The 70,867-nt window shown below is 45.9% G+C and overlaps 2 protein-coding genes across 2 annotated transcripts; one reads left to right on the forward strand and one right to left on the reverse strand.

Annotated features, from left to right (window-relative positions):
• Nucleotides 1–21,415: 21,415 nt before the first annotated feature.
• C6H10orf143 (chromosome 6 C10orf143 homolog) lies at nt 21,416–29,257 on the reverse strand. Its single transcript, XM_072340836.1, has 4 exons — nt 29,083–29,257; nt 26,884–27,024; nt 26,688–26,753; nt 21,416–24,106 (listed from the first exon to the last, which is right to left on the reverse strand). Exons 1-4 carry the CDS (start codon nt 29,152–29,154, stop codon nt 24,077–24,079), a joined length of 309 nt encoding a protein of 102 aa, XP_072196937.1. The 5' UTR covers nt 29,155–29,257; the 3' UTR covers nt 21,416–24,076.
• Nucleotides 29,258–31,628: 2,371 nt separating this feature from the next.
• On the forward strand, nt 31,629–51,013 carry GLRX3 (glutaredoxin 3). The gene is made up of 11 exons (XM_072339877.1): nt 31,629–31,771; nt 34,956–35,064; nt 37,610–37,684; nt 38,276–38,477; nt 44,073–44,245; nt 44,346–44,407; nt 46,984–47,041; nt 48,470–48,522; nt 49,193–49,232; nt 49,319–49,411; nt 50,821–51,013. Exons 1-11 carry the CDS (start codon nt 31,701–31,703, stop codon nt 50,869–50,871), a joined length of 987 nt encoding a protein of 328 aa, XP_072195978.1. The 5' UTR covers nt 31,629–31,700; the 3' UTR covers nt 50,872–51,013.
• The last annotated feature ends 19,854 nt before the right edge of the window (nt 51,014–70,867 follow it).

A 70,867-nucleotide genomic window follows, 5' to 3' on the forward strand; every position in this document is an offset into this window, starting at 1 on the left:
ACTGAGACAGGGCAGGTTTAGGTTGGATCTTAGGAGGAAGTTTTTCACCCAGAGGGTGGTGACGCACTGGAACAGGTTACCCAAGGAGGCTGAGGATGCCCCATCCCTGCAGGCATTCAAGGCCAGGCTGGATGTGGCTCTGGGCAGCCTGGGCTGCTGGTTGGTGACCCTGCACACAGGAGCTGGATGAGCACTGTGGGCCTTTGCAACCCAGGCCATTCTATGATTCTAGGATTATAGAATCAAGGCAGGAAAACCTTGCTTTGTTATTCAGAAGAATAAGAAACAGGACTGCAGATTTTTTCTCGCTGTCACACTGCATTTCTCCTTTCCAGCCCATATTTTCAGAGTGCCCCAAACACCCCAGAATTACCTATTTATTTCATTTGCAGGCTGAGAGGCTCTTGTGATCAGACACATGCAGCATCTGTAAACCCCGGCACTAAATCTCGTGCTAATCCTGCTATTCACAATTATGTCAAGTTTGATCATCTGCAAAAAGCCATCTCCTTGCTCGGTATTTATCATCTTTCAGACAGTAGTAGACAGTGATCCTTTACTCCCTCATGCAACATTTCAGCAGGCATTATATATTTCAGAGACATTTCCGTGTATGTATATGCTACGAATTGTATGCAATATCCCAGAATGGTTCCACCAGTAGCGTACAGGGAAACATTATGGTATTAACCACCCCTCACCTCTCCCATTACGGTGTTTCTTTCCTGAACATACTGCAGTATAAGAAGCATCTGATTTCCTGTTTAAGTGCCATATAATCACTTGTTACACATAAAAGCACACTTCCTTCTAACGCTTACGTCCTGGGAGCTGTGATTTCCAGAGGCCATGTGAGTGCCTTGGAGATGCGTGTGGAGCGTCAGCCCTGGTCCTTGGAACAGATGTGTCCAGATGGGGAATCCTCAGCACAGAGAGATATGGATCTGATGGAGCGTGTCCAGAGGAGGGCCATAAAAATGACCCAAGGGATGGAACACCTCCCTATGGGGACAGGCTGAGAGCTGGGGCTGCGCAGCTGGAGAAGGGACGGCTGTGGGAGAGCTGAGAGTGTCCTGTCAGTATCTGGGGGGGGGCTGTAAGAAAGAAGGGGACGGACTGTTGAGCAGGGGCTGCTGTGAAGGAGAAGGGGAAATGATTCCAAGCTTAAGTTTGAAGCAGTGATGGAGCACCTGGTGGGAAGGCAGGGCCAACCCAGGGCAGCTCAGGTGCGTGAAGTACTGCTGATGGACTGGATGGATGGAGCCGGGATCCACCCCCTCCCAGCCCTCATTTTAGGGTTGGAAGTGAAGGTGAGGCCTTTTTGCTGGAGGTCCCTGCGTATCCAAGGCCTTCTGAAGGTGAGCAGATATTTTTGTTTGTTTGTTTCTGTGCCCGCTGCTGTCTATGAGTAATTTCTCCCTTACAGCAGCCTAGGACCTTGCTTCTCTGCAAGCTGTCATTGCTGTGCTTTCCATCATGTTACACTAGTTCTGCAGTGAAATCCACTCAGAATTGCTCCTAAGAGAGCTGCTGTTCAGTCTGTGGGCAGTGGGCACAGTGTGGGGCGCCCTCAGGCTGTGCAGTGATGGTGTAGGTGTCTGAGAGTGGAGGTGTGAGCATGAGGAAGGCCCTGCTCTGATGGTGGACGGGGAGGCTGTGAGAATGTATGTTACCTGCTTTGAGCAAACAGATCGTGGCTCACTATAGAGCACCACTGACTGCAAGGATGATGAAGGGATGGGGGCTGCTGGGCTTAGTTTCCCAACTGGTGCCTGTAGAACAACCACCACAGCCCTACAGAAGGACTGCAGTGGGATGGACCCATACAGAAACTGCTGCTAAGTTTTCCCCACCCCTTAAGTGTAAAAATATGGAGGAAAAAAGAAAGATCTTACTAATGCTTGGCTGTAGGGCTCCATGTGCCTGGAGCTGTGTGGTTTCAAACTCTTCAGAGCCAACTAATTGCTGGTGTCCCTGCAGCCTGCTTCCTGTGGTCCCTTTGCACAGTGTGGGGCCAGCCCTGCCCCTGTACCGCCAAGTAACTCCGTTATCCCACTACTAAACCAATATTTAAGCATTCCTGACATGTTTCAAAGCAGTACTTTGCGTTGCAGACCTTTACGGTGAAGGCTGTACTACATGGGGCATGGCTGGAGATGGTGAGTGTCAGATTGGTGCAGCTTGCAGGACTTGCTGATTCCTTTCTTGCTTTATCCCTTAAGATGATACCTTTCTTTACTTGGTGGCTAAAAAGAGGCACTGACGTGTTGTGCTCCTGATGTCTTTAGCATCTTACAGACACGCTGATGGCAGTGGTCCTAAACTGCCTTGGCTGTTGCTGGAAAGGATCTGGATATTGCTGTAGAGGAATGATCTGTGCTTTATTAGATGCTCGACTTTATTTGGTTTTGAAAAACAGCTTTGACTCAAATGGGTCTTGTAGAACTGGGTGGTTTGGTGTGTTAATTGTAATCCTGCAGCCATAACTCTTTAAAATACCTCTACCGATGTACTAATAGATCCTGTTAGGGTAGTTAAAGTATAAAAACATTTGTCTTTAAAATATCATTCTGTCTCTTACCAAAGTAATATGAACTTCCTCAGTCTTATCAGGCTTTGCAGGCCTGCCATCTACTGGTTATTCTTTTGTAAGGTGGTTTACAGGGCCTTCTCTCTAAAACTCCTCCGAGAACGCTTTAAACTCCCTTTCATTGAGCTGCTGGCTTTGGGACAGCAGGGTGCAGCCTGTGGGATGCTGCAGTGACAGCACCTGCGTTGCCTCCGGCCACTTAGTGCCCAGCTTCTGTCCCTTACAAGCTCCTTACAGCTTCACTGCTGTGTATGCACTGCAGCACGTGAGCATTATGACAGACTGCAGTTGCTGTGGGCTATTTCAGTGCCCTGCACCCAAGGGCTCAGGGTGCATTTCCCCAGCAGATTCCTTCAGTCACATCCTGCCCAGCTACTAAATGCAGTGACAGGCAGCACCCACATACAGCAGGCTGGAAACAAAGCCATAAGGCTTATACTTGCTGTAGCTTTCTTCCAGATTGCAGTTTGTAGTTCCTTGGTGTGGTGCTCACTCTCTTCTCACCTTTGCCATTTTATCCAGTGCTCTGAGAGTGACTGCAGAGAGTTTTATGACTGTTTTCCCACTCTGCTCTCAGTTCCCAGCGGCACCACCTGCTCCTGCAAGCACCCAGTGCTTCCCTTGGTTCTGCTTAGTCTCAGGCCAGGTGCTGTGGTGCTGTCAGGAGCAGCCAGCCCAGCATGCTCAGCTCCTTGCAAAAGGAGGAAGCAATAATTCTTTATTTAGAAGAGCTGATGACTTACTGCTGTAAATTACCATACCTTTATTTGATCATCAGGCTAACAGCTCTGAGGGCTTTGTGACAACAGGGGCTGCACTGTGGCTGAGCGGGTCCTGCTGCTGCACATCCACGCTGCCGGATGTGGTGTGGGTGATCTTCTGGGCTGTGTGATTCCTGTGCCTGTCTGAGGTGTTAGCTGGTGGGGGAGATGCTGAAGTCTCAATGTGTTTGTGGAGGTGTCCCAGCACCTCCTGGCTCTGCCACTGCTGGGTGTTCACAGGGAGCAGCTCCTGGGAGCTTCCCCACCTGGCCTTGTTGCAATGCTCGTTTGTAACTGAGCAGCATCCTGGTACCCTCTCCCAGTGCAATGCTACTGACTTCCCAACAACTCGTGTTGGTCCTGATGAATAATAAGACCTCTTACCTTTTACAGTAATGTGGGGGATGGAAAAAGCTTTTAGTGGCTGCCACCATTTGAATTCCTGCTTGAGGCTCTTGTTTTACTGTGCCAGATTCATACCCAAAGCTGAGTCTGCTCTACTGTACACGTTCACAGCTCAGCCACTGACTCAAAGTGTTCAAGAGCATTGAGGCCTTGTTTGTATAGCTTAGCAATGACGTCTCCCCAAGCATAAGCTCTGGTTTCCTGGGCCTTAGGGATGAGGATGCTCAGAGGGTGGCAACAGACCTGGCCTCTTGCTCTGCATACAGTGCTGCCCGCAAGCTGCTCTGAGTCATAGTCAGCAAGCCAAGGGCAGCCCACACCCAGCAAGGGGCAGTCAGGTTCTTCTTGAGCTGTGCTTCACACCAGTATGGGTGATGGAAGCACAACTCCCCATCCTGGGGCTGCTGCCACATGGTGAGGGCTGCACTGGGCATCCTCTGAACATTTGTCCATAGCAGTCGAATACTGCAGGTTTTTAATTGATTGTGCTGCCTGCTTGTTCGTGATGTTCTTGCTTGGAATTTTACCATAATAATGGCTTCTAATGAAAGTGATTATGCTTCCCATAAGGAACGTTAATAGATGAATGCATTGTTCTTAAGGTACATCTATTTATTGAATGAACCATAATGAGCGCCGTGCTGCAGGAGCATGGTGTGCACAATGCTATACAAAGACACACACCACATACCTGATCACCTCTATCTCCTCACTTGAGGGCTGTTATAGGGAGTGAGCCATGTGGCTGAGGCAGCATGATGGGCAGCCCCTGAGCTCTACAGGTGCTGGATGCTGCTGCTGAGGTTGGCCATGCTGGTGGTGAAGATCATAGAATGGCCTGGGTTGAAAAGGACCACAGTGATCATCTGGTTTCAACCCCCCTGCTATGTGCAGGATCACCAGCCACCAGACTAGGCTGCCCAGAGCCACATCCAGCCTGGCCTTAAATGCCTCCAGGGATGGAGGGAGGGAGGGATGCTTCCTTCAAACCAAACACTGGTGTGCATCGCCACTGCAAGGTGCAAACTGAGACATCAAATGAGGAACACACAGCACAAACCCAACAGCGGTTGTTGCTGCCTAATTCTATAGGTGAATAAGGCACAGGTGTGGTATTCCTCTGTTCTCTCTCACTGTGGGTATTACCAAGTACCTTTTCTTCCAGCTCTAAAAGCATATCATCTTCTGCACAATGGCCTGTGCGTGTTCAGACTCTAAATCCTTATGAAGTTGGGCTAATTTTCCTGCTTCAATGTAGTGAGTGTTAACAAAGTATTCTATCTAAATAGTGCTGTGAAATGCAAATTACTTCTTCCGTAGTACTTTGCTTATTACAAACTCATTAAAATGCGTAACCCAAAAACTCTCTTCTCTCATTATGGAGCTCTGTGCTATATCACTCCATACTATAAAGCAGCTGTGTGTTGGCTCTTTGATATTGGAAACCCTATTGTCATTAACCTCATTATGACAATACTTCTTTATGGTATTTGAAATGCATGCCTTTCAAGAAGGATGCTATGAAGATGATAATATTTGTCTGTTTTGCATAATACAAAGTGAAGGGAAAGGGGGCAGCAGGAGAGAGGGAACTTGGATTATTTATTAGCATCCCCAGGAATAACGGTGGCTCTCTGAGTTTGGCCACCAGCACTTCTGTGCCTTTTGCCAGAGGGAAATAGTGGCTCACACATAGGGTTTAGCTCTCTTATTGCTGTGGATAAGTATCATGTACTTGTATGAGAACTGAGGTGCTCACAGTGGTAGCTGGGATGTTTCTGAGGGTATTTGCCCTGGATGAGTTACTGTTCCCTCAATGCTTGTCATGCTCTCCATCCTGAAGAAACACCCCCTGAACTCATTGAATTGTTTCCACCATGAAACCCCCTTTTAGTGTTGCTATTTCTGTACTTTTTCCTAGCTATATTGTGTTGACTGAGGCTGGATGGAGATGATGTTGCAGGTGGAGCTCCATGGGCAGGCACACGCTGGGTGTGCATGACAGCATTGTTTTCTGTTTCCATTTCAATTTCTTTCCTTGTAATCCTTAATACTCCTTTTGCTATTGAGTGCCGAGCTGAATTCTTCATAGATTCACACAGATTTTTTTGCAAATGGTGATAACTCAGGAAAGTTGGTTATAATGTAAAGCTGGGGCTGCCTTCCCCTTCCTCCTGTGTAACTTAACATTTACTGCCCTTTTAGCACCCAGTAGCTCTGATACACTGAAATAACAGCTGCTTTCAGTTCTTCAGCTTGGTAGCTCTGTCTGTGACCCTGTGGGCACCTCCAGCCCTTGGCCTGGCTGCTTCTGGCATCTCATGGGCTTGCACATCCTCAGTGGAATTACATTCTGATTAACACTGTCTTCCAATATATTTGCCTGCCTACGCTTGGCAGAGCAGTGTGACCACAGCCCTGGGGGGTGTGTTGGTGGCTCTGTCCTCCCTGCTGCTGCTGCTCCTTCTCGTGGGTGCTGCATTCTGCATTGGGGCACCTGCTGCCATGTGGGGCTGCTCTGAGGTGAGAAAGGTCTGAAGGTGTGGGGAGTGTTTCTGGGTTTCTACTTGGCCCTTCAGTGCTGCAAGGTAATGGTTTGATGACCAGGATATGTAGAGGAGAGCATGCATTGGGAAGGATACACGCATATGAGTAGTGCTCAGTGCCCTCCATTCTGACTTCCTTGGGGTTTATATCAGAAGTGAAATGCTATGTGGGACAAAATGAATGGAGCTGGGTTCAAGGGGGACCTTCCATGGGATTACAGCAGGGTTGGCGTTGGGTGCTCCCAGGCCTTGGGTTGGCGTTGGGTGCTCCCAGGCCTTGGGTTGGCGTTGGGTGCTCCCAGGCCTTGGGTTGGCGTTGGGTGCTCCCAGGCCTTGGGTTGGCATTGGGTGCTCCCAGGCCTCAAGCTTGCATCCTTTCAGCCTCCATGTGTTGCAGGCAGAGCTTGCTCTGAAACTTTTGTGATGTTTTGTTTACACAGCATAAATAATACTTAATCTGCATGTCTGATTGGGAATACCTTTCTTCAACTGAGTGCTCTCCATTCTGGCTTGCGGATCTCCTGGGTGAATAACAAAGAGGATGCCAGTTGTCTGGAGGAGAAGTGGCTTTCTGAATCATAAAAGAGCTCACTTTATCAGAAAATCTAATAATGTGCAACACTTCTGTAAACGAAACCCTGTGTGAGCAGCTGGAACTTTGGAAATTTTACAAGAAGCCATGGGGACAATTAATCATAATAGAGCCAACTTCGATGTGGTTTTCTGGAATTGCATGCAATTACATAATTATTACAAGGGAGAACATGGCAGGGGAGAGGGGCTGGGAAAGGAGCTCCTTTTGTATATGTAGCAGGGGTGTTAGTGCTTGGATTGGCTTGGATCTACCTATAAATGTAGCCTTTCCACGTCGTGGCTTTGGATGAGGCTTTTAGGAGAGCTTGGGTGTGGTGATGGGTATTTCAGAAGGCAAAAGGCTTCTCATCCCTTTCTTAACAGAGGTGTCAGCCCCACGTGCTCACACACTGCTCAGGTCTGGGTCCTGCCCTGGGCAGCGCTGGGTGCGTTTATCCATTTCATTCATGAAGGTTAAATTCCTGTTTCAAGTCCCTTCTTTCTCTTTCTCCTTTTTAGTAAAATCTGTTTAAATTTTGAAGTAGGTTCTTGAACAACACAAAAGTTCATCCCTGGCGGATTCTTCCACCATTAAGGCTGCTCTTTACTGATGTTTCCCATTCATTTGGGTGGAATGGAATGGCAGTCTGTCTCTTACGCAATGGGTAAAGGCAGCAGTAAGCTGAAACTGAAACAGAAGTACAATTCACAGGGGAAGCTCTACTACAGGTTTAATGTATTCCCATTAGAAACCACAAAAGTCTTGCAGGGTCTGATGTGTTTATCATTAAAGCCGTGCAGTGCTGGGATGGCTGAGGGCACCAGTGTGATCTCCATGTTGTTGGATTAGCAGGTGCTGAACCAGCAAGCACTGCTTTGCTTTGACAAGCTCTGGGTTGAGGATGTCAGTGCTGTTTTTGGGCAAGCTTCGGTGTGTCCTTCACCATTTCAAAAGGCTGTGGTACTGATTTCTGGTGGCAGGCTGTAGCCCTGAGGATCCACTGTATGAGGATGCAAGCAATGGCAAAAAGCCCATACTGTGGTATGGGTGGTTGTTTCCTCATGCACACTTAATAACACGAAACATTTATTTCAATACACCTATTGCTCGGGATGTGTTTCTGAAGAATGAGCTGTGATTGACTCTCACCTTACGTACAGTGGTTGTGGGTATCAGTGGTACAAGCTCCCTGGGAGCGCTCTGCCTTGGCTTTGAGATGTAACAAGAAGTGTATCTGCTGGGACTCCCAAGTCTTCCAGCTCCTAAGGAGCTCGCCCTTATCTTCAGCACAGGAGGATCTATGGGGGGTAGTGGTGGTTACCTTTGAACTAAGACACGGGAAAAGAGCAAAGCATCTGAAAGCAATGGGTCAGTGACTGAGCTGAGCATGGAAGGAGCAGGACAAGTCAAAGCAGGCAGCATTGGCAGCAGCACAGCAGGTGCAGCAGCCTGGGTCTGGTGCAGCACTGACCCTCCCACTGTCACTCCTGGTGCCTGAGCTGAGCTGAACTGTTGTCTTGCACTGAAAATTTGTCACCGAGTCTGCAGCGGAAATACTTCAGTAATTGCCCGTATTATATGGATCATTGACCTTCAACAGTGGAACTGTTGAGGCAACTGTCCATTTATCTGGAAAATTACCACATGGCAAGATTGCTTTAGGCCGTTGTACTCGGTCTCCTCCAGCAAGTGCCCGTGTGTGGTTGGCTGCGGGACCACAGAGATCTGCACTGGATTGCTGCTGCAATGCAATGCAGTGTGTAGGCACAGGAGAACTGCCTGCTTCCACCCCAGGGTGGTCTTCTGGCTGTGTTTAATTAGGACATGAGTGATGAAAGGCAAGAAAATGACAGGAACCAGCAATGGCTTTGATCATTGGAGTTAAGCTCCAGCTTGGATGTCTGTCAAAGCTACAGATAGATGGGACAAGGAGGGAAGCAACTGGAAGTGAATCACCAATGCCATCAGTGACCTGAAAGCTCACATCCCATGCTGGCTCTGCTCAGAGCCCACGTGTGCACACGAGATGGCTGTGATGTTATCACTGGGTGGGTTTTGGATTTATGTGAATGTGTTTGTGGGAGGAAAATGTGAGGCCTGTCTATAGCTTGCTCAGATAAATGCACCTATGGAATTTTACTTAAAGAGCCTCAGGTACGGAGGGGAATGAAACCAAACCCCTATCAGTGCCAGTTTCATAAAGGCACTGTAAGTTTACTAAAAGACATCACACTCCATAGCAAATGAAGACCTATTATTTCCAAACATAGCTGCAGCTCTCAGCTACAGCCCTGTGAGTCAGTGCTGCCCAGGCAAAACAGGGTAAAACTAAATGCTCACTAACTTCAGTTACATTCGCCTTATCTTTCAAACACCCATGGAGGTTAAAGTAAACAAAAATGAAAACCAAGTCACTGTTTGGTGACAGGTGCCACATGCTGTAGGTGTTCACAGGGCAGTGCAACTTTCTGCTTTGCCAATGATGCTTGAAGGGAATATTTCACCCTTCCTGACTGAAGTTTTACCCTGAAACTCAAACATGTATCTCAGAATCCTTTGGTTGAAGATAGGCTGCTCTGGAGGGATGCTGTGAAACCTCTCCTGGACGTTGTGCCATCACCTCCCACCCCTGGCTGCACAGATGCTCTTTTGGGTGAGGGCATGGGGATTTGGGGTGTGCAACCATAGGCTTCCAAGCACAGCAGCAGAATCTCCTAAGTTCCATTTGATAATCTCATATTTAAGCTTTGTGCTTGGTTTCCATCGAAGGTTCATCTCTGCCTGTAGAAAATCCGTTCTTTAAAAGCTGAATAGGAAGTTTCCAGAGAGTTGGGCTGTGGTTGGTACAACTGAGGGAGCTGCCAAGCAGGCTGTACTCTTACAGACACCTATATTTGAGAACCTATGGAACACTGCAGTTCATATACACTGCACCATCTCCAAATATTTGCATTTTATAGTGGCTGTATGGACAGAATGTGGGGAGAGCAGGATCAAGCCGCAGCCACTCTTTGTTTTGTTGCCAAGAGGAGTTTTAATGGGCTTCATTTTCACTACGTAAACCACTCAGTGATCTTCCTTTATGCATTTGCTTCCCCTTCATCTCGCTGCACGAGTGACAGCTGCTTTACACGAGCATTATCTGTCAAAATAGTATTTAGCTGGAATACCTTCTAGAACCGGTTTTTGTTTTTATTAGAAGCAAAAAGGCAGTGATAATTGAATCTCTTCATATTCCCCATGTAATGCGAGGAGTAAGACGTATTCACGCCAATGGGGAAAACACATCTGGATTTCCTCTTTGCCCCAAGACTGTGTGCTCTCCCTCACCCTGCAACAGCTTTGATTCACTGTACCTTAGAGGGAGATGAAATTTGCAGCACATGCATATCATCTAAGGAAAACAATAGCATACACGCTCTTTTTTGCTATAGGACCCGCATTAAATAAATATATAGCGAGCTGCGGTGTCACAACAAGTAGATGTACAATTACAAAGACAAAATACCCCAAGGAAATCAACACAAGGCTTATTAATATCCAGGCCTGCAGAAGACAACTGTCAGACAATTGGTCAACAAGGTACATGGTATCTGTTAGATACTGACTAACCCATTATGATCTTTATGAAGTGTCCTTTTGGGGGTCTAGATCTTCAAATATGAGTTGGAAGACCCTTTTCTTTTATTAGTTGCTAAGCTCTTTATACTTTTACCATATTGCGGCAGGTTAGAAGTCTGAGCTTTATTGTCTTATGTTATTGAAAATCCAGATTCCCGCTGCCTTCTCCCTCAGGTCAAGATTTGTCTGAGAATACATTCTCATTTCTCCATGTACAAAGGCTGTCTGGAGAGAGGCAGAAAAAGATTATGACTGTAATATACTTAAATCCAATTTATTTGCCTGACTAGAAACTTCCACACTTCACAATTGCTTCCTACCGAAGGTTTTGTATTTAATTCTGTCATGGCAGTGAGGAGTGATCTCAGGTACAGCTGGGTGCACACCTGAGCTGGATGGAGCACAGCAGAGGAGACAATGAAAACAGCAAATGCGCACGCTTAGTTTGCATGTTCACAGTTTATTTCTGCTTCAGAATAATGAAATTGAGATGGATCCTTAATGCCAGCCATGCTTGGGGTATTTGCACTCACTGTGAGCTATTGGAGCCTGGTGCCGTGCAGCCATGGCTGCACATGGGGGCTGCCCACCTTCCTTGGGGCAGTGGGTGAAGCTGCTGCAGGCACTGTCCCATGGCACTGCTACCATCCCAAACTCAGTGGGAAGAGATATGGAACAGATTGCCTGTCGTCTCTCCACAGACATCAGTGACACTGAGTGCTCTGTGCTATGGCTGGGCAGGGGGTAGATGGGCACCACTGCCATCTGGGTCATCTCTTGGTCAAAGAGATCCTCAGCACTGAGTCCCTTCATAGAAAGTAAAATGTACTGATAGGTGGTGAGCCTTGGAGGGGCTGCAGGGCCTGTAAAGCTCTCATCCCCAGCTAACACCAAACCTGAGGATGCGCTTTGGCAAAGCACCTGTGTGGTTCTGGGCATTGATTTATTTGCTTCTGTACTTCTGCAATGTGTAAACTTCATACACATGCAGGTGCTATCTGTGAGAGCTGCAGCTGCCCACCCATGAGCTGGAACCACGTAGTCCTCCTGCATGCATCTGCAGCGCTGCCCTTCTGCTGGGGCCCAGAGCATCCTCAGAGCTGAATGTTCTCATTTTTCTTACAACTTTTGGAACAAATCCCCCTTTCCCAATTTTTTACCCAGTGGGGCTCTAAAGTCATAACCATGAATGCTGGAAGAGACTCTTGAAACCACCTGAGCCCATCCCTGCTGTCAGGGCAGGATTACTTGAGCACGTATGGAAATTAATGGGGGAGTGGAGGAGCAGGAATGAAGCTGTGACCCCTTCTAAAGCTAAAGCAAAAGGAAATGGCTATCCTTTGGGATAGGTGTTTCAGGTGAGGTGGCTTTGCCTTGGTGCTAAGAATTGGATCAGTAGTTTGTCCCCGTTTTAGTTGTTATTTCCATTCACGTTTTCTGTGCTTAAAACTTTCTTTTCCTGTGAAAGCTGATCTCATAGCAACAAAGAGTCATCTGAAAGACTTAAAATATTCAGTGTTTATCGCCTGTTTCAGTCACTAAGCAGCTGTAATTGCATATGAAACATCTTCGGTGGCTTCTTTGCCTGTTAAACAATGTGTTCTTCCTACGTTTCTAATTACCAGCAGGAAAAATAGGAGGAATTTGTTTCCCAGCTTCCTGCATGACACGCAGACAGCTGGAGCTGTGGGGTCTGCAGAGCATTGCTGGGGGAGGGCAGAAGTGCTGAGGGCAATCAGGCAATGGGGAGCTGCTGTGGAATGGGGCCATGCATGGGCACAGCATGCAGCTCTGGGTAGCCCCACATGGCTCTCTGCTGCTGGTCCTGCTTGCCCACCTTGGGGATGTGGGGTTTTGTTACCTCTGTACAACGCGGGTGCATGAGGACCTCGTGGTTCTTTGCATCCTAAGGGGAAGCATCAGCCCTGTGCCCATTGCTTGGTTTGGGGAGGTTCCTCCAAAGGAAGAAGGGGATCAGCCATGATTTGTGTGGAAGGCGTTACTTATGGTCATGCAGCTTAAGGATGTGCTTGAACCTAATTAGGGAGCACTAATTGGCAGCCCTCGGTGCACCCTGGCTGTGTGCACATTGCCTCTCCCCCTGAAGGGCTCACAGCTCAGAGCCCGCACTCTGTGGCTCCCCATGGCCTGGGCCACTCCCTGGGAATCTCGGGATCAGAAGATGAAAGATGGGTAAAAGCAGTCCCGAGGGGCTGGCTTTCTCATCTGTGACACAGATGGGTTATTGATGACATTCGCTTCTCTTATTTAACTGCCTGAGATGATCTGAGAGAGATGGTGCGGATTGATTTAAATCAGTGAGTCAAGTAACTGCTTTTAATCACGGCTTAAATCACCAAGTGGGGAAGTCGGGAAGCCTGGGCAAAAGACATGGGCAGCAATTGATTTTTAGCATTCGCTTTGTGTTTGTACTTGTTTAGTTTTCAAACAAAGCTTGATTCTTCTTGGTAAGGTAATGGAGCCTAAATTACCCTGCTAACAAATCCAGTGGTGTGTGTGTATGTATATATATATATATATATACACATATATATATATATATGTTTTTACTCAAGACTGCATATTTTGGGAACAAACTTCTATTTGTATATTTATATATATATACATTTCTCTGCTTCTCAACAGCTGGGGGCAGAGTGGTGTTGCTTCTAATGGGCAGCTCTTGGTGTGCAGCCATTCCCACCCTGGACTGTCACAGCTCCATGGGTCAGGGTGGCAGCTTTCTGGTGTAGTGAAGCATGTAAATTATAGAATCATGGAGGTTAGAAAAGACCTCTATGATCACCAAGTCCATACTCTAACCCACCCCCACTGTGCCTACCAAACCATGTCCCTCAGCTGCAACAGTGGGATGCTGCACTACTGGAGCCCCCTTGCCAGCAGCACTCACTGGCTTTGTGAAGGTTTGGTCACTGGTTGAGCCCAACTGCTGCAGCTGATAGGCAAAGGTTGTAGTTTCCCTATCAGTACAACAGAATGCGGCATCTTCTTGGAGCCACGCATAGAATCGTAGAGTGGCCTGGGTTGCAAAGGCCCACAGTGCTCATCCAGTTCCAAATCCCTGCTGTGTGCAGGGTCACCAACCAGCAGCCCAGGTTGCCCAGAGCCACATCCAGCCTGGCCTTGAATGCCTGCAGGGATGGGGCATCCACAACCTCTTTGGGCAACCTGTTCAGTGCGTCACCACCCTCTGGGTGAAAAACTCCCTCCTAAGATCCAACCTAAACCTCCCCTGTCTCAGTTTATTACCACTCCCCCTTGTCCTATCACTGCCCACCCTCACAAACAGCTGTTGCCCCTCCTGTTTATCAGCTCCCTTCAAGTATTAGAAGGAAGACATGATGGAGGATGGATGTACTGTGGTGCTGTGGGAGCCTCGGGGTGGTTGGGAACTGGGTGTGCCCATGCCCAGATCTTCTGAAGAACATAATTTGCCCCTTAATGCTTTTTTGATGCATCTCTTTGTATGCAAATAAGGTTTAATTTCTGAACTTTTAACAGTTTGCGGGCTATTTTATTGGAGTGTTGGGCTGTTAAGCTGTACACTCACGGGGTCTGAGCGGGGTGTTTGGGAACCTCGGTGAACATTATTGGTGTTGTTAAACAAAGTCAAGAACTTCAGACATCTGGTGTTCACCGCAGAAGGAGGCAATCAAAACAAAGACATATTTGTAATCATACTCAGTAGTCTTTTTATGGGAAGTAATTACTAAAATAATCTAAAGTCGTGGATCAGATTATTAATGAATATTATAGCTGGCGAACTACTGTTATGTACAACCCTACCTTTCATAAAACAGAAGGGAAACTGTATAATGTGCTGAATAGCCCTGGGCTTGTGTGGTGCCAGAATCCATACTTTGAAATCTGTTGTCACAGCTGATGAGCTCTAAGGGGAGTATTAGCAGACCTGCCACTGGTTGGGCTGGAGATGGAAATACTGAACTCCGTTCTTTCTATCACCGATTTTGCTCTTTTTTTGCACTGAAGAAACTCGATATGAGTTATGAATGAATTCCTTTTCGTATGAGCATTCATGCACAATGCAGCTGGACAACATAACAAATGAAGTGGGCAGCCTCTAGGGCTGGTGTTCTCATGTTGTATTGAGGTTGAGGTGTAGTGAGAACCATTGGGGATAGGTGGATGGTTGGACTGGATGATCTTGTAGGTCTTTTCCAGCCTGGGTGATTCTATAATTCTATGTTCACATGGGAACAGAGGGAAGCCAAAGTTGGGTGGTGACAGCCCTGTACTGCAAGTGTTTGAGACATAGCAAGCACACCTTGCATTAAGTTCCTTTACAGGCCCTGGGCAGCCTGATCCAGTGGGTGGCAGCACTGCCCATGGCAGGGGTAGAAACTAGAAGACCATTGGTGTCTCATCCAACCAAAGGTGTTCTATGAAGGCAGGTGGAGCACATGGCTGGGTCTGGCTGCTGCAGTGATGCTTTGATGTCAAGCTGGGGGTTGTGCTCACCTGCAGGCCCTGCACCCAGCTGCCCTGATGTGAGCACAGCACTCTGGGGCAGCCCATGCCAAAGCAGGAGTGGGGTGCTCTGCTTTCTGCTGTTACTTTTCTCTTCTGAAACCATGCTGAGGCTCAGCCCTGTCACTCGTGTCCGCTTGCACAGCTGCCACTGACTTCAAAGGAAATCCTGCTGGCAAAACAGCTACAGAATTGTGTCAGTAGTTTATTTGCTCCCAAGATGGTGCCTGTTCAGAGAATTAATGAAGTTAGAATATTAAATTCTGTTTACACAAAGCTTAAGGTGCTCTTACAAGGCAATAGAATGCTCTAAATGGCCCAAAGTTTGTGAGACACTTACAGCTGTGAATTGAGCAGCGTGCAGGAGGCAAGTCCTTTTCAGTAAGGCAGTGTGGTCTGTTATCCCAGTTATGTTCTTGTTTATTCACACTGCTGTTGGATCACAGAATCATAGATCATAGGATGGCCTGGGTTGAGAAGGCCCACAGTGCTCATCCAGCTCCAACCCCCTGCTATGTGCAGGGTCGCCAACCAGCAGCCCAGGCTGCCCAGAGCCACATCCAGCCTGGCCTTGAATGCCTGCAGGGATGGGGCATCCACAGCCTCCTTGGGCAACCTGTTCCAGTGCGTCACCACCTGTGGGTGAAAAACTTCCTCCTAAGATCCAACCTACACCTGTCACCTGCTCTTCAAAACCTGTAAGTCCATGAGGCTTTGCTTTGCTGCTGGTGCCCTTCTGAAAGGAAGCAGATATGGCATGTGGGCTGTGGGATGGTTTGGGTATGGGGATCTCATAGAGCATCTCCTACCTTAAAGATTCTGGGATTCTAGAGTTAAACATACCCTGTATTTGAGTCTGCCCAGACTGGAGATCTCCAAATGGATCATTTTGCTTAGTATTAATCACTCATAAATTCTATAAAACTTCAGCTGTTTGCCATCCCCTTTGTGTTCAGATGTGTGCTATGCAGCATTTACTATAGATTCTGAATTATTGAAGACTCAGTGATAGCAAAGCCCAGACATGTGCTATTTTCAACATACAATCATGGCAAATATTGATTCTGCTCTACTCTAATACCATATTTGTGGCAGTATCCAGAGTGGCTGCTATTAATACAGTGCATCATTTGGAAACAAGCATCTCTTACACATCAGAGTGATGTTTAAAGCAGATTCTCCCTTCCCAGGTTTTCCCAGCCCATGGTACTTCTGTCAGACAACAGCTCACATCAGCATGGCACTGGGTAGGCACTGAGGTGCAGGGAAAGACATCTTGCACCCCATGTATCTCAGCAGCAGCAAGAAGAATCCTGAATTCCTAGTCCTTGTAGCCAGCACTAATAGTGAGCTCCCTGATGGCTTTTTGATGTGTACAGTGATTTCATTAATGAAAATAGGCTGAAGAACTTGTAGCCACTTTCCCGAAGTATCTGTGTTAGACTCTGGTCTAACTCAGACCGTTCTATGGTGATGCTGTGGTGATACAGACACAGCTGCACAAGTGGTGCTGCCCTGACTGGGGGGCAGGAAACTCTTTGAAAGGGTAAATAATGGCAGGACAAGGGGAAATGGTTTGAAGTTGATGGAGTGAAGATTTAGGTTGGATGTCAGGGGGAAATTCTTTACTATGAGAGTGGTGAGGTGCTGGAACAGCTGCCCAGAGAGGCTGTGGATGCCCCGTCCTTCTCTGGAGGTGTTCAAGGCCAAGTTGGATGGTGCCCTGGGCAGCCTGGGCTGGTATTCAATGTGGAGGTTGGTGGCTCTGTCTGTGGTAGAGTTGGAGCTTCGTGATCCTTGAGGTCCCTTCCAACCCAGGCCATTCTGTGATCCTATGATATGATTCTAGGAAATCAAGCAGGGCAACTTGAGAGTGGGAATGCAAAGAAGCATTTGGTTGCCCCCTGTGCAGGTGCCCATGTCAATGCAATTAAGTGTTAAATGTTAATATCAGGATTTTGGCTTGGAGGTGACCAGAAACCTGGGGCTGTGGGGAAAGGGAGGCACAGAGAGCCATGTGCTGCTGCTTCACTGCTCAGAGGCTGCTTCCTGCAGTCACTCATAGGTCGTAGTGACCCACGGTCACATCCTGCAGTTCTGTGCTGCTGCCCTGAGGTTGGGTCCCCATGTGGGACAGCTGCATCCCAGCATAGGAGCTCTGCTCCATCCCACCTTGTAGGCACGCAGGTGAGGAAATGCCTCCTGGCTTCTGCAAGGCCTTCCTGGGACTTCACAGGCCTCTCACTGTGCAATTACAGGAGGGTTTTAGTCTGATTATACATGAAAAACTCTCTATAAAGAAATTCAAAGATCAGAAGCATTTTCTTTCAAGTATTACACTGCAATTGGAACGCTCCTGCTGCTTGCTACAAAACGTTTCTGCAAGGCTCTATCAAACCCTTATTTCATGTTTCCATTGTTAGGTTTTATTTCCACCCTCTCTCTATTTAAGCATTAAATTGGAGCAACTCAGTTGTATCCGTTTTTTTTTCTTCTTCTCTCACTGAAATCTATCACAGAAGTTTTAATTGCAGCCGGTGCAGAATGCAGAGTCACAAAGCCACAGCGATGGAGAGCTTGAGCAGGACTGCAGGCTTCAGAACCGAGCACAAATAAATGACACTTTTGTCCTTCAGACCCGGGGAAACGTGAATGCAAATTCTATATCTGATTTCTTTTTTTTTCCTGATCCCCGCTATTCTCTAATCTTATCAAATATATATTCCTGTATTCCGACTCGGTCTGATCAAGCAGCTCGCTGTAAACAAGCTGCATTAGATTCTGTCGAGCACATTTTCCTCACAAATCCAATTTCCCCGTCTTTCGCTGGTGACGCTTTAGCCATTCCTCGGTATATAAAGTGCTCTCTGCATATTATATTGGCCATGCTCTATAGCAACGTGCAGCACAAGGCCGTCGTGCTGTGTGCTGCCTCTCTTCGGCAGCCATCCTCATTGCGCTCTGGTTTTGCCACTTTCCTGCTTTCCCCTTCCAAGAGAGGTGAGGAGAACTGCTCAGCACCAGCCCAGCACCCAGCACCTGCCCAGCCACAGCATGCCCAACCCCATTGCTTGGCTGTGAATGGAGGTGCCTCGAGGTTCATAAATCTGTATGCGGCTCTACGGGTTCTCAAACAGCAATTCGTTTTAATTACGTGCGACATAAAAAGACCACCTACAGATGAGACAATACAGCCGTAAGATTCTCAAGGTTACTTTGGGGAATACTTCATAACTGAAGTGTGTTTTCCCCGAGGAATTGCGCTACCATTTGATTTAATTTTTAATTTTTACATTTTAATCAAAAATAGATCAAATGGCGGCGTTCCCTCCTGGGAAACATACTTCAGATGCGAAGCAGTCCATGTTCCTTTTAAATATGTAAAGCTGCCATTTATGTATAACTCATGAATGACACCCTGTGTTGCAAGCAAATATCATGTGGTGATTTCTATATTGTTTCAGTAACAAGGCAGTAATCACACACAAATATCGCCGTGCCCAATCCCACCAAGCAGATGGCATTCAAAGGAGGAACTTCAGAAGCTCGCGTGCTTCGCTCCAAGAGCCAACAAAGAGCCACTGTGCAGTGAGCACATTGATGCTGGCATAGCCATGTCCCCTGGGCAGTGGCATTGCATGGAGCTGCCTGCTTGGGATCTTAAATGCTGCTCCTTGGAAACCCCCACTCAGATTCAGAGTGTGGTGTATGTACGGGGAGGGACGTGGATGTGGTTTAGTGGTGGAATATTGGTGGTAGGTGGATGGTTGGACTTCATGTCTTGGAGGCCTCTTCTGGCTTTGATGGCTGTATGAATGGAGAGCAGAGCTTTCCAGTCTGATCTCAGTCTGTGGACCTTAAAGTGTTGTAGCGGTGGAATGGTAGATCTGTTTTCTGAAGCTGGAAGCAGGACCTGCTATTTGACAGCAGGTGACGTTCAGATAAATTAATGCCTATTGGATCTTCCTGGGATTCTTCCTATTGTTTTCTGTTGAAAAAGAAAGGAAGAGATCCCACATCTTCCTTGCTTGGTCATATGTGGTTACCTTCAATCACAGAATCATAGAATGGCCTGGGTTGAAAAGGACCACAATGATCATCTCATTTCAACCCCCTGCTGTGTGCAGGGTTGTCAGCCACCAGACCAGGCTGCCCAGAGCCACATCCAGCCTGGATGGGAGTCTGATATGTGAAAGAATCTTGAGGTGTAACCCTTCATTTTATAATTACTGCCAGCAGTCAAAGCAAAATAGCACTGTTACTGAGTGACTTTTGTCTGCCAATACAGGCTGCCACACTGTGCTCTCAGGAACCACTGTACGATGGTCTCAGGGAAGATGCCACTGTTTGAATACAGCTTTCCCAGATAACGTTGACACGAACACCATCCATTTTAAATATCATTTTCAATGTATGTGTTGCATATGTTTGTCTCTGCAAGCTCCACACACACTAAACCAAAAGCTTGGTTTCTTCCTCTCTGACAATGAAGTCAGTGTGTAGTTATCAGCAAACAAACAATTATGTGAACGTTGAAGTCTAAAGCAACTGAACTCGGTACATAAATTTTACATAGCAAGGATAACGTGTTTATTATTTCCATCAATAATGCATTCACCCTATCAACTTCACATTTGCTCTTGCACTTTCTTACGAGGCTTAATTCTCTCATCCTAAATGTTCCATCTGCTTATCTTTATACAAAATGTATGTGCAGCCGAATCGTGTTCATCTCTAAGCAGACGAAGCCACTTTTCTCTCAGTACGTGTAGGTGTAGGTGAAAAAATCAGACGAAAAGCGATGTTTTCTCCACTCTCCTCCCCTTGCTTACAGTGTCAGTGCTCCCGGGCACAGCTGTTACCTTCCCAAGTGTGTTGGGCTGTGCCATGTGGCCAAGGTTGCACTCTGGGCAGTACCCAGACCAAAGACAGAGAGGGTCAGGTTGGGTATCAGAGCAATGGCTGCTCCAGAGAGTGGCCAGATGCTGGCACAGGGGTGGGCAGTGCCATCATGGAGGTGCTCAGAGCCGCGGGGATGTGGCACTGAGGGGGTGGGCAGTGGGCACAGGGTGGGGATGGGCTGGTGGGGCTCAGAGCTACAGCCGCAGCGGTGCACAGCATGCAGCACTGGCTGAGGGATTTGCTTTGGAACCATGCAGCTATGGAGCGGAGTGATAATCTACATAAAGCAATGAGATGTAAGGAGATTAGAGCTTAGATTCACAAGGCTGTCTGGACACCTCCATTTCTACCTAAATCTGCAGGAACAGAGGTCTGATCCTAAGGCGCTCCAATTAAGTGAGGAAAAAACAAGACCTGGAAAGGCAGATGGAGCTCAGTTGGGAAATGTTAATGTTTAACTCTCCATTAAGCCAAACCTGCAGAGGAATTACGTTGTTTCCAAATATTGATTCTCTGTATCCTTTGTGTTTTTGGGCAGTGAAGGAAGAACCAGATGGGCAACATGAAGCTACATAGTGTATAAACCCCAAACCCTTTTATTTACCTTGTTGCCTCAGCACCTGCAGGACGCAATTCAGTTATTAATGGCAGAACAAAACTAGACGGTTCGTACAGTAGCCAAAGGTGAGTTTAATGCTTCTGCTTTTGCAACAACTTATAAAATACAAAGTTAAAAAATATGATATCGTTTTCATCTGAGTTAAAAACTGATCGTACGCCTTTGCTTTGCTACACACACCTCAATAAAGGATGCTTTAGGTTATTCTGTGTACAAACCACAGCGTTAAGAAAGATCAAGAACCATATTTATCAATAACCCGAAACGCAGTTGTACGAGGCCAAGAAAAGTCCTACAAAAATAGTTCTGAGGTTCTGCTGCAGATCTGACACCCGTCTGCTCTAAAGAAACATCCCCAGCTGCACCGTGGTTACAAACACAGCACCTCTACTGAACCAAACAGCGGCTCTTCACTATGCTGAGCTATTTCAGCTGCAACTCGTTTGTGTCGCGGCTGGTTCATAAATGCATTTTGTCCATCAAAAGGCATGGGGCAAGCAATCACATCCTTCCTAAGGATTCATGAAGAAGTTTATGCTGAAGGTGGTTTCTTGGTTATGTTTAAACTCCAAGCCAACTCAAGGACTACCAAAAAGAGGGAGCTGCTATCAAAACTAAACAGAGTTTAAACACTGCTGGAATCGACCAGCATTTCATCAGTTGTGATTTCTGTTGTTCGAGACTGAGCTGTGAGACAAAAAAAAGGGGATTCCCAGAACAAAACAAGTTATCAAAGATTGTTCTCCCTGTTGCAAGAAGTGTTGGGCACACAGATGGCTGCTCCCAGCCCACCCAGCCCTCTTATGGCCATAGAACTGCTCTGACACACTCTGTATTGTGTTCCTGGGGAATGCAAACGGCTGTAGTTAAACAAAGACCCAACGTGGGACAATTTTACTCACCTTTCTTTTCTACAGCGTTTAGATATTCGAACCATATGCATGAATAACATAACCACCGATCAATTAGATCCGATATAAAATGCAGCATTACATTTTGAACAGTGCAAAGAAGGTACCACAGGCCCACGTTCACATCGCAGGTTAAAAACAGTACAAAGTTCTCCTGTTTTCTTGAACTGCAGAGATGCAGTAATCTCCAAGGACTGAGCTGAGAGCCACTGTGGGCAGTGTAATAAAATACCTGCACAGTAACAATGAGAAGACCGATATGAAAAAATTACATTAAAATCGAACAGAGTATGACTTCATCAGGGCTCTGTAATGCAGCCAGGAGGAACTCTGACCAACCCTGTGAGTTATGTATGGTGGCACCTTGCAAAAACCAAGTAATGGCTACTCTGAAAGGAGAAGGATTTGAAAGAGCGTGACAGGAGCTACAAGGATTGTAAAGAGAATCAATTAGTTCTCATTCTGACTGTGTTCCATTGACTGAAATACAGACAGGTTTTGAGCTAACAGAAGAAATATGTGCACTGCTATCTATTTAAATGGAGTCATCCTCTCGGTCTGATGGTTTATAGTGTATTGCCCATGCATTAAAAACTATATGGTGCTCCTTTGGTCCAATATACTCTTAGCAGAAAACTTCTCCATGAACAAGACCAAGCATCATTTCTCTTCTTAAGACACCTTAAATTCTGTCTACGTACTGTTCTGCTAACAGCTGCTTCCAAGCATTGAACTCGGTGACACCCAATAGGTCCTGAGTCACTTTGCAGTGTCTGCACATTCAGATACCTCTCAGCCTTCTACGTTCAAAGTAACTATCTCAGTTTTTACAGCACAGAAAGTGAAGCTCAGCCATCTTTTCTCCTTGTCTGACATTGCTACCAGGATGTGTAAAAGACAACTGGAAGACCTTGTAAAAATGACCTGCCCACAAAATACAGCCCAGCTACCCAGTAACACGCAGTTGCAGAGCAAACAGTGTGTTTAGGTATCATTTTACATTACTATTTTGCACTAGGTGCTAAATTCTATTATCACGATATGGGAATTTGCTTGTGCACTACTATCATCTCAACTGAGCGTATGTTCCTTTCTAGCTTGGATAGTTACTATTGCTTGTACCAGCCTGTACTGGGAGCTGGAGAGCTCAAGATGAATTTCTTACCTCCAAGGTAACACAACCAACACAGTTCTAAAACCTCTGTGTTTCTCAGTGATTTGATCTTTGAGCAGACTGTCCTGCTTCTGTCACTGAAGGAAACTGTGCGGTGTTTGAAACGACCGGCAGAACCACAGAATCAAAGGGGTCAGGGGCAGCTCTGGAGGTCATCCAGTCCAATCCCACTTTGCAATGATTCATTCCCAAGGGACCTAAAATTTGTATGGGATTGGAGGATATTCGTTCTTTCCTAACCAAACTTTCCCGATGCCAATTTAGAGCAACTCTGCTTAATAAACTTATCTCCTCATCTGTTGCTTAACTGAAATCAGCATTTATATGATATTCATCTATTTAGGAAGAGTACCTTGTTAATAAAAGTCAACTCAGTGCTAGCTACAACCCCACACGCAATAAGGGAAGAGATGGGCTGAACCCTGCCCAAAGGGAACATGGGAAGATGGCACACTTCCCCTGACTGTGGAGATTGCTTTCTTCCTGAACTTTGGCAGGTCACAGCAATTTCCATCCAATGCTGTTCTGTTCTGAACAGCAGCCAGCTCCATTCCAGAGCAGCTACTGAAGTGTCACATCCAAATAACACAACTTGGATACCTTAAGAGTTTAAAACCTGCAGGTGTTTAAAAATCACATAGGTCTGCAGACTATGCTGATTAAATTATTTGTGGCAAGCCAATAAGATCAAGTTGGGTAACAAGCCGAAACGGACTTGTTCTAGTATCACAACAGTTGGAAAGAAGGAATCCCAGAGCATCAGATGGTATCTTCAGCAATTTGAGAGTACTGTGCAGATCTGAAGCTCCGCTCACCTTTGCATTATAATGTTGTTCAAACAATACTGATTTTTTCTTCCAGATAGTTATCTGCCACATTCATGAACTGCACTTACTGTGAATCAAGTAAGAGTCTGGCATGTAGGAAAGCTACCTGAAATGGATGCATATTCTGGATTTTTCAGTGTAAGTTTCAATAGGGTTTTCACTGGCCTTTGCATAGCTGTCAAGCTGATCAGCTCTCTGCCTAGACCTGAAGAGTCCTCCCATTTGTGCCCACTTATACACAGCTGAGGTGAAAGTGCAGGCCTAGTGCCAATGTGAACACAAGGACGACCTCCAAGAGTACCAGAGAAAGTGCCCAAGTGAGACAGTGAAACACCTTGTATCAGCACGACCTTCGGCCCAGGGCCAGGTGAAGACTGGGCCAAAGGCTAAATCAGCTTCGCTGCTCCGCAAAGTTAAATCAAATACATATTTCTTCATACATTTGAGATACCTTCAGTACAAAAGCATTTGTTCAAGTGTAAAAACAGTGGCATCCAGCTGTGTGATGGTGGAGTAACACAGGGCAGCGTGCTGAACATTCGCCATGAGTGAACCCACTGAGCTGTATGCTGCTCACAGGTGCATTTCCAGAACCTAACGGGGAAAGCAGCGCTGCTTATCTGCTGTCTGTCCGTCTCTAGCAGCCCAGGATGTGACTGAAGTGTCCCTGAAATGACAAAACAGTATCCATTTCCAAACATGACTGTAAAAGAAATGGGACAGTTCTGCTGACAGCACCTCAGGAGCTCCCCCCTTTCCTAAAGAACCGGTGGACAAAGGTTAAAAAAGCAGCACATTCAGTGCTGCTCTCATCCCAAATTGTGGCTTGATGCGCTTCTGCTGTTCCTTCTGAAACACGTGGAGGTGATCACGCCTACAAAGACAGGCTTCGGTGTTAAGAGAGCAGGTCAAAAGGTGATATTCCCTTTGAACACGCTTTGAGAATCACAGCATATAGTGTAGAAACAAAGAATTAAACGCTTTGAGGAAAGCTGGTGTGAATGAGGTTCCTCGTGCAAAGTACAACGCTGAGAAGACTGTCTCCATCCAAGGTGAATCGCCTCAGCCCTGTATGCCTGTATTCTGTTTGCCTTACTCCACTGTGGGTCTTTATGTTTCTGAATTTCCCTCCCATCAGTGGCATGCAGCTTCTTAGAGAATTTTAACATTCTTACTACGAACAAGCATTGCAACATTATTTATTTTGCTACCTGGAGGCTCTTCCCTCAGGGACATTTCAGCTGTTCTGAAGGACTTCCGTGATGCATCTTATTCATTGTGACAAGCTCATTTTCCCAAGGTGAAATTTTAATTCTGAAGAAAATGATCAGCTTACTGCACGTTTTATTCTCAACACAGGCTGCTTCTTATTTTAAGAATGAACATGTTACTAATACAAGTCACACTAAACTTATCGAAGTGTAACCATGTTACCCAGCATGGCATGGCTGCAAGTAACTGATGGTCTGAAGGGAACATAACTGATAAACCCATACAGCCAGTTCACCCACAGTTTAGAGGAGCTGTGGATGAATTGTGCTATGGCTGCAAGGACACCCACATGAGCCAGCTTCTATCAGGATGGCTTTACGAGCTCAGCACAGCATGCATTCAGCTGCACTAGAACACAGTCCCAGTTGCTCTAGTCCTGTCTTTGTGTCTGGCATTATGTCTAAACTAACAAACCCCGCTGACCGAAAGCCGGAGTCAAAAAGAATCCTTCCCCTCTGCAAAAACACACCATGGATGCAAAAGCAGTCACACATTTCTTTCATCCAGACTGTTCCAGGCCCATGACTCAAATAATGGAGAGCAGAATATATACGCTAACCTGATTATCCCATTACCAAACACCGCATCTCGCTCCTTAAACTCTAACTGGCATTTGACGCCATGCAACAGACATCGATAAACTTAGGCACTGCTACAGGGAACATCAAGTTAAACAGAACCTGAGCCAGTCACATTTTAGATCAGCCTGCTTTGAGCAAAGCAGTTTCTATTTCAACTCATGATATGAGTCCAATTCAGCAAGAAGTCCAGCAAGTAGCTGTCCAAGGGCTCCAGATGTTCATAACACCGACTTGAGTCACCACACTGACAGCACAGGACAGTTAAGGAGGAAAATACTTCACATTTGAGATTCCAGCTCTCCTTGAGTACAGTCAGCAGACTGTCTCCTTCGGTTCTTACAGCTGAAGCTCAAAAGCATTTAGAAGTCATCCATTGCACCCAAACAAATGAATGCCTGTTGAAGAGGTGAATTATATATCCTAAGGCATCCGGGTTCATAATTATGATTTCCAGATCATTGCACAGTAAATGCCTTTTCAGCTCCCATATGCTTAAGAGACTTCTGAAACTTTGGTTGGTCAAGGAGGGAAGATTTAGGTTGGATATCAGGGGGAAATTCTTTACTCAGAGAGTGGTGAGGTGCTGGAACAGCTGCTCAGAGAGGCTGTGGATGCCCTGTCCATCCCTGGAGGTGTTCAAGGCCTGGTTGGATGGGGCCCTGGGCAGCCTGGGCTGGTATTAAGTGTGGAGGTTGGTGGCCCTGCCTGTGGTGGAACCATCATCTTTTAGTGGGAGATTCAAGCCCTACCACTGCAGTGTTATGCCAGACTATGCTGTGCCAAATCCCAGCTGTTGACTACAGCCTGCACAAATAGAAAAGCCAGTTTTTCACAGCTTACTTTGCATATCAGGATGGCCCAGAAGACAGCACTACTCAGCTGTTCTGAATGTCAAGCTGCCTGTGCTGAGCTCTGATGGTTACCAGTTCTTCAGCCAGCTTGTTTAAAGCCAGGTCTAGTATGTCTGCAGTGTAAGATGGTATGGTGTACATCTGCTCGTTGGAAAGGAACTATCAAGTTAGTGGAAACAATAAGAAACAGAATGGGAATCCTGAGTATTTTGTTATGATTCCGTAAATCAAAACAGACATAATAACGGGGTAGAGGAAGTTGTATGTTACTGTTTGCTTTCAGTTACTTCCTAAACTCTGCTTTTTAGTGTGAAGGTGAAAAATGTGTTTGCAGTCTCCATATTTTCCAGCTGCTGCTGAAAACATATTGGTTTGTGCTCTGCTGGCATGCCTCCGAGATGCTAAATCAATCCGCCTTCTTTTATTTACATGCCTTATTCCTGAGCAATGTAATTGTGGTTTTTATTAACTGTATGTTTTATGGATCTCATACTTAAGAACAAGTCTATCTTTTATGTCACAGCAAGAAGGTGAATATACTTACAGACTCTCCAGCAATACATCTCGGGCAAGGCTGGGCAGTCCCTCTGCTTCCTTGGTTTTCAAAAATCTAATTAATAAAAACATGTACAGAACCATAAAAAAACAGGCAAACAAAAAACCAATTACTTGCAATTTTATTACAAAACTGACTTTAAATGTGTTCTAATAAATAGATACGTTTGACGGTGTAAACATACCATTGAGTTTTGCTTTGTCTTTGTAGCCCAAGGACCGCAGCCAGAGGAGACTTTCTGTTTCGAATCCAGCTCCATAGCACAGTCAATGAGGCGAGCATCAACCTCATTTGGAACGGCTTCTAAGGGCTTGCACACTCGCTTCTGAAAGAATAAGAAGGAATACATGCGTGTCTTTACAAGGCATAGGCTATTGGGTACAAGCCTGCAGGATTTGTTTATGACTGACAGGGATCTTATATTCACTGGGAAGAATAGTCAGTACAGTGAGGTAGTAAATACAGCCTGGCAGGCCAGAGCACAAACACTGCATGGAGCACCGTGCCCGGTGCTGGATGAGCAGGGAGATGTGTGGGAGATGTGTGGATCTCACTAAACGTCTCTGAGCCTCAGTTTCAGAAAGAGGGGAGAGAACGCCGCTGGGAAAAGAGGATACGTCACCCTCCATTAGCATCTAATTTCGGATGGGGCTTATCAAAGGAGCAGATCATGGGAAGTACTGAGAAACGGCTAATTAAATCAAGGAAACGGAAGGAAAACCCTGCAGCCAAGTCAGACAGTTATGGAGACATCTTTTGGAATGATTTATTTGCGTCCTTTCCTGTCACCTTGTCACAGCTTTGCTCTGCTATCTGTGCTATCAGCCTCCTGCTTCTCACCTGAACTGTGACCTGGTAAGGGGCAGCTGTGGGGCAGGCACTAATCGGGAACCCTAAGAAGGGAACAACCCCCTTGGCCTGTGGCTGCACCGGGATGCTCCTTGAAACATTAATAACATTGAGACATGTCAGAAGTGATGCAGACGTTTCAGGGTCTGGCTCTGGTTGAATCCCAAGGAGATGTGTGTGCTTTGGAACAACTTTCTGAACAAACTTTGCTTAAGGAGTAACGACGTTCCATCTCACATAGGGTCTCACAGGTGGGAGAGGCATTGCCACAGAGCTGACAGGCTGCTGAAGCAAGGAAACTAAATGGAGAAGTTGAATGTATGATGTCCAAATGAAATGGATCGATACAGCAGGAACCTCAGAGGAAAACAGCCGAAAGGAGCACGCTATCAAGGAACAGAGGATGTTTGGATGGGAAGCAAATCAAAAAGCAACGTATGTATTGTACTAAGGAAGTGAATAATGTCATAAGTCTGAGGAGGTCCTCCAAAGGCAGATTGCCTTCCGCTGGGAGAACGTTCTCTTCCCTTTGTTGTAGCAGAACTCGTCCTTTATTAAAAGCTAGATCGTGGTGCTATGGCAGCAGAGCCGGCACGGAGATTGAGATGAAAGAAAAGAGGAAAAAAATGATTCACTGCCACGGATCGGGAGAAATGTGGCTCATTAAAAACAAACTCAAAGCATTGTTTTGGGGGAGTTTAAGACATTTAGCACCGCTGACAGGAATCCAGCACACACAGTAGCTGGCTGACAACCCTATCACAGCGACGCCAAGACAATCAGTGGGAGCTGCTGGCGGAGCTGGCTGCAGGGAAAGCTTCACTCCTGGAATTCTCTCTTAGGAAAGAAACGATCGATACATCAATCCCGCCTGTGAACAGAACGCGTTTAGCTCAGGACTCAAAGTGCCTGTGATTAATAAGGATCAATGAGGGAGCTACTCAAAAGGCAGCCACGCACTGCGCCGAAACGACTCGTTTTGTTAGAGAGAGACTGCGCTACGTCTCCAGCTCGAAACATCGTTGGAGCAGATGTTCTGTCACTCTCTCTCCCAGCTGGCAAGTCCTGGGGAAACACGTGTGTTTGCTGGAAGGATGAAGGCCTCGCCGCGAGGCTGCTTCTTACGAGAAGTGAAACCAAACGGGTGCAGAAGGCGGCTGGAGGGGCTGTCCCAAGAGGGAAGGTTCCCCCGGGATCACGGATCTCACCGCTCTGCCCCGAACGCCGCCAGCGTTACCGCACGGAGCTCCATCCTGCAGGACGTTCCCGAAACGCGCCGCAGATCGCTGCACCGACGCGCAAAAATCACTCCTGCGTCCCTCCGTACAACACACAGCCGGAGCAATGGGGGAACAGCAGCAGCAGCAGCAGCAGCAGCAGCAGGGAATCTTTGCCACTAACAGCGTTCAGAACGGCCTCTAGGCCGGGGCTCAAAACCCCCCACGGGCCGAACCCCACCAACCCCTCCCCGCCGCCGCCAGGGGGCCCTGAGCCCGCCGTGCCCGCCATCCCCCGCCCGACCCCCGGCACTCACGCGTTCCGGCTCTCCCGGCTCCGGCTCCTGCGAGCCCGGCAGCCCCCGCCGACCCCGCGCCAGCGCCTCCATGGCGGCGGGGCGGCACGCACGGCTCGGGCAGCCCCAGGGCTCCGCCAGGCCCCGCTGCCGCTCCGGGCACTGCCGCCCTCCCGCACGGGGCGGGGCCGGCGGGCAGAGCGGCCGGGGTTGGGGCGGCGCTCGGAGCTGCCCCGTCCGCCCGCTGCGCTTCTGCGGCTCGGAGCGTCGCGGCAGGAGCAAGTTCTTATCAGCTGTTATTTCTGCGCGGCCCGAGCAATAACGGCGCGGTTGGGCTCCTGCCTACATTGGGGTGACGGGACGGCAGCACGGCGCTACGGGGAGCCGGTGTGGGTCAGTGCGGAGAAGAGCGGGGTTTGATTTACACAGTGAAGCTAAGGAATGGGGATATAAAACCTCAAGTTCTATAAAGTCACACGGACGTACACAACGTCCGTGAAGAACACACAGCAGGTTCTATGCTTTTATGGTATGATTCTCCTGCAGCAGCTATTTATCTCCTACCAAAAGGGAGAAAGCAAAATGCATGGCAGGAAGTGCGACTGAGCAGAATCCAGCACAGCTCGTCACTCCCTGTTGCTGCACGTCACCGATAAAATGAGTCTTCCTTTGAGTTTTGTTTTGGTGAGTCTTGAGACCAGCACAGCCTTAAATCCTCAGTTGGGAACATCTAATACACCGCTTGTCTGTTCTGCTCTGCTAAATCAAGCTATTTGCATTGTCAAGCTATGCCTGGCATTCCTTCCAGTGCTTATTCTGCACTAGGGATCCGGTTGTACTTACACTGTATGCTCTGTCACATTCTTTGAGCCTGAGGGTGTACCACAACAATAAATTAATCCACAGATTCTTTTTGTTTTGTTTTTAATTTAGCAATCGACATGCCTGATGGGAAAAAAAAATATAACCCTAAATCTGGGTAATCCAGTTTGCAGAACATCTGAAGCATAACTCATTGAACCGAGCCCAAAGCCATTCACATCAAATCAGATTTCTTTCATTATTTCTGTACCACCGTCCAATTCCACCCCCAGAGCCTGTTTACGTTCCTTGCCAGTAAAGCCAGTGCTGCAGACCGGCTTCCCATGTCACATCCATGTGCTTACAACAATAGGATGCTCTATAATCAAACAAGCATTTTGTGACACGTCAGCTGCGTTAGAAAAACCCCCTCCTGACACACAGAGTGCAGAGCTGAGTGGCACCCGCTTGAACAGAATGAATATTACCTCGAGCTCTGGCTCTGCAGATACTTCCCTGAGTAAGACAATGTTCATCCCTCTCCACTGTGTCGCCTCTCTCACACTGAGAAGTGTTTTCTTGTGTTCCTGCTCATCCAGTTCCAACCCCCTGCTGTGTGCAGGGTCACCAACCAGCAGCCCAGGCTGCCCAGAGCCACATCCAGCCTGGCCTTGAATGCCTGCAGGGATGGGGCATCCACAGCTTGAACCCAGCTGAGAATGTTTGCTCTGTGCCTCACAGTGTTCACACTACACCATCCCTTACTCTCCCAGATCAATACATTCTGTGATTCTTCCGGACCAATTATTTTTTAGCCTTGTGCCGTGCATCCAAACACAACATCAGGCCATATCTTTGCTTATCATTACATATATACACATATATATATTTCAGGCGCTATCATGAGATTCAATCTTAGCCCTTTCAGTGTCCTGTGCCTGGCTCATTGCTTATCATTACACATATACATATATATATATATATTTCAGGCTCTATCATGAGATTCAATCTTAGCCCTTTCAGTGTCCTGTGCCTGGCTCATTGCTTATCATTACACATATACATATATATATATATATTTCAGGCTCTATCATGAGATTCAATCTTAGCCCTTTCAGTGTCCTGTGCCTGGCTCTCCTCCGTCACCAGGTCCTTTGCAACTGGAGCAGAGCAGTAGATCAACCGGGCACTGCGGGAGCCTCGCCAGATTAATTTGGCCTGCTGCCTGTTGTTCAATCTGGAGCCGCTGAAGCCCTGGGTTTCCTTGGGACCGTGCTGCCAACTCGTCCATATGGGATGCCCAGAAATACAGCCTGGCGTTAAGGAGATTTAGGTCTGACGGCGTCTCAGTGGGCCTATCCATTCTGAACAGCAGTCCTTGTTTCTACCTTCCAGATGAACCTTGGAAACGCCTGGCGAGCCCTATTAAGGCAGGAGGCTGTAAATCACCCGCTGTGGCTGATGATGTGGGCTGTAAAGGCAGACGCTCGTGTTGAAGGATCACTTTTCCATCCCCATTTCCTTTTGGCAACGCAGGCCTGTGAAGGAAGACTTGCAGGAGCCTTTAACAGCACCAGGATAAGGGCATGTTGGGTTTTCCAGCGGTCTCGATTTCAGAACCGCTTGATAAACAAGGACCCCTTATGGACATGGCTCGTTCCCACTCACACACACCGCCGACCCAACGCCCCCCGACGGCTCCCATTGCCGGCCGCCCCTGGCGGCGCATGCGCGGAGGGGCGGGCAGCACCTGCGCGAGCAGCGCGGCCCCTCTCTGCGCCTGCGCGTCCGGCTCTCCCACGTGATCCCGCGTCGCTCCTCCTTCCTGCGGCGCGGCCATGGCGGCGGGGGAGGTGATGGTTGCGGGCTCCGCCGAGCAGTTCCAGCAGCTGCTGCAGCAGAAGGAGCGGTGAGGCCCGGCCGGGTTGCGGGGCGGCGTCCTGCGGGCACAGGGTTCTGCGGTGAAGGGCTCCTGCAGCTCGCGGCTTGGGAGGGTGCGGGGCTCGGCGGGCTCTGAGGTGCGGCCCCATGGGGAGAGGGCCCCGTGGGCGGGTGAGGCCTCAGTAGGCCTTGGTGTCGGTAATGCTCGGCTGCTGGGTGAGCACATGGGGGGAGCGGGCCCTTCTGCTGTACGGCCCCCGGGCTGCGGCTATCTGACTGAATGGGGACTGTGAGAAAGAAAAGGACAAAGGCTTTATCGGGGTCTGTTGTGATAAGGCAAGGGGAAATGGTTTAAAACATCAAGGGGGATATTTAGTCTGGGTAGAAGGTAAAAGTTTTTTTATGACGGAGGCTGCCCGGAGAGGTGAGGTTGGTCTTAGGGCAGGGGGTGGGCGCTGAGCAGCTGATGGAGCTGTGGCTGTCCCTGCTGACTGCAGAGCATCAGACCAGGTAGCCTTTCCAGGTCCTTTCCAACTCAAACCATTGAGTGGCAGTTCTGAGTTGGAAGGCCTGGCTGCTGGGCCTTCAGTGCAGAGTATGTTGGCTTTGGTAGGGAGGAGCTGCTGTCTGACAGTGGCAATGATGAAAGGAGCCTTCCTGAAGGACAGGCTTGGTGATGTGCTTCGCTTGTCTTGTGGAGGCAGAGGCGTGGTGACTGCTGTAACATCTTTAATTCATTACCTGTCTGTATCCAAGTGGATTTGGTGTGGTATATTAAAAGAAGTTGCTGTGGTCATGGTGATGGAGTGATGATTGGATTTATTTCTTTGTTAAATCGTGTCCTTTCTGGATGATATTAGAATTTTGAAGGAGTTATTTATAATCTTAATATACTTTTCTACATTTAGATTATCAAAATGAAATTGAAACAGTGTCACTGTATTTGAGTACTCAAATAATGAAGCAGGAAAGCACAGGTATCAACAAAGGAAGTTGATTGCAGCACGTGCTGTGCAGCGTTAGGCTTTGCTGGCACAAGTCTCAGCAGAGTGTGGCTGCAGGATCTGGTAGCTGTGGAGAGAGATGCTGCATGAGCTGCCTGTGCTGTCCCCTGCTGCTGCTTTTGCCCTCTAGACAGACTGCATCCAAAAGAGCATTACAGGTTTCCATGCTAAAACAGAGTTTCAGTGTTAATGAGTTTCAGAATTCACTTTGAGCAGTGACACATGATCAGAGTCTTTGAGGGAAGAAAACTCTGTCAAATCCCATTTATAAGTAAAGAGTAGGTCATTAAAACAAGCCTTTCCTGGGATTTCAGTTGTGGGCAGTGAAATGCAAAGGCTGTGTTCAGTCATAGAATGGACACAAAGGTGCTGGAGGAGCTGGTGGCCAAGGCAGGCAGCCCAGCTGCTCCCAAGCTCGCCTTTCAGCTTGCAGAGCTGGCACAGAGGTAGAATATATCCTATTATGTTGCTACCAAGGTTTCCTGGAATTGCTTTGGAAAATTAGGTTTGTGAATTCAGTGGTTCTGCATCTGAGTTGCATTTAGCTCAGTATTGAGGGTATGTGCTCGGGTAACTTGGCTTCTGTTCCTATACCATTGTGGTGCTGCATTCGAGACTATGGACATTTATAATGAGCTTCCATTGTTTGGTGGTGGAAGACAATAAATGGCTTCTAGGGCATCAGTCTGATTTCTGTATCCAGGTAGATTAGAAATAATACATCTTTTGTATTCTTTATCTCCTGTTATCTGGGATATTTGACTTAAGGAAACCTGGTTAACAGAGTTGAAAATGAAATGCAAATATCTTGTCACTGTCATCAGAGCCTGTTGGGTTAAGCTCACAAGAAGTACCATGTGGTACCTGATTTGATGGGATTGCTGTTTGCACTCCTCACTAACCTTTAAATGCTGTGCTTGATTAATACCAAACGCTGGATGGGAAGCTGCTTGTGAGCCAGGACTGTACCCTCACAGCCCAGGAAACCAGTCATGTTCTGGACTGTATCAAAAGCAGAGTGGCCAGCAGAGTGAGGGAGGTGATCCTACCCCTCTGCTCTGTGCTGGTGGGGCCTCACCTGGAGCACTGTGTCCAAATGTGGAGTTCTCAGCACAGGAGAGACATTGACCTGTACGAGTGTGTCCAGAGGAGGGCCACAAAAATGGTCCAAGGGGTGGAACACCTCTCCTGTAAGGACAGGCTGAGAGCTGGGGCTGTGCAGCCTGGAGAAGAGAAAGGCTGTGAGTGGCCTGTCAGTATCTAAAGGAGAGCTATAGGAAAGAAAAGGACAGACTCTTTGGCAGGATCTGTGGTTATAGAACAAGGGGAAATGACTTCAAGATCAAACAGGGCAGACTTAGGTTAGATTTAAAAGAAAGGTCTTTAAGTGAGCATGGAGAGGCACTGGAACAGGCTGCCTAGAGATGTGGTGGGTGCTTAATCCCTGGAGACTTTCAAGGTCAGGCTGGATCAGGCCTTGGTGTCCTGTTTCACTGCAGGGGAGTTGGACTGGATGGCCCTCAGAGGTATCCCTAAGGATTCTACGATTCAAGGAAACCTTGAAGAGGAATAAGAAGTTGAAGCAATAAGTGGCATTTCAGCATAAGAATAGAGCATTTTTGGCAAAGTCCCAGTTGACTTGAATAAAAGTGGTCATTTTTCTCTGTTGGGAAAGCAAAGAGGCAGCACAGCAGTGGCAATGCATGGAGGAGACTGGTGAAGCTGCTGAGCTGGGGTTCAGGACCGTGGAGTGATGTGCATGGCTGGAGGTGCAGGGTAGAGGGGTGACATGCCTGGCTGGAGGTGTGGGGCATTTGGAGCTCCAGGATAGATTCCAAGTGCTTGGCCTATGTGTGTTTCATAAGCAGCCTCCTGTAGCTTCACCCCATCTCTAGTCTTTTTGCTTCTTCTTTTTCCTGTCTGACATTCCTATAGAACGATTCTTTGCTATTAAAGTACATCTTTTCTTTCTATTGTGTTGCTTTAACAGAAGTGTTGGGTGTTGATCCTGTTGATCCTCCTGAAAAAGCAGTGAGGTTGTCTTCTCTTTAAGTCATAGAAAATGTTCCTAGTTTTACTTACACAGTTTTGTTCCCAGGAAGACACAGATTTGTGTATGTATGTCTGTGACAAATGAAACCTCTACAGTGCATAATTGTTACTTAAATGCTGTTACTTATTTTCTTTTATCTTTTTTTCTTTTAATAGAGCACTTGTAGTTGTCCACTTCTGGGCACCATGGGCTCCCCAGTGCGCTCAGATGAATGAGGTTATGGCCACTCTAGCGAAGGAACACACACAGGTTATATTTGTGCAGGTAAGTCCTCAAGGTTGGGCAGCTGGGGGCGCTGGGAACAGAGGAGAGCTGCTGTTTGATGTGTGAATGGCATGTCACAGTGTGTGAGTGCAGCTGTCTTTGAAGATCTGCTTTGACTTGTTTGAAGACAGAGCTGAATATATGAAAAAGATGCATCAAAAAATGTGTCGGATGAAAGTTTTCAGGTTCTTCTTTCCAAACCTGATACTCCATAGACAGTGCCTTCATTTTATCTTAGTACTTAAAGGAAAAAAAATAAAAATAAACTTACTAAAATACAATGAAGAGATGTTTCCCATTAGCTACTTATCTAACAAATAACCTTTTAAGTTTGTGCCTGCAACATCTGATAGAATCATAGAGTAGTCTAGGTTGCAAAGGCCCACAATGCTCATCCAGTTCCAACCTCTGCTATGTGCAGGGTTGCCAACCAGCAGCCCAGGCTGCCCAGAGCCACATCCAGCCTGGTCTTGAATGCCTGCAGAGATGGGGTATCCACAGCCTCCTTGGGTATCTTCCCTTCTGTGTACAGCCATATTTTTACAGCATGATTATTATTTATCTGTGGATTTCAGGTTAATTTAGAAACAGTGCTATTCTAAAACATGTTACAGATTTTGTTTGTTCTCATGATAATTGTTAGCTACATAGATCGTAGAATTCAAACAGATACTTTAGTTAATTTTCTGTCTGGTGCTTAGATAAAAAGAACAGCAATCTTCTTGAAGATTAAAGAGGAGATAGTTTATGTTTCTGCAGCATTGTCACTCTGAGATGAGGGTAGTGTTAGCACCAAGTGGTTGATTCATCAGTGAGCTGCTGTATGTTTATGACATCTTTTGCACATCCTAGAGAGGCAATGTAGAAGGGAAAATGAACAAACTCCAACAGCATGCTGTTTATTTTAAAACAACTTTTTCTTGCTAATGAGATACTTGTATGATTGTGGAGGCAGGGAGTAATGGAATAGACAGCTCAGTGCAATTTCTGTCTGTGTTCCAGAGTAGCCAAGATTGGACTTTTCCCAGGCAGGAGCCTGTTAGCTCATCTGATGGTTCTGGATGGCTAACCAAGAGCAGGGCAGCACCCTGCCAGTCAGAAACCTTGGTGTTCTAGAGTAGAGCAAGTCATAAGGAAATGATCTTCGGAACTGACAGTAACTGCTGAAACTTTTTCAAATGTAATTCCTCAGTTTCGTTGCTGCATGTCCTAGTTCTAAGATTCTTGTCTAGCTTAAGTTGTTTTGTATTGAGAAATTGTTAGAAAAAGTCTGTTGAAAAGGGATTCTGAGGTGAGCAAGATATTGAAATGTGAAATCTGTGTGCAGCTCCACTGGAGTGGAAAACAAGTAAGTGGGTAAGTAGGCAACTGTACTGAAGAAGAAAATTACTGTTATGGAAATGCTTAAAAGGCAACAGCTAATTAGAATCTATTTACAGTTTTCAATTCACAGTTCTGAGTTACTCCATTGAGTTGCTTCTGTGTTGAGGAAGCTCCTTAAGAGCCTGCTGAGCTGGAGGGAATCAAGACATGTAGTGATTCTGTAATGCTCAAACACTGAAAGGTCTGCTGCCTTCAGTTGAGTGAGAACTGTCAGTTATCTCTAAATCAGCTCAGTGAGGACAGATGGGTGGGCAGGAGTGAGCTGTTGAGTAGCTTGCAGTGCTTGTCCCTGAAGTGTCACCGTATGGGTTGTAGAATAACACTGAAAGGCTTTTTCTTCTAGGTGCTGGATCACAGGTTTCTCCTTGAGACGTATCCATTAACACTTGTTTCTCCCTTACCATTAACTCTGCAGTTGCTGTAGAGCAAGTGTCTTAAAGCCTCATACTGTTACTTGTCACTCATGTCAGCTTTTAGCTCATGCATAGCGAATCATCAATTTAAGCCAATTAAAAGGTATGTTTTTGTAGTGAATTACTACTTTGTATAATTTCAAGGCATGTCTCTAATGGGTGAATAAAATTAGAACGGATAATCTAAACAAGCTCTCCATTCAATACACAGTAGCGTTGTAGGAGTTAAAAATAAAATGTAGTAGGCATCAGTAGCTTATTGAAGAAACACTCCTTTTTTGCTTCGTAATTTGCAGAAGGCTGCAAAAGTCAGTCGTGATGTACTGCCCCTTGAAATTAGTCAATAGAGCAAACAGCAAGAATTGCTGTGGGCAGAAAATAAGCACTGTAATCATGACATAACTGGGGTCAATGATTTATGGATTTCAATATAGTAGTAGCTGCATATGATTGAAAATTTACTAGGTCACCAGTGCACCAAAAATTTTCTTCACAGCCTCCAGGCATCTTTTGAAATGTGCAACAAAATAAAAACCTCTGAACCTGTTTTGACACTGTAGGCTCAGTGGATGACATGCCGGTGAGTCTCATTTAAATGCAAATATGTCACAAACTTCTGCATCAAATTCCCTCTTAAATGTATAAAACATCTCTAAGAACGTCTTAGACAGGTTTGACATCCGCAATCCAACTTGAAAGGAGATTATGAAAATAAAACTATTTTTTCTCTCTTTGTTGCTGTTTTCCAGCTGGAAGCTGAAGCTGTGCCTGAAGTGTCTGAAAAATACGAAATTAGTTCTGTTCCAACGTTCTTATTCTTTAAGGTAGGAGAAGATAGGTTCAAAAGAAAATGAGTTTTTAATATGTGTACTTTTTATGCTGCTAGAAGAGCAGAAACTTGTTGAGAACTCACTGAAGAAACACTTGCGTGTCTGATCTAACCTATCCAGAGGAACCTAAGAGTCATTTCTGTATGCCTTTTTATGTGCCATTTTACAGGGATTTCTTAATTGCTTTGGAATTCTTAACATGTTTTTATGTTAGCTGTCATACTTCTTCAGTATTGTTCCCTAGCTGTAGTGTTACAGCATGACAGAAAAGAAAAAAAGAAAAACTTGACGGTCTTGTGGTAGAAATGACAAGTCTCTATGGGTTGCATTTACCTGTGATGATTAAACTCTTGCTATTTCCTTTATCATTCTTTTAATAATAAGCTTTGCTAGCATTAAGAGTAGCTAGCTAACAGGATGGTATGGGCCTTGAGTCTGCTGCAACTAAAGGTTGATTGACTACGAGATCAGTGCGCTAATCTACCCCAAAAACCTGTATTTTATATGGTGGCTTTACTATTTTTTGTGACAGTACACATTCTGAATGTCATCCTTTAACATGTGCCTGTATTTTGGCTTCTTTAGAACTCTCAGAAAGTTGACAGATTAGATGGTGCTCATGCCCCAGAGCTGACCAAAAAAGTCCAGCGCCACGCGTCCAGCACTTCAGTTTCTGCTGGTTCTAATGACAGTGCAAAAGAAGATCTTAATGTGCGTCTGAAGAAACTCATCAATGCTGCCCCTTGCATGCTGTTTATGAAAGGGTCTCCAAAAGAACCTCGCTGTGGTAAGGATTTTCTGAAGTTCATGTTCAATGTGGCCATGCTACTTTTAGGCTACTTTTAAGGTGTACTCAGGACTGTGGAATTACATCTCAGTGGTATCATGCATACTTGGAAGCATTAATAGAGGTACCATCATATTGCTTATCTACAGCTAGAGGATTGCTGTGTGTTTGCTTCAGTTTAGGAAATGGCATCATGAAGATTAGGTGCTGTCAGAAGAACACGTGCAAGGCTATCCTTAGACATTCCTCATGTTCAGTCACTACGTATTTTGTGTACCATTTCACCAGTTAAAATGTCAAATAGTCTGAAGGGAATGATTCAATTTGGGGTATAACAAGAATTAACTAACAGAATCACCGTTGTCATTTTGGATAAAGAAACCAAAGCTACTCTAGCTGTTAAAACTGAAAGACAGTAGCATGACTGCTACAGCGGAAAGGCTTTTACTTAAGCCTAGGTCTATAAACAGTGAACAAGAATTAAGAGCACTTGATTCCCAGCTGACTTAGTGCTGATCTGTAGGAAAGCAGGTAAACAAATATTGAAAAGCAAGGTTAGGTGCCATGAAGCTGCCATCCTTCGGGTGGTCTCAAGAAGTTGCTGCACAGTACTGATGCTCTGCCTGGCCTGCCTTCTGGGGTCAGTCTCAAGATAACATCTGTAGTTTGTTTTCAGTTGTCAGTCTGCTTCTAACTTACCAGTGTTTCTCTTTGATACCATAGTGAAGTGAATTTTCAACTTTTAGTTTGTTGTTTTCATGTGTAAGTGTTCCCTAAGCCTCATATCCCATCTTGGGGAAAAAGAAGTTATCCAGCAACCCCCAAAACAAAACAACAAACAACACCAAAGAGCAAAATGCAGTGTGGGAAAATAACCATTCCTCATCACTTATCCCTCAAATGTTTACTTGAAGTGTGAAGACTGAGAAGCTCTTATTCAGGGGATGGTGGCAATATGTTTTAGTTATAAAATTATAAAACAGAAAGGTTAGAACAGCTGGAGGGGGGGAACTTGCATTGACTTGTCTCTGTTCTCTCACCGTATTGGTCTAGAGATGAAATATTGCAATGTCTGCAGTTCCTTTTGTGAAGCAGCTGATGCTGAGATGTCTAAGATTGGATTCCTTTGCTATGTGTGCATGCCTCCTATAAGGCAAGTTGTGCTGACTATATTGCTGGGCCAAAAAGTTGAAGGAACTTCTAAGTGTAACAGGAAAATCAGAAAAGAACTAGAAATGGTAACTCCTTACAGTCCAAGCTGCTGGAAATGAGCAAATATTTACAGAACCAATGAAGAGAGAGCTGCTCCAAGTTAAACTGGTACATGAAACTTTGGACCCCTGTTGTGGTTGGTAAGGGCTCAACACGTCCTGCCAGTCAGGAGCCCACAGATGCTTGGTCTGAGCTGGTGGCATGGTGTGGTGAGTTAGGGATGTGCTATCAGTTGCCAAACATCCTTGCGCTGTGCTAATGCTGCTTATCTTCCACACATGGAAGATCTCATAATGGTTTGAGTATTAGATTTAGCTAACAAGTTTCAAAGGCAGATATGCTTCTGTAGCATTTCTTGGGTGTTCCATTGGAATGTGTCCAGAAACTGAATAGAAACACTGTGTACAGTTCTGTGCACGTACCTGGAAGGAACTGACTTTACACACCCTGTTTACTTCAATTTGGAAAGATGCAAATTGGAGCACGTTGATTTGGTGAAGATAATACAGACTTGTGCTATGTGACTTACAAAAGAGCCTCTGCTATTTTGCATTGTATCCGTGCAGGCAGCATGTTACAGGATAGCTGTTTATATTTCCAGAGATGTGTCTGTAGCACTGCTTATTGAAATCGAGGATTGGGTCCATAGAGTAAATAAGAGCCTTTTCATTAAGTTCAGGTAGCTTTAGGTCATGACCTGTGCTTGACAGACGAGGGAGCTGAGCAGAGTGGCAGCGACAGTGAATCTACTGCTTGGGCCTATTGGGATGGAATTACAGGGAGAAGCTGACACTGTGTGCATTGGGCAGGAGAAGAACTGCCTGTCTGTCAAATGCCGGTAATTGGAGGGAGTTTAGTACAGTGCTTGGTGCCCTTTTTGAGAAGGAAAACTTGTATGTAAAAGTCAGGAAATAATATTTGAAAGGGAAGAAGTGCCATTTTGGGTGTGTGTCAGCCTGGGCCACGTGCTGCACAGATGGGTGATGCTGGGCTGGGCAGGAGGAGCATGGCAGCTCAGCACAGGCACTTGTGTGGCTTGTGTGCCTCTTTTCTTACTGCCTCTGCTCTCAGTACCTACACAGCATTCCAGCTGCTGTTAAATGTGCACATGCCACTTTACCATTCATTGCTGTAAGAAGGTTGTAGAGGAACAAGGGCATGTAGTCCTGTACACACAGAGGCATCCCAAACTGCATCAGACTTCTGTATTAGTATTTGCACAGTTGGTTTTTCCCTTTATGTCCCTTTCACATTACAAGTCTGTTGTTTCCTTTCACTGCTTTAACAAGTGCCAGTATGATTTCAGCAGGAATAGTTTGAGGAATAACCCTGGATTTCTAAGCTTCCATGTTGTGCTGTTGTGTATTAGGGATTCTAGGTGTTGTGTGTGTGAGCTTATGAAATTGCATCTATGTATCTATAATTTTTTGCTATGTAACAGTGTAACTGCAGGTGCTTGGAAGTTGCATGTGGTCATAGGAATTACAGATTTTTTTTCCTTTAGGAACTAGAATTTTGACTTATTCTGAAGTAGGTTTGTGAAATGCAACTATTGATACATCCTATAATAACTATGTAATAAGGTACTGCTCTGATGAGCCCTATATATTTGTGGATGCATTAGGGGTGCCTGCAGCCTAGGTTATGCAGATGTTGTGCTTTGGATTTAGCTGTGTTGGATGTGCATGTAGCAGTGCTGCAAGTGGGCCTGCTGTTCTGGTGCTGCTGGTTTCCCAGAGGGCAGTGAGCAGGATGCCAGGCAGAACTTTTGGGTAGGGAGAAGGGAGGATTTTTGTGTGTTAAAGTTGTTGGTGGGAGAGTTGTGAGGCTGAATTAAAAAGCACAAAAGCACAAACAAAAGAACATTTATAGACATCAAAGCTAAGGTTTGCTTCTTTGCAATAAACCCAGTATGGAAAGCAGATGAAGGGCATAACGCAGGCTCGCTTGCCTTGTATTAACATGATAAAGTAGATATTTCTTCAAACTTGAAAAATGCACTGGAGGTCCTTGCCTGAATAGATGTATATATTAAAACATTGTGCAATAGAAAATAATCTGAACTTACAGCTCTTAATTTTGTAATTAAATATTATACTTGCTTTAGACTGCTTTGACGGCTCCTGGCAGTAAGCTGGGAGATGTCAATAAGTTGGCTTTCACATCCTGGAGTAAACAAAGCCTCTTTCAAGTTGAGATAATGTAACAGTTTGTCAAAGATAATACAGATCTGCTATAACAGCAGTAGGAATAATATAAATATAATTGAATGAAAGGAGCCATGCCTGTTGAAAGAAGACATTTGTGATGTATATCGATTTGATGCAAAGAATAAACCAGATGCCTTTCATGCAGTTGGTGAGCAGGGGAGGATCCCTATCCAATCAGTGGATTTTGAGGCCTTGTCTACTTTGTGATTTCCTCACTGGAAAAGCCAGCTAAGCATAGTGTAAAGCAAGGCTGAGTGCTTATTGGCAAGTGTGTGTGATTGCTATGTACATTGTGTTGCTTCATCAGATTCTTTCGGCCTGTGGAAGTATTTGTTAGCTTCATTGATGAAGTCGTTTATTTAGGCAGTTTTTATCACTGCAGTAGCTGGAGTGGCACTTGTGATTTTCCAGGTAATTGCTTAAAGTGTTTCGTTTGCAGTTTAATTATTACTCGTGATTCTCGTGTAGTATTTCTTCAGAAATTCAGCCTCAAATCTTTTGTTACAAAACTAAAGCTGTTCTGACACTTTGTCCCGAAGCAGAACACTTCCAGGCTGCTACCATAGCCCTTCAAAATGAAACACAACCGATCAATCTTTCTAGTTTGCATGTAATTGCCTGCAGCTAAAATAAAGCTTCCCCCCGCCCCGTCTCTTACGGTAGAAATGAGTTAATGCATTGGTGATGGAATAACCATCAGCAGTCGGCCTTTAGCTGTTTACTAATGAACTCCCAGATGGATGGGGAAAAAAAAATAGAATCTGTGTTTTACTTCAGGCTGTACATGAACTTAACACTCCAGTTGTAGAAAGAAAAGCAACTTAGATGCCATCCATATAAACACTGCTATTTCAAATCTCAATACGTTCAGTGGAAACTGCAGAGAGCTATAGTAAAAATCCATATTTCAAAAACTAATAGGTGGTCGTGTGAGCTGAAATCAAAGGTTACTTTTGTGCGGCCCTCTGATTCTTTTTTTTTCTTCCCATTTAAAGCTTCTTTATATCTTTCTTTCCTTTATTAAAGCCTTGAAGCGTTGTCTTTTATTTAACACTTGTGTAGAGGTTTTCATTTGTCTGCACAGTGTTTGTAGGAGTTCTTTTAGGGAACTGGTGGAATTGCGAGGACATTTGACTCTGATGCAGAATGAGCTGGCAAAGAAATGAAACATACGTTATCATCATGTTGTTTCATGGGCAGATTCTCATGGATTACTTTAGCAAGCCCTACAAGTTATGTAGGAGGATGTATGTCAATAGAAGGGATGAGTGTGAGAGCAACTGCAGGAGGTGTTGGAATATTTAGGATAAGGATTGTGTCTTAGGAAGGCAGCAGAGCTGCAGAACGTTTCAATGTTGTTGTATATTTGGCAGTTTTCGTAGCAGGGCAAACAGAGAAACAGTGGGGTTATGAATGGAGACGCTAGAACTGTCATGCATGTGGTTTTCTACATATAAAGTGATGATTTTCTTAGGAGAAGTGTTGTCAGGTACAGAAGGGAGAGATTTTTCTTTTCCTCTGTGGTTGGCTGCAAGAATTTGTAATACCTGAAATGTTTGTACTGTAGTAGCCAGAGCTTTAATGTGCTTCTGAAACGGTGCTATCAGAGCATGGCTTCATGTCCTGAAAAGAAAACAAAGCATATTGTGCACGTGGTCACAGGGATAATAAAAGAAAGTGCTCATGAATGTAAGATTTAAAGAGACCAGAAGGAATGTGCCTCTTAGCATGAAGTAGGAAAGGGTATACTCTTAAAGCAAAAATAGTTAAGACAAAATAAAAGCCCAGGCGTAGCCAAGTTTCTAAGTTAAATTAGTGAAATAATAGCAGGTTTGAATCCTGATTCCTGCTTGGTTTGTCACCTTCATCTCCTTTTGGTGTAGAAGAAGGGTAACTGGAGGAAGAACTGACAGTTAAAGAAAGCGATATGCAAGCAGAGGGATAAAACAGCAGACACGTACATGAAGGTTATTGGGTGGCTCTGCATGTAGTGAAGTTCCTATCTCAGCCAGCTGTCCGTGTACTTAGGCTTTGTAATCCCAATAATATGCTTCTTTCTGCTTTATAGCATTTGAGGTTATTAATAGAGAATTGTGTATTTTTATTGAATAAAGTTTAATACGGATATGGCAGTACTGTGCTTAAAATTCTGTGTAATTCCTCTTTCTTGCAGGTTTCAGCAAACAGATGGTGGAGATACTGAACAAACACGGTATTTCATTTAGCAGTTTTGATATTTTTTCTGATGAAGAAGTTCGTCAGGGGCTGAAAACATACTCTAATTGGCCAACTTATCCACAGTTGTATGTAGCTGGAGAGCTAATAGGTGGACTTGATATTATCAAGGTTAGAAACAGAAATTTCTAGTTCTGGTAATTGTGAGAAACGTGTGGTTTTGGGTTCTTTTGGTTTTACATCTGGTTTTTTTCCTCCCCTGTCTCCTTAGGAACTTGAGGCTTCTGGAGAACTGGACACAGTCTGTCCGAAGGCGCAGAAGTTAGAGGACAGGTATGGTGTGTTATGTCAGTATTGTAAGGGGGTCATTTTTCGAGGTGTCCTCTCTTTTCAATTTAACAGGTGAGCACCTTTATATACAGCCTGTAGAAACTGGTACTTTTTGATTTTATCAGATGATAATCATAGAATCGTAGAATAGTTTAAGTTGGAGAGACTTGAAGATCATCTTTAAGGGCCATCTGGTTGCGAACTCCTTACTGTGGAAAGGAACACCTTCCGTTACATCAAACTGCTCAAGAAACCAAAGTTTTCTTCTAATTACAGCATTCCTGCTGACTTCAAGTTGTTTAATATGTTCCATTTTCTATGTAGTAAGCATCTTTTCTGTAGAAAAATACTAAGCTATACTGTTCTTACAGACTTTGCTTGCAATTATATTTGTACTATTTTATGAAAGCAGATAGATTTAGGAATTTATTCTTTAAAGAGAACTACAGAAGTCCTCTTCTGAGCACACTAATAACTTACACCATCTTTATTTGGCATAAACTTCATGATGTTAATGCATGCAAAAAACCTCAGGTTTCTCTCCTTGTTTTTCTTGGTTGTTCATATCATTCAGTTCATGTTTTCTCCCACCTTGGCCACGTGAGCTTATGCTACATCAGTAGGAAATGCAGCATCCTGGGTCAGATGTAATATCTGGAAACCAATTTGTCCTCCTTTAACCTTCCCATTTGAAGGTTTGCACCTGTTTGAAATTCTGACATGCCCCAGGCAGTGCAGCTCTGAGGGGTGGTTCTGTTGGAGAAGATGCTAGGATGTGTGGCTTTTTTTCCCCCCAGTTTGTGTGGATGGTGCTGTTAAGACATGCAAACTGAGGGGGATTTACCAGGAGGACTGCCTGTGCCTTCAAGGCAAATATGTAAGCATAGATTTCCCACTTGTTGTCTGAAGACTGATAAGAGTAAGCTTTGCAAACCACCAGATAAGGCTGCTTCTGCTCCTCATCCCAGCAGAGAACTAATTCAACGCAGACCACTTTGTTGCATGAATAAAGTGCACTTGGACAGTTGTGTAGTTTTGAATGCCCATTTCAATTGAAATGTGGTAGAGGTTCGGATGTTGTTGCATTAGTAGGAGAATTTGTAAACTGTCTCACAGGGACCACACAAAAACTTACCTGTTGCAGCTTGAGATTAAGTAATAACTAAAAGTTACATAGTTTCCATCTTATTATTAACACACTGTAGTAAACTTCCTCTAGTCTCCTTTCTTCAAGCTTGGATAGCTTGCAGCTTCATTGAATTCATGCCTGATTTTTGCTTTGCTTAGTCTTCTTGGGGCGGATAAGCTAATTTGCCACGTTAGCTAATGTGTTTTAATGTATCAGTGTCACTGGTATAGCAGATATCTCCGTAAGGGAGCAGCATCAGCTTTTGAACAGCTGTGTGAAGTCTTTCTTGATTTTATCGCATGTTGATGTAGAAATAACCTGAAGGCAAACTGGCTAAAAAAGCATCATGTGAGTTGCAGTCTGCTCCTCATTGCCTGGTTTGTTCTCCATCATTTAGTAGGTGTTTTTTTTAGCAGGTAAATCATGCAGTGTTTTCCTGAGCTGTGTTTTCATGTGATAACTGGGAAGTTCAGAACTATTACACGCTTTTATTATTCTTTGTAGCTAACCTCATAATTTTGGGACACTTCACATCTCTTTCAGACTACATTCATGCTATCAGCTATCAGCTACCTGGTCCAACATCCCTAAGACTTAATAAAATGAAGGAAATTAGTAGTAGAATCTATCTAATACTCAGTGATATTCCTTTACACAGTGCTTGATCTCTTCCCATCAGTGAACTGCATCTTCTTTTGAAATCAGCCTGGAAAATGGGCTCTGGAAGTCAGCTTGCTTTCTATGAGCAGATCTGTTGCTAGGGGAAATTGCTCTAGCAGTTGGTGTACTTGTTGTTCCCTGTGCTAGAGGCAATTTGGATGGCAGAGCTTCTGCTTTTAGCTTTGTATGCAAACACTCTGTGGGTCACCAACCAAGAATTTGATTTTCTTTTATTTTGTGGAGATCCTGGATTTTGGTCTGGGATCATTCTGCATTTTAGAGAATATGACCTCCTGCCATGTGTACTATAGAGAGTAATGTGTTGTTAGCTAACAGCTGGACTGGAGGCTCTTCCCATCAACTGTCACAGAGCACATTTCCTAAAAGGAGAAGGAAAGACAGGGCACGATGGGGCAAAACGGACCCATTCCTGAATATCACTAGTGATTTGTCTTTGGTGCTTGTGTGACTTGCAGGCACTGTGTGTGGCTGTTACTCTGCAGAAGAGTGTTTTACATGGAGAATAAGAAGCATTATGTAAAGATACTGTGTTGGAAACATCCTAGATATGTTTTTTCCTAATTTCGTTACTTAATACCTAAAGACCAATCTAGAAATGTAAGTTATTGCCAAAAAGTAACAAGATTATTCAGTTTTATCGATGAAAGTTACTGTAAACAATATAAATGGGAGTGTTCATAGCACTGCTTTAAATGCATTTGATAAGTTGCTATTTTCCACATGGATAATAACTGAGCTGTTTTGTCTTCCTGTTCCCTCCTTCCTGTAGGCTTAAAAGCTTGATAAACAAAGCTCCTGTAATGCTTTTTATGAAGGGAAACAAACAGGTAAGATTACAAAAGTGTTCTGCAGCACTTAAGCAGCAAGTTACCTTCTTTCCTTTGCTTAATAAAAACCAGTGATTCTGAGAAGTTATTTGTCTTCTTTTTATTTGGCGCTTCTGTAGGAAATAGAGCAGTCTGTATTTTTACCCGATTGAAATATTTACTGCTGAAATGCTGATTGCATTTTTACAGAGCAGGCATGAAATTCTCTGGTTATAGTGACATCTGTCAATTGATCTGCAACGCAGGAATGAATGGAAGAAGTGTGTGTGTGTGTGTCGTTTAGGTCTGGGCTTATTGATTGTGTTCACAGATAATGGATTTTCTTCTGATGTTCAGAATGCTGTGGCTAATATCTGTCCTGCTTGGAGCATGCACTTTTACTGTTACTTGACACTTCAGCTTTGACTAGGTGTTCTTAGGAGTTTCTCTATTGGATTGAATGTCTTGTCCTTTTCAATCTCTCTGGTTTTTATTATGCTTTCACAGCTGCATTTGGAAAAAAAAACAAGATGGTTGCCAAATGTTTTTTTGAGGCTTAAAATATACACCAAGCTTAAACTTTTCATGGGACTATTAGAATGTACTCTGTACTCTGTGCACTCTAAGCCATAATTATAGTTACTGGTTGTGTATGGCTATTTTATTTAGAAGCGATAGAGGTAGGGGGACTGATCTCATTGATGTGGTTTGTCTTTCTGTTTTATTTTCTCATTTGCTCCCTAAACCTTCTAGGTCTATTTGGAAGAGAGACTTGTGAGAGTGTTTTTCTGAGCTGTTTCATAGCCACTGGAGCCCTGTGGGTTATGCTGACTCACTAAAGCAGTGGTGGTGATGCCATCCAGAGAAACTCAGGCTGTGCAGTGGGTCCAGGATAATCCCATGAGATTCAGTAAAGCCAACTGCAGGATCTTGCACCTCGGTCACAGCAATCCCACTACCAATACAAGCTGTGTGATGTAAGGATAGAGCACAGCCTTGCCAAAAGGGACCTGGATGTGCTGTTGGATGTTGCCTGGGCATGAGCCAGCAATGTGTCCTTACAGCCCTAAAGCTGACTGTAACCTGGGCTGCATGCAAAGAAACATGACCAGCAGGTCGGACTGGATGGTACCCTGAGCTCTGGTTGAGCTGTAGGAATCCCTGTTCATTGCAGGGCAATTGGACTAGTTGGACTTTTCCAATAGATGCATTCCTGTCCCTTTTAAAACCTCACTCCTCAAGAAGGGAAGAGTTTGGACAAATTGCTTTGCATCTTTTGGTTTTGCTTGAGCTACTGGTGGAGTTAAATCACCAGTAAGGGATCAGTGGTGCTGCTCATTCAGTAGGGCTTCATTAGCAACAAATTTATAGCAGCTATAGCGTAACTTGAGCTGGAATTTAGAGGATCAAATATAGCAGAAATGTTTTAATGTGTTTTTTGCCTTCTAGGCTGCCAAGTGTGGATTCAGCAAGCAAATCATAGAAATCATGAACAATACTGGGTATGTACATTTTTTTAATCAATTTAGGAAGCTGATTCTGTTTTAACAGGGAAAACAGTGGTGGAAAACTTGCCAGGACGTTGTTATTTTGTTCAGAGGTATCTAAGTGTCCCTGTGTAAAACCCATCGTATAAATCCCTACTGCTTTCATTTGACACAGCATGGTCAGATATTACAGTGCTTCAGCACTGCTTCATAGTGACGGTCTTGTTCTGATTAAACAGATTATTGCAACAGTGGATCGTTTTATTTGTTTGCTGTTGACATTAAAGAAATCCTCCCAGTCTGATAAGGAGCTCCTCTTAGAAATCCCTCTTGATCAGCTTTCTTAATCTTGGAACCTCTCACATAGTCTCAATTTTTCTTCCTCAAAGCAGCTCCTTCTGTAGCAGGAGAGATTGGTATCATCCTTCCTTGAATAAACCCATGTTTTGTGTGTACTGCTAGCATGAGGTTAAACAGTTGTCTTGATAACTGGATGTTAGAATGAGGTTTTTCTTTTCCTTTTCAGATAACAGACAACTAGAAAGCTGTATATAGCAATGCACAGCATGGAAATAAGTTTGAGAAGCTGGCCATGGAACTAGACTTGTCTATATTAGTTCTTCATGCATAAGGAGCTGACTTTCTTCCCTCCTTTTACAGTCTCTTTCTTGTTCTCTCCTTCTAGTGTCGATTATGAGACCTTTGACATCCTGGAGGATGAAGAGGTAATAAAGTATTTCCATCATCGTGGAATTCATTGTTGCTTCTACCTACTGGAGTTGAAGTTTACATTACAAATTGTTTCTCTCAGGTGCGGCAAGGATTAAAAACCTTCTCCAACTGGCCAACGTATCCTCAGTTATACGTGAAAGGGGAACTTGTCGGAGGGCTGGATATTGTTAAGGTAAGAATGGAAGGACCTTGAGATGTAAATTTGCCACTTGTTTAACGCTGTAAAAATGTTTTCTGCCCATAACATACAGAAATTCCTGTGTAACAGCCCGTGGTCTTGGAACTGAATGGCTTGGATGCTTTTCCTGTGACTTCCATTAGCTCAACATAACGCTTGAAAGGAGCTCTAAATCTCTAGCATTCTCATATGCCAAGATTTAGCAGTGAAATGTATTTTCTTGACAGCAGTCAATTACTGTTACTGTAAAGACCCATTTTTCCCCCGTAGGTGTATTTTTACAGGTTTCTCTTCTTTGTTTTACTTCCGACATTGCTTTTCTCCAATAAGGTGGGTGAGACATTTTTTTTCCCGAGCAAACAGCCTCATTCCTAGAAAAAAAGTAAAGTTTATTGTAGTTGTTTGAACAGAGCCTGGAGCAACAAAAATAGATCTGCATCTGTTACTGTGCTTTTTGATTTCTGTAACAGCAGCCACTGTGTTCTAAAGCCCAAAATACTCTGGAGCCCATTCTTGTCTGAATGCTTTATAGCCAATTCCTCAGACACTGCAACTCTTGGGAAGACGCGATCAATAAATCTCATTTAGTTCTAAAAATACTGGTCTTACTTAAATTATATAGATTACTTTAATTTTATTTATTTAACAAGCGTGTGGGTGAGTTCAGTGATCAGTAAGTGTAGTCTGGGGCATTGCAGAGGTGCTGCGCAATGCTCGTCTTGCTGGCATTTAAATATAAGTTGTCTGTTTGCATTGCTGGTTCACAGCGAATTGTATGGGTAGATGAGTGTTGTCAGCCCTTTAAAATGCATTCTATTACATAGCGTAATATGAAATAAAACTCAGAGCTGTTTCTCTTGAGATTTAGGAGAAGAATACATACTCCACAGCGTATGTTGTTTTAAAACCATCCCATGGTTTTCTCTGTCTGATAAGTTAAAGCCTTAGAATGGGAATTAAACCACATGGATAATGTGGGCAAGACCCTCTTAGTTATAACTCACGACTCGGTCTTGTTAGTTACACGCTGTAACAAGGTCTGCCAATGCATGGTAGTTCTTTTCCCAGCTCGTGGGAAGTGTTTTGGATGTCAAGTTCAGTGTGTGCTTAGAACAAGGGGGGCATATAGTGGGAGATTTACCTGGTCAAGCTGCTAACTAGTAATTGCTTTGAAGGCTTCCCTAAATAAGCTTCCTCTTTGGCTTGGTGGCTCCAAAGCAGAATTTAAAGATGACATTATGAACTTTATAAAGAGTCTTGGTCTAGAGGGACCTCTAGTGGGTCATCTGCTTCATCCCCACAGTGCTGGCTGAATGCATCTGTAATGGATCCCTATTGAAATGGTGTTGCAGTGACCGCAAATCGTACACAGTGACTAATTGCTGGGTGTTATTTCTTTACAGGAACTGAAAGAAAGCGGTGAATTGTTGCCTGTTCTGAAGGGAGAAAATTAACGCCGAGGATCAGCGGTGGGAACTGGAGTACTTTGAACAAGTCCTCATTTCTAGATTGTATTGGAACAATATATGACTTAACCCTGTGGAGCTAAGCAGAAGTAAATAAAGGCTTCTTGCTCACTCAGTGTATTTCACAAGACCCTGCTATGAGTGACGGTGTGTGTTTCCACTGAAGGGACAAACATGCCAAGATCTTCACATTCAATTAAAGTATAATGCGAGAGGAGCTTGGGGTTTTTGTTATACTTCCTAATGGATTCATTGCATCGAGGTGTTTAAGAACCGAGTAATGGCAGCGCTGCCTGTTGCACTGTTATATAGGGCTAAGTTGCATCTGCCATTAGGAAAATATTAATGGGAGTGTGTCTTGTATGGAACTTAATCATTTTCTGTCCCTGCTAATAATTGTTTTCACGTCTAGTGAGCGAGAAAAACGCTGCTGAAACTTTAAATCCAATGCATCATTAGGAAGTTGTTATTAATGGGCTTCAGCTGCGTACATGCGTCTTCATTATCTAAGCAGGTACAGTAATTGTTAATATTAGACCAATTTTAACATAGCTTTGGGGCATGATTGAATTCCAGTAGAAGTGAGGCAATAAACACTATGATTAGGCCAGTCTTCTGGTGTGTTGTCGGTGTTGCATCTGTTGAGTTGTCGGTGTTGAGAGCTTTGCTTTCTGGGCTACAACTGCTGCAGTTTGATTGTGTTAGCACGTGAATCCTTTGGTACTCAGAGGTTTAGATTTGTTGTTAATCTCTCTTTCAGTGTCTGTAGCAGAAATAGAACCCATCCGGTGTGCTGACCTTCACCAGCTGCAGCACAAGGGCACTTTCAGGTATTATACCTTTGGAAAAAGCAAGCACAGCAGCAACAAAGATCAGAATCCAGCACTCCTTGTGCTACCAATGGAGGGTGTTTCTCTTCAAGGGGAAACACCTTTTGGCTCGTGGTCTGAGATCCTGGTCTCTGTACTGGGACTATTGAGCTGTTTGTTTCAAAGGGTGGTTTTGTCTGTGAGATAATGACGTGTTTCTGGTTAGCTGCATGCGGGCTGCTCTGTGTGACAGCAATATCAGCTGCTGACTTCTAGCTGTGAATAGAAGTGAGCTGATCTGAGTGCGTTGGCTACGCACAATAAAGACAAGGAAACTCTTCCTTGAGAGCTCTGGAATGTGAAGAAGAGCAAGATAAGCTCTGAGTATAAAACCCTGCTGGGCAGGGATGTGCCTGAACCTCCTCAGCTGTGCGTGGCAGTAACTTTTCCCATTGCCAAACTGCAGACCTGAACTTCGGTAGCTAGCAGTATTTTGAATATACGGCGTTGTTTGTAATTGGGATGACTTGCATTTGAGGTTGGCAAAAAGTGAAACGATGACTTTGGTGTTTCTTAGGACTGGATTTTACGCTGTGCTGTTTGAATGCTTTTGGAAGCAGCAGTGTTTCTGCACAGGTATTGGCCCACCCCTGTAGCTGTCTACCTTCAGAATTGCTACCAAGCCCCATTTATGGGCTCTGCTGTCCCGCAGCTGTAATTCTGGTTGGGTTTGCTTGGAGGAGGAGCTGCGGTGCTGCTGCTTCCTGTGATGTGTGGTTGCAGGCTGCCTCTCGGTGGTGGGAAGGGGCTCACTGCAGGATGCTGGCTGCAGGGCGCAGCTGCCTGAGCTCCCTCCTGGCTCACAGGGGAAGGTGAGAAATCCTTATGAGATGTGCTTGAGGACAACTGCAGCCGTGTGGCCAGAGCCTTAATTCCTGTGCTGCTGAGGAGCGTGGCTCATGCACTGCTGCTGCCTTGTAGGGATAACAGGTGCCTGATCCAACCCAAGTCTGTGCTAAAGGAGAAGTGGAAGAGACCAGTGGTGTTTTACTTAAAGCTTCAAGTTCCATCCCCACAGCTGGTTTGGGGTCTGCGTGGGCTGCTGTGCTTCTTTTGGCAAAGGATGGGTTGCAGACAGTCTCGGCCTTTGCATTCTATGAAGGCTTCCCGTCAAAGTGTGAGAGGATGGTGCTGCCTGAGTGCCTGCCGTGAAAGGCTGTGGGCTGCCCGTTTTAATTCTTGGGGGTCTCCTGCATGAAAGAACTTGTGATACTTGGGACCAATTCTCCAAGTAAGCCGCGGCCTTTTGCCTCTTCTTTGCATCGCCGCAGCTCCCTGTGGGTTCAGGCTGAGCGCTGGGGCTGTGCAGCTGGGGAAGGGGGCGGTGAGGGGCTGCGGGGGGGGGGTCTGTGCCTGCAGCCCTGCACTGCGGCGACCGTCCGCCAGAGGGCGCAGCTGCGCTGTGCTTCTGTTCCTCTTTAAAGGCTCTCCCATAGGTAACTGCCTGCAAAGGGGATCCCGGACTCTTTTGGGCTTTGCTTTTGCTCTTTCAACGGGCAAGTTGAAAAGAAAAGAGTAATAACAGCTGCCTGTGGTTACTGGGGTGGTCATAGAATCACAGGACTGTGGGATCCCAGCCCTCACAACCCCCTCCTGCCATAGTCTGGGTACCCCCCTTGCCGCCCAGCTCAGGCTCTCAGGGCCCAGCTGTGCCCTTGGGCAGCTCCAGGGCTGGGGCAGCACAGCTCTGGGTGAAGGATTTCCTCCTGCCACCCAACCTGCATCTCCCCTCTGTTAGTTTCAAGCCCTCTGTCCTGTACCTCTTGCTGTCAGATGACTGTTGGTTGCTCTCCCCCTCCTGGTGCTGGTAGAGGTGGCTCCTGCTGCACTGGGGCACAGGGGTGGGAGGAAGGGGAGCTGAACCAGGTGCAGCTGCAGGGCTGGGGGAGATGAGATGGAGGGAGGGGTTGGGAGTGGAGACAGCTGTTGAGCCCCCAAGGAGGGGTTCCCTCCAGCCCCAGCACAGCATGATTGAGAATTAATGGTGCTACATGGGAGTGGGGGTGGCAGGGTCTGACCTGCAGCAGTTTGGCTGGTAAACAGACTGATTCTTCCTTTCAGATTTAGTTATTTGTTACTGATTCCTCATTCATTAGGAAATGCCGTGTTGTGTTTTAATGGTGTGACATCCACGTTCAAGGTACAAAATCCACTGTTTGCCATCTCTGGATGGAGATGTGACTCCCCAGAATCCTGCAGGGCAAGGCTGGGGGGGAGAAAGGCTTTAAGGGAGGACTCAGTGTCTGCTATCACTGTGCTTCCCCAGCCTGCTGCAAACAGCTCCTGGCACTGCTCCCACCTGGGAAAGAGCTACAGTTTGCTCAGCTGTTGTGCTACCCAGTTTGTGTTGGTTTCTGTTTGTGCACGGTGGGGAGCTCGAACAGGGGGCTGAGCAGCGTTGTGAAGTCCACTGCATAGCGAGTGTGTGAAAGTGCGGGCAGAAATCTCTGTTCTTTTGCCTGGACAGCTTGAACTCTTATAGCGGCTGCTATCTCCAGCTTCCTTTTCTTCCCCATCTTTCCCTTTCCCTTTCCCACCGCGTACCACCAGGCGGAGCCATCCGCGCACCGGAGGAGCTGCGCTCTGCGAGGCGCATTAAGGCGAGCGCTGCTGGCATCGAGGGCATCTTTTAATAAGAGAACACGGTGGGAGTTCCATTGGTAACCATGGCTCTGCCCCCCCCAATGCCGTGCAGCACCGCAGCTCTCAGCCCCATTGGGAAGCATCTCCCCTCCTTTCCAGGTGAGCCCGGCTCTCATGTGCTGCTCCTTTTGTCAGTGCCCTTTGAAAAGATTACTGCTGCCAATGGGAGAGGTAATCTGTCAGAGCTGACATTCATCCTCTCTGCTCTAAATTGCTATCTCGTCCTGCTCTGCCCGTGTCTGTAGCAAGGTAAGGAGGTATTAGTGAAGTCAGCACTGCCTTTTCTTTATCTTTTTATTTAAGCCACCGTTCCCCACGATTCTGATAGTGATGGGGGTGGGTTAATAAAGGAAATATTGATGTCTACATCTCGATACTGATAATGCCCTGGGGGACAGTGACCGCGAGTGTGTAATTGATATAGGAGTGTAGGTTCTCTTGCCGCCCTGCCATCCCCTGCTTCTCACAGGCTGCTACAGACCACACTAAAACACAGAAGCCCAAAGGCTGATCCCTGGGGCACTACACCATTAACCTTTCTCCATGCTGGGAATTGGCCATTTATTTCTATTCTCTTTCTTATCTCTTCACTTGTTTTAATCCGTGACAAGATGTGGTGGTTCACCCAGTTAGCACCATGTTTCCTTTACAGCCTGCAGGTGGGTTGGGACTTTATCAAATGCCTCATGAACACATCGTACCTCCCTGCCCTATTTGTTATGTCTCTTTCACCCTGTAGGCAAAGGAGGTGCATGTCTCCATCGCTGCTGTTTTGGAGTATCACTGGAGGATCCTGCATTCTGGAAGTGCCAACGAGGTGCTGGTTGTAAAGCACTGATGGGAAAGGATCGCTTTCTCCCTTGTTGTTTTGCATGCCCGTGGTTAAAGGCTGCCTGGTGTGCAGTTCAAGCAGAGCAGCAGCAGCCTGAGCATGCAGCGTGCTTCCAGGAGCAGCGGGCTTTGTCCCTCAGCACTGGTTTGGTTTGCTGGAGCCCCTCAGGTTCTGCCTCGATCTCTTTGCTCTGGGAAACCTCATTGCTGTCTACAATGACCTGAAAGGAGGCTGCAACGACGTGTGGTACTGAGGGTTGGTGGGCACGGTGGGATGGGCTTGAGGATCTTTGAGTGCTTTTCCTACCTTAATACTCTCTGGTTCTACACAGGAGCACTGTGGGCTATAGGGGTTCTGGGTTGCTCCAGCGGGTGCAGGAATGTGGCCAAGCTTTCCCACCCATAAGAATTTGGGGTCGTGTCACCTTGATTCCATTTTTTCCACTCCAAATCTCTGTTTCCTCATAGGGGAGCAGCTAACAGAAAGGTAAGGTGGCTCATGCCAGGATGGGAGGCGTAGAGGTGCATTGTGCTCCCATAGCTCCCCACGAGGTGCTTCTGTAGCTCCTGTTGGGCACAGCTGAGAGATGCTACAAGCAGTTACACTGGTGTGTGGCAATGTGAATATCCATCCCATGTGTGGTGTAGGGGGAGGAGATGTGACGGTGCTGGTTCACGTGCTGGAAGCTATAGAGGTGAGCACATCAATGTGATGGGTTTGTGTCTTTTCTTCTGAAACTCAGAGATTTTGTGGGATTTATAACAGTGGATTCATTGGCTTCAAGTTGAAACAGAATGAAAAAAACCCCATTTCTTGGCTGTTTGCTGAATTTAACCTTAAATGTTACGGAGAATCGAAACAAAATGTAATGAAAACCCCAATACAGGTTCATAGAACCACAGAATGGCCTGGGTTGCAAAGGCCCTCAGTGCCCATCTAGCTCCAACCCCCTGCTATATGCAGGGTCACCAACCAGCAGCCCAGGCCACAGGAACCCCTCAGTACAGGTTATCCCCCACATTTCTGCCCCATCCCTCGCTATTCTTTTCCTTTGGGACTTCATTAACGAGAAGGGCATCTTCTCACCCTCAGCCAGTGTCACCTCCTCACCCGCATTGCCTGAGCTCCCCCAGCCCAGGAGGTTTCTGTGCCCACTGCCCACCCCCTCAGTGCCACATCCCCAGGGCTCTGAGCATCTCCATGATGGCACTGCCCACCCCTGGGCAGCTGTACCAGCACCTGGCTGCTCCCTGGAGCAGACACTGCTGTGATACCCAACCTGCTCCAGCAGACAAAGCCAGGCTTCCATGCTCTGTGTAAGACTGAATGGATGTTTCTTTCAATAGCAAGATGTTGCTGTTCCTTCTGGCAGGTTGTACGATTCATTGCACTGAAGTGGGCAGTCTGCAGTCTGTACTGTGTAAATATAATACAGAAAAGATACTAGCCAGGACCAAAGTAATTGCCGTCAGCTATAAGTAATGTGTGCAAGTTGATTATACATAATTCCAAGTTTGGTACCAAACCCCAGAGGCTTATTTTTCCTGCTTGATTTCACTTTAAACACTATTAAACTAAAGCAGTTTCAATCACCACCTCCTGGAAAAGGAATGGTACGCAGCACATAATCGTGCTCTTTCATTAATTAAATCCGTGTTTCTCTGGAAGATTCCTGAGCATCTCTTAAGGTGGGAAGCCCTCTGTAGCTGTGCAGTGCCTCACCTGGATGTGGCAGCCCATGGTTTCTTCCCACTGTGCTGGTAGGGCTGGGCTGTAATTGGTGCCCCAGAGGGTGGTGACGCACTGGAACAGGTTGCCAAGGAGGCTGTGGATGCCCCATCCCTGCAGGCATTCAAGGCCAGGCTGGATGTGGCTCTGGGCAGCCTGGGCTGCTGGTTGGTGACCCTGCACACAGCAGTTGGAGCTGGATGTGCACTGTGGGCCTTTGCAACCCAGGCCATTCTATGATTCTATGACACTGTGCTGGTGGTGTTGGGCTCTCACTCATTGTCCCTTCTGAGCTCCCAGCCCTCAGTGCAGAGAACAGAGCCGAGCGCTTGCAGATAATTGAAAAATAAATAATGGGAGTAAATTAGTTCATTATTTGCAAAATTGTTGTCAACACGTTAATAATTAAGCAGCATCTATATTGCATAGCGTGCCTTTGGTTAATGTGGCAGCGGTTATTAAAGTGCATTAATGATTCCCAGAAAGTTCATGTAGATACTGCAAATGCCGCATCCCTTTTGTACTCCCAGCATCCGCGTGCTGTGCAGAAAGGGACGTGCGGGTCATTCTTCTCCAAGCTACATATTTAATGTGTCACTCAGTGTGTGTCTCCCTAAAGCCATTTTGTGGTGCTGAGGCTGCCTGGCAGCCAAATTGTTTGGGATTGGACTGTGTTATGAAAGGACTGATACTGGGTGCACCCATGAACCAAACAGCCCTCTCCTATGGGAGCTCTCTGTGGGGTCTAACAGTGAAAGAACAGAAACCAGGATGAGAATTTAAATGTATTCTTGTTGTATCTTTAATCATTCCTTCAGTGCATGGCTGCAATGTGTGTGATCTTTTTTGTTGTGTTTGTTGATCTCTGCTTTCTGGAGGGCACTGCTTGCTGGCTTGCATGCAGCTCAGCAGCACGGTTTGCCTTCCCAGCCCACTGCAGGTTTGTTTCAGCACTGGCTAATTAGGTTTGTTTCCTTGAGCAGGAGGACCTGAGTGTTGCAGGGGAAATCCTGGCCCGGTGCTCATCTCACCTTGCTGCTCTTTGCTGGGCTCCTGCTGCTGTCTGCTCTCTTACAGGCAGCTGCTCTGTGCCTCCTCAGTGCAGGCAGGAGGAAGCCTTGGGCTGTGGCTTGCCTTGCTTGGGGCTGGAGCAATGTCTGCCCTGGTTCTGCTCCCCCAGCAGCGAGAGGTGCCTGTTGTGCAGCAGTGAGTGCACCCACTGATAGATCAAGGTGCTTCCTAGCTCACAGCCTGCTTCTGGGGCAGGTAGAGACGGGATGTGTGGCTTTTGCTGTCATCTTTGATCATAGGCAGAGATAGATGGGCTGATCAGGTGAGTCACATCTAGTGCTTATTTTCATAGAGTCACAGAATGGCCTGGGTTGCAAAGGCCCACAGTGCTCATCCAGCTCCAACCCCCTGCTGTGTGCAGGTCACCAACCAGCAGCCCAGGCTGCCCAGAGCCACATCCAGCCTGGCCTTGAATGCCTGCAGGGATGGGGCATCCACAGCCTCCTTGGGCAACCTGTTCTAGTGCATCACCACCCTCTGGGTGAAAAACTTCCCCCTAAGATCCAGCCTAAACCTCCCCTGTCTCAGTTTCAAACCATTTCCTCTTGTACCGTCCCTGTCCACCCTCTTGAACAGCCAGTCTCCTCCTGTCTGTACGTTCCCTTCATACACTGGAAGGACACAATGAGGTCACCCTTCAGTCTTCTCCAAACTAAACAATCCTAGTCCCCTTTGCCTTCCTTCCTAGGAGAGATGCTCCAGCCCTCGGACCATCTTAGTGGCCTCCTCTGGACCTTCTCCATGAGCTCCACTTCCAGCCGTTCCATTATTCTGTCCTGGAAATAGAAACTGGTTATGGAGCATTGTTTCTCTCCCCCATAGGAACATGGCACGGGCATTCTGTTGTGACACAGAGCAGCCTTCTCTTGTTGGTACCCAATCCTGGCCCACAGAACTCCTGTGCTCAGACTCCAGCAGGCTTTAACCATAAAGCCCCAACACTTCATCGGAGGATTATTATGAAGCACGCAAGTAATATCATTAAAGATGTCGTAATACCTGATTAGACTATGGATTTAGAGATGGAGCAGCATTATGCAAAGATACAATGTAACTGGGTTAATAACAATCAACTGATTAATGTCGTACATCTCGTTCGGGCCTAAAGGAGAATAGGCTGGGATGATTAGCACAGGAGGGATGTGCAGAAGTGCACAAAGCAGAATGCATGTGGCATGGCTGAGTAAGGGAGGGGAGCTGTATCAGTGTACCAAAATATGGAGCTGTTTAAAGGAGAAGCAGTGCATTGAGGCACCTGGCTGGAAGGAGCCTGGCAGATGCTGTGATTCAGGGTGTTTGTTTTAGCTGTGCTTACAGCTGCGGAGAGTGAACGTTCATTGTGGATGTAAACAGTAACACAAAGCTAGAGAAGGAAATGAAAGCCAACCAACCCCCGAGATGCCAAAAGCTGAGGCTGCGAGCACCTCACTTTGGCTGTGTTGAGCCATGGTGAGCAGGAAGGAGCTGGGAACCCTCCTAAGGGCTTTGCTAACACTTTGCTCACCTCTTGCTTTAGGATGTGAAGGAGTGCTTGCATGTGTATGCACTGAGGGGATGGAAGGGAGCCAGGCAGGCAGCTACAGGCTGAAAGTGGGAGCACTTCTATAAGGGAAAGTGGAAATAAACTTCATCTGAGATGCGAGATAAATATGACTGGTTTGGAACGGGTCACCTCTGCAGGTTCCCTCCGGTGCCATTTGCTCTGCGGTTTGAGCACGGACAGCCCGAGTCCCCATCTCTGCTGTCAGTTCCTATCTTTAAAGGCATTAGAAAGAAAATTGAGCCGGCTATATTTAGCCAGGCTTGAAAACCACCTGTTTTCTTTTATTCTTTCCCCATTCTATGCTGCATTTTTAGCCTGCTCAGGTCAGATGCTTGAGGGGCAGCCTTGTCTGTTTCCTTTTATTTTTACTCTTAATTGTTGCTCTGTAGGAATACAGCCTTGCTTTGCCTGGCTGCGTCCTGCTCACACTTCCCCCCATGAAGAGTGCCCTGCCCAGCAGCAGGCTCAAACACCTTCACCTTGCAGGGGTGGGACATAGAAAACAGCTTGTTTCTAATTGCAAGCAGAGCAGCAGGACAAAGGACAGTCCTGATCTCTTCACGTCTGGACCTGGTACAGATGCAAAGTAATTGAATCATGTGTCAGGATAGTTACCAAAGGAGTAGTTCTACCACCAACTGTGGTTTTAAGTTCTTCTCTGTGACTGCAGTCCTATGGGAACAAAGGCAGTGGTGGGAGCACAGCCCCGTGTGCCATGTCTGCTCCCAGGGGTGGGTGTTCTCTCACCAATGCCCGATCACAATGTTTCTGCATTCCAGCCCTGTTCTATATTTCTTCCTATCTTCTTTTCTTAGATGGAGGGATGTGCCACCTGTGACCCTCCAGTACTTGAAGGGAGCATATAAGCAGGATGGGGAACAGCTGTTTATAAGGGTGGGCAGTGACAGGACAAAGGGCAAAGGGTTTTAAACTGAGACAGGGGAGGTTTAGGTTGGATCTGAGGAGGAAGTTTTTCCCCCAGAGGGTGGTGACGCACTGGAACAGGTTGCCCAAGGAGGCTGTGGATGCCCCATCCCTGCAGGCATTCAAGGCCAGGCTGGATGTGGCTCTGGGCAGCCTGGGCTGCTGGTTGGTGACCCTGCACATAGGTTGGAACTGGATGAGCACTGTGGGCCTTTTCAACCCATTCTATCATCCTCTGACTCTTTTCTGTGTTGCTCCCAGTTATTAGAAGACAGGGTGATTAAATTTATCCTTACTGGTTCTTCCTGTCATGGCTTAACTTGCTCCTATTGCCTCACGCTCCTATCATTGTACAGATCATGAAGGCTCTCTGTAATTCTTTTCAGCTTAGTGAGCACACTCTGCATCTTCTTTGGTTCCATATAATTCTGCACATTTTGCATCTCCCGGGGCTTTTGTAGCAGGATACAAGGTGCCATTAGGAGTAATCTGTCTTCTTTTTTCCAATACAAAGCGAAGCAGATCTGATTTTAGAGGTAGACCGATGTGCAGTTTCTTATTTAGAAGAAGGCTGTATTGTGGGAACAAAACGGATTATCTACGGTGGCTGTGATTCATGGAGCCAACAAATGCATAGTTTATCACCGGGGCTGAGGATGTGTGAGCAGACCTCTGCTTGGTGTGAGGTCAGAGCTGCTGGCAGCCAAGAGAGGACTTTCATTTGGCTGATAGCTGGAGAGATTTAATTTGGGCTGTGTTTATTCTGCCTTTCTGCTCACAGGCGCTGAAACCTCTAATGCCAGGAAAATATGAAAATAGCCGACAAACTGCTGCCCCTTAATTGATGTGAGGGATTATGTGGCTCCCGAGCTGAGGAAAAGGGACACACAGCTACTGTAGATCCTGAGATCCACACACAGTTGGGCCTAATTTGTGACATAAGACGTGCAATGGATCTGCGAGGAAAGGAGTGGCACAAATGGTGGACTAATAGCATCATGGTGAGTTCAGGGCATTCTGGTGTTTGCTCCTCACTTGACTTGTCACTGGTTTGTGTGCACCCCTTGGAGGTTGATGGAGACCATAGAATCGTATCTTCCAGTCAACAGGGTTCAAAAAGCCCTCGGAGATCCCTGAGCCCACCCTGCTGTGCCCACTGCCCACCCCCTTAGTGCCACATCCCTGCAGCTCTGAGCACCTCCATGATGACGCTGCTCACCTCTGGGCAGCTGTGCCAGCATCTGGCCACTCTCTGGAGCTGACATTGCTCTGATACCCAACCTTTCCCAGCAGCACTGGATCATTGTGGGAGCAAGTCCACATTAGGATGCAGATAAATGAGGCTACAATGTGTGGCTACAAATTCTCAACCAAGATACTGACGTTCTGGTGATGTAGGTGTCCTTTTGCCTCCTCCCCCATGATTAGATTTTAGGAGCTTTGTAGGAGTAGAATTATTGTTAAAGCACGTGAGAAAGGGCTGAGGAAAAAGTGTGATCCATGTGCATCTCAAAGGGCCACAGGGAGTCACTCTGGATGCGCTGTAAATCACAGCACAGGCATCGTTTTCTGGAAGAAGTGCTGTGTGAGAGGGGGAGATTCAGCACCCGTTGGTGGTGATGGGTGGAGAGAGCTCCGTTGGAGCAGTGCACGTAATGAGGTTTCCCACAGAGCACAGAGCGAACCTCTAATGGGGTGATTTTTCCCTCTGAAGGGCAGGTTGATCAGACGTGCAGGCAGTCTGGTTGATCCTTTGTACAACACTGTCTTTCCTTCACAAAATTACTCCAAAGGAAATGGATCAGTCACTTATTTCTCTTGCTGTCACGCGGCCTTCAATCTTCCCTCACTTCTTTTGCTTTTCTTACTTCTTTTTAGTTTCTCTTTACTTCTTTTCCTCTTTGCAAATACGTACTGCACAGCAGCTGGAGATGAGAGCACACAAGCAGCAGTGCTATGGGAAAGAAGGAGAGAATCTTCCCAGTTCCTGATTCTTTTTTTATTATCTATGATGTTTTTGAGCGTCTTCCCCTGAAACCTGCCCAAATCAGAGGAGCTGCCTTTGCTGTGTGTGCATCCTGCGCTACGCCGTGTCCTATTTAACAACACACCTTCAGCAAAGAGGTTGGCAAGCTGAGTCCTGATTTGGTACACGCATTGAATATTCAGCTTCCTGCTTTGATAACCCAGTGAGTAATTCTGGAGCATACTGTAATAATAAAGATGGCTTTGAGCATGTGGCCGAGCACCCACTGGGATAGCCAGTGCGTGGTACAGCCTTTGCCATAGTACTGATCAGCGCGGTGCCCCAACAGAAGTTGCCTCTCTCAACTCTGCCGTGTCCTAGGAGTGCTGTGATGTACGGTAGAAAAAGGAATTGAAAAAGCAAGAAGATGAAAAACGAGTGGATCCTATCAATTATTTACCCCTCTCAGGGCCTGGGATATGTTGCATTATGCAGATGTGAAAGTGCTTGTGTGAGGATTCAGTCTGCAGCAAGATCGCTTGGTACTGGGAATTAATACAGTGGCATAATTCCTGAGCACATAATCAGTCGTGGGGGGCCGTGGAGCAATATGTTGAAAAGCACCCTTTCCTTCTTGGAATAAGAACATATTAAGTTTGGTTCGTGGGTCTGTGGGTGGTGTCAAGATGTGTGCAGCAAAGCACTTTAGTAACGAGGCTATGGCAGATGAGGTTTAAGACCTTTCGTATTCTTGAAAAGGGGGTTGCACGTTAATATAAAATATTCCAAAGGTTCGTTTAAAGAAAGAAAAGAACCCATTGGAAGGCTGAGGGAGATGAGGGTAGTACTTGGCAGTACTGGCCCTGACCCAGCTCTGTGTCCTCAGAATGCAGTAGAACACATGAGGCTGAGACCGTGTGCTTGTCCCCTTGCTGTCACCCTTATATATTGATCATGTTAACACAAAGCACAACTTCAGCTCTCATTGCCTTTGAGCTTGTTTGCATTTGCTTTAGACTTTGTAGGCCTGGGTCACCACCGGGCACACGTCACTCAGCTGGATGAATTCACCCCAGAAGGAAGGCTCGAATCGAGGAGTTCAGTTGGAACTGACAGTGTTTCTGGCCAGCAGCTTTTCTTGAACCTCTGGGGAGAAAAGCAATCATGGAGAAAGCAGCAATGGAATTAATCTGAATGGATCCACTGGGATTCGAGAACTCTTCTGCTGGTAGGTGGGAGCAGGGAACTAAATTTGTGTTTGTGGTGCTGTGTTGGCAAACACTGAAGGTTGACCTTGGTAGGGTGGGGTTGGTCAGGGGATTGGATATGTTTATCACTCAGGACTGGGCTGCCCAGGCTCCTTCTAATGACTTGACCTGGGAAATGAGCGACTATTTACATGCAGGGAATTTCTTGCTGCTCAGTGCATATGAGGTCAAGAGGACATGTGTAATGGTCAGGAGTACTTGTCAGTAACGTGAGCAAGACACAGAGAATGAAGGTTTTCAGTAAGTACTTTCTGTGGAGGAGAGATGTGTACGGTCCCTTCTGTAGGGTGCTGACATGGAGGAACACTCCGAGGTGCATCACTCACTGCCCATATTGATACCCTGTAACAGCTGAATGTCACCTGAGCCAGCATGGAAACGAGCTCTATCCTAAAAGGAGGAGGGGTAACCTTGGGGAATCTCCATTAGGATTTTCCTCTGGACATTTTTCTCCTTTAAGAGCCAAGCAAAAGTGTTCTTTTAAAATGTAATCGTCGCTGATTGTGCACTTCTAGCTGAAAATGGGAGTGCTTAAATAAGTATGCAGCTAATGATCATTGTTTCTTAATTGCCAAGAAGGCTTATTGAAGGGATATTTAAATATTGCAGTAATTCATTCTTTAATTTAGTTAGCCAGGCATTTGTAAAACAGAGTCATACATCACAGGGGGTTATGATAACATGGGCAGTGTGATAAAAAGGAATGAAAAAGTACAAAAGACAAGTAGGAAGATGAAAATGCCTACAGAATGAGCAGACATGGAGGCTGCTTTGGGTCATTGTACATTCTGTTGTAATTACAAGTTTCCATCCAGTCCACTTCGTATGATGCTCTTTCTTCCTTTACATCTCCTTAAATATTTTATTGGTATTCATTAAATATGATTTTCTCCAAACCATTTCAGAAACGCAACATCATTTCATAAAGGTATTTAACCTGCAGCGTTCCCTTAGTCCTGGGCCTTTCGTTTCATAGTCATAGAATCATGGAATGGCCTGGGTTGCAAAGGCCCACAGTGCTCATCCAGTTCCAACCCCCTGCTATGTGCAGGGTCACCAAACACCAGCCCAGGCTGCCCAGAGCCACATCCAGCCTGGCCTTGAATGCCTGCAGGGATGGGGCATCCACAGCCTCCTTTGGCACCTCAGCTGCCTCTGCAGCCCTTACCTTGTTCCCTTCAAAGCCTGGCTTTGGAATGTGCCGTTGGTTGTAGCAAAGGTCTTTGATGGCCTTCTGACGTCTTTTTTTTTTTTTCCTAATGTTTGCCTTCGCCAGTGAGCTTTATGGAAATACATTGCATCACGAGCATGGACATGGAGGAAAAGTCATCGATGAACTGCGTGCTGATTTATCTGTGTAGCAATGAATTAATTTCAGCAGTAGCAAAATGGAAAGTAAGTTTTCACATTGTGCAAAAAGCCACATTTTTAAAGCTTTTTATTTAGCTCTTCATTACAGAGGTGTGCAATAGCAGTCCCTTGCCCTACCCCAGCACCAAGCACTCACAGATGCTGATAACATGAACTGTGTGAGCTGCCAATGCTACTGATGCAGTTATTAGGCTTCAAGATCTTCTAAGTTACTAAAGATGCTATTAGGAGGGATCCTCTTTCCATATGCAGAAGGATGATTGGAGATTAGTTTGTTTTTAATGGGTCTTTGAAAGGTGGGTAAGATGGCAGTAGCACTAAGGAAGTCCTTTTCAGTCTCTATGAGTGCTTTTGGAGGAGAGCATTTACTTGAGCTGACAACTGTTAGTAATGGACTCACCTTCAAATGCAAGTATTAGTAATTTGTCACCTCTCCCTCGCACGCTACTAAGATATTCAACAAATAAAGTGATCTTATTTGTTCCGTGCTGTTGACCTGGCCCTGCATGCATGTAGTTGACCAGAAGAGTCAGCACAGCTTTGGGTTTTCACCATCCCTTTGATATCCTGCATCTTGTAGCTATTCAAATCAAACGTATGAAAATACCTAATGAAGCGCCCTGAGCAGCCGCTGGAGCGTTCTGAACATCCACTCAACCATGTCTGTTTCTCCTGGTTGCAAACTTAAATTGCTGCTATTGATTTTTCCATTTCTGGTTAGCAAAGTACAATTCCTTTTTAACCATATATATTTTTTATCACAGCGTGCCCTTCGAGAGACTTTTCTGCATAATACTGAAACACTTTCCTTCTGGTCAAGTACTGTGTTTTATATTAATACCTCTGTTATTTCCCCCAGCTGAGGTACTGGTGTTGCTAGAGAATGAAAACATTAATTTCAGTACTAGCAGGAGTTTTCTCCTTGGCGTTGGAACAGTCGTGGGGTGTTAAAGCCTAAGTTTGCTCTTCTTTGAAAGCTGCTGATGTAGAGGAAGAAAATGAATTGCAGCTCATATTTCTCACTCTGTTGGCAGCCACAGAAGCTGTAACATTGCCTGTCCTGCAGGGCATGGGGCTGGTGCCTCTGGGGAGCAACAACTCAGATGAAATCATCCAGGAGCATCCTGCATGGATATCACATGGATTATCTGCCCAGCTAATCAGGAAAGTACGTAAGTAATCATTACTACTTGCTATGGAGTGACTTAAAACATAGAAATCAAGTCCAAGAAATAGACATGCTTTTTAAAGTCATCATGTCTTTGGCAGCAACATTTAGTAGAAGTTGAAGTAGTCTCTGCTAGGATTCATTTACTGGAAGATTTGGATGAATCCCACGTGCATCTGTTTTGGAGGTCATGACTACGCTGTGTTGTGTGCCTGGAAAAGGAACCGAGTGGGTACGGATGGGGATGGGACCCTGGGATGCATTTGGCTATAATCAAAATAAACTGTGGCTTGATATTCTTAAGTGCTAGTAGATGAAAGGTGCCGTCCTCTGTAGGAAGAGGTGTGAAGACACTTTGGTCTCAGGTGGTAACTTGGCTGTGTGGCTGCAGCCTTCTGGCTTGTCCTGATGACTTGCAGAGGGTAGAGGGAAACTGGCTGCTCGGTGCCTGGCTAGCAGACCTGCAGGTTCAAAAAGCAGAGTTGGTGGTGAACAGTTCCCTTCTGCCAGGGGTCACAAGGCACTGATGCATGGGAGTGGGAATGCTTTTCAGTAAGAGGGTTTTGGGGAGGTTTGCCCATTCCACCTCAAGTTGCAACTGGTGTGACATAAGATGCAGCTTTTTATCCAGCTGTTATTCCAAATAAAGGGAAACAAAGCCTAGAATTACTGAAAAATCACGAATAGAAAACAGAACCAAGATGTGGGCAGGAAGAGAGCTCACCTGGGGCTGTCCTTCCCAAAGCCGTTTTCTCTTCAGGATACTGATGTAAAAGGTTGTATTATATTTTGTTTCAGTTTTCCTTTTTGATCCTCTGGCCAAACTCTTGCACACCTCGTACTGCATTTTGCACAGGGAGCCAAGCACTTCCTTCCATAACTCTGGGCATGGGAAAGGAGAGAAATAAGGGCTGAACTCACTGTCATCTCTCCTAAAAGCTTTCTGTTGTAGCTAAAATGTGTGATAATGGCACCCAGAACTATCATTATGGTTAATTAAAGGTCTGTTACATTTTATAAAGGGAGGGCTTTATTTTCTGGAGTTGATAACTTGGCAATAAAACCTTGCTTTGAGCAAAATCTTGGTATTCAAGGTCACAATTTAGGAGTACATTTAAAATTGAAGAGAAACCCCCAAACCAGTGCACGGATCCTATTATTTCTGTGTTGAGGAAATACGGAGGGAATGATTTAGATTAAAAAAGAAAGAAAGAAAAAGGAACACCAGAGCCCATGTGCTGCTGCAATGCTGAGTGCTGGCTCTGTGGAAAGAGGTGCCTTCAGCTCCATGAGGATGGATCTGCTGAGGGAAATCTGAGCTCACTTTGTACAAAAGATGATGTGTGTTGCGATAGCATGGGATGCTGTTGGTGTGCAAGCATAAATGAATGATGGATGAATAGTTAAATTGCAATGTCTTTGGGCACTCTCATGCCATCTGCTTTCAAGCATGGAAGGTGTAAGTCATATTTGGACACCTGTGACCCCTGGTAAAAACACTCCATGTGTGGCCAGAGGGACTGGGTGGGTTCATTCGCCCCAAATCTATGTATCCCCCCATGTCTGCATTGGTATGGTAGTGAACTGAGGAGCAGAGCTGAATTCAGAGCTCTTGGAAGAAAGTGTTTGTGAACAAGATGTGCTTCTGGGACATGGGCTGAGCTGTCTGCCCTCCATTTATTCCTGATTGCTATCAGTCACAAAAGGGGGCAGGAGGAAAACACCCATCTTTCTGAGGATTTCTGCTGTGTGGAAGAAGGATCAGAGAGCTGCATAAGTAATTCTTTGTTCAGTGGTGTCTTTTATATTTAAATCCTAGTTCTAGGTCAGAACAATGAGGGCGGTGTGTTGGAGGAGCTGCTGCCTCACTCCTCCCCACCGTGGTGCCTGGGGATGCTCTGAAGTTGCTAACGCCAGGCTTGAAAGACAGCACTTGGTTTCAGGGAGAGCTGGGAATTAGAAATCAGAGCTCAGACTCTGCCCAGCAATCTTCAGCAAAACATGGAGATAATTGGATATTAGAGGCAGTCAAACCGCAGCAGTTTTTGCCTTTTTGGGAGAGCATAAATTAAGTGGTGTCTCGTGGGCACTGCTTGTGGTGGTGCTGCTGGTACCCCAATGGCCTCCTGCACTGCTCTTCTCTCATTGCAGTGGTGCCAGCTTCAGTTCAGGCCTCTCTCAAAGGACCCTACTACGTTTAGAAATTAGGTAATGAGAAAGAAATGAATAAACAGATCATCTCTGGCTACCACAGGATGCCACTGTGCTTCTAAGGGAGCCTTGTGGCTCTTCCATTCTTTAGGGTCATCCACATGGAGCGGAGCCACAAAAGTTGTGGTGCCCTGGTACTGTACTGGGAGTCCAGTACGATAATGAGGAATGATCTCATTTCCCAATTACTTCCCACAAGTCACTGAACTGTAGATATGCAGGAGAGGAAAATGCAGGCCATGCACTTGCATGGCAGACCGAGCAATCAGGAGAGGAATTTGTCTGCCCCCATTACAGCAGAAAATAAGAGGATTGTGGAATTCGTGTTCTTTCAACGAAGACACCAGAGCTGCGAGTCAATAGAAGTTAAATCTTAAAGCAATAGGATTTCTGTCGGAGATTTGTAGCTCTGTGGCTGTTCTGGATGAGTGAAATCAGCAGAAATGTAGCACACGTAAGGAGGTTCTGGTTGTAATTGGGGAAAAAACTGCAGCGAGGTTAAGAATAAACCAACTGGAGAAATGTTTTTCTCACAAACGTTGCCATATCCGTTGCTTGCAGCAATGCATGACACGAGATGTGAACCCCGGAATTCCTTTACATACCCATTATTTTGGATGATCTTCAAAAATGAAAATCAACTGTTGATTGTACTGAACTCTCTCTTGAGGAACAAAAAAAACCCTGATCTATCCTCTTCAATATCCTGCCTCGTCTCTGAGGGCTCACCGCGTATGCAAAGAGAGATGAAGGCATCGCTCTAATGTGGCTTTTTACAAATGAGATTGAAGCCAAGGCATATTTAAACCTACCCAACTGGCACAAATAGGAATACGTAGCTCTAATGCATCTCTAATACACGCCTTTTATAATGGTGATGAGCCTACAGCAGGAGTCATATTAACAAAATCGGATGTAACCCTGGTAGAGCCGTCTGAAAACAAAAGCCCACCCCCATCTCTCAGCATCACCACTGAGAGACCTTTCCTGCTAAAATTCCGCCTTTCTTGAAGCCACAGTAACCCCGAATGGAACAACTGTCCCTTTTTGATATGAGGGTTTGTAAGAGAGAGTGAGATGTGGAGATAATTGTGTGTGTCGCCGACCTCTGGGGTGATTTTAAAATGTAGGAGTTCTGGGACTGAATTGGGCATTTAATGGGATATTTATCTCCCTTAGAAAAGTTTTTGATAGAAACCTCTAAGTTGTAATAGTCAGCAATAATAAGATTGCTTCCCTATCCGTAAAAAGATATTCTTATTTCTCTGCTTGCTTTTTTTTTTTCTCTGAAGGGAATGTTTTACCCTAAAAAGCACATCCTAATTTCAGGAAGATACATGGAAGAAGCTGTTATCTTCCCAACAGCAGAAATCCATCTGAGCCTGTGCTGCCAGCCCGGCCCATGGGCTGTCCCCATGACCCACAGCCTGGGATGTGGCCCTTCTTGTGGGGGGTGGGGAGCTGCAATGTGAGTCCAGGGGCTCACAGGGCTGCATGCAGGGTCTGCACCTTGAAGCTCATGTTTTGGAGGAGGTGCTGCTTCATAGAATGGTTTGAGTTGGAAGGGACCTCCAAAGGCCACCTGGTGCCACCCCCTGCATTGAGCAGGGACACCCACAGCTCCATCAGTGCTCAGAGCCCATCCCCTGCCCTGGGCTGCCTGCAGGTACCACCCCCACCTCTCTGGGCAGCCCATGCAGCACCTCATTGCCCCCACTGTGACACACTTCTTCCTTATATCCAATCTGAACCTCCCCTCTTTAAGCTGGGAACCCATTCCCCCTTTTCTTTCAGCAGCCCCTGCTCAGCAGTGTGTCCCCTTCTTTCTTGCAGCCCCTTCAGGTACTTCCCACTGGGAGAATTGTCTCACATCTGTGTCACTGGTGGCATTAAAGACCCTCCATGGATCCACAGATGTAACAAAGGACGCCTGAGTTGCCCTCCAAGGACTTTTTTAATGAGAGCCAGTCTGGCATTGTGCTCCTTCTCGCTCCTCAGTTTCCATAATGCCATTGGAACTGATGCCATTGACAGACAGTCAATGAGGACTGTTAGTGTGATGCGTAATGTCATTCCATGTTCCTCCCCCAGATGCAGGGTCTGTATGGATGAAGGGGGGCAGTTGGCCTCTGGGGGCTGCCTCACCCACATGGTGCTCTGGAGTAAAACATGCCATGAATCTGCATAACTCCCGCTGTGTGCAGCTATTCAAGCTGGGAAAGTGAGAATATCCCCCCAGATCTGTCAATGTCTGCCCCGCAAAGGGCTGCTGCATTGGACTATTGATGCTGATGGTCTTCTTACAAGTGGTGGCTTTAGAGGGGTGATTAATCTCAGCTTTCAGACTAGCAGCTGAACTCTATGAGCACCTACATTAATCTCCCTACTAA

This window comes from Excalfactoria chinensis, chromosome 6 (assembly GCF_039878825.1).
Source record: "Excalfactoria chinensis isolate bCotChi1 chromosome 6, bCotChi1.hap2, whole genome shotgun sequence".
Lineage (NCBI taxonomy): Eukaryota > Metazoa > Chordata > Aves > Galliformes > Phasianidae > Excalfactoria > Excalfactoria chinensis.

Excerpts from the sequence above, each read along its gene's own strand:
- C6H10orf143 (XM_072340836.1), bottom strand. The coding sequence starts at position 29,154 with ATGGAGGCGCTGGCGCGGGGTCGGCGGGGGCTGCCGGGCTCGCAGGAG. Across the intron at positions 26,754-26,883 it reads AGACAAAGCAAAACTCAATG|ATTTTTGAAAACCAAGGAAG; the intron begins GTATGTTTACAC and ends TTTATTAATTAG. Across the intron at positions 24,107-26,687 it reads GATGTATTGCTGGAGAGTCT|GGACACTTCAGTCACATCCT; the intron begins GTAAGTATATTC and ends TTGTCATTTCAG.
- GLRX3 (XM_072339877.1), top strand. The coding sequence starts at position 31,701 with ATGGCGGCGGGGGAGGTGATGGTTGCGGGCTCCGCCGAGCAGTTCCAG. Across the intron at positions 37,685-38,275 it reads CAACGTTCTTATTCTTTAAG|AACTCTCAGAAAGTTGACAG; the intron begins GTAGGAGAAGAT and ends TGGCTTCTTTAG. Across the intron at positions 47,042-48,469 it reads TTATGAAGGGAAACAAACAG|GCTGCCAAGTGTGGATTCAG; the intron begins GTAAGATTACAA and ends TTTGCCTTCTAG.